The sequence below is a fragment of the Elaeis guineensis genome, chromosome 13 (genome assembly GCF_000442705.2).
Source record: "Elaeis guineensis isolate ETL-2024a chromosome 13, EG11, whole genome shotgun sequence".
In the NCBI taxonomy this organism is placed as follows: Eukaryota; Viridiplantae; Streptophyta; class Magnoliopsida; order Arecales; family Arecaceae; genus Elaeis; species Elaeis guineensis.
This window is the reverse complement of record NC_026005.2, coordinates 71,929,136-72,001,224: the sequence shown is the minus strand read 5'-3', so window position 1 is coordinate 72,001,224 and position 72,089 is coordinate 71,929,136. Positions and strand designations below refer to the sequence as shown.

Sequence of the window (72,089 nt, the reverse complement as noted above, 5' to 3'; positions counted from 1 at the left end):
CCATGCTGCATGGCTTTCATCAAAGGTCTATTCCTAACTCAAAGTAAACGAAGTCATTCAAATTCATGCGTTCACATTATTTGGTCTGTTTCATATTTTATCCAACCACCCATCAAATCTGATATCTCTTCATTGGCTGGCCATAGAAATTGGACTTGCAATCCAGTCCTGAGCAGGGCCATGAATTGTACTGTTTCTTCTCCTTCTTTAGTTGACCATCTATATTTTTTCCTCTTCTTTTCCAACCAAACGAATCATAAGTCTTTGAAGAAAAGAATTCTATTGGAACAACATCACTTGTGGAATTCTTGAATGGAACGGTGAAAAGCGAAAGGCTGTTTTTAGATTAAATTAGATAGATTACAATATAAAAAATCAGATTAGTTTGGACTTTAGATTAAATTTCCTTTGTTTGTACATGACCGTAGATTAGATTCAGACCAGACCACATAGATTTTTTGCGCATTATAAAATTCGAAGAAGGTCAAGGTCAACGCGAGCCGCTAGCCTGGACCTTTCCATGTCTAACTGTCCAATGACCAAAATGCCCTCCAACTGCATCCACTCAAGCCGTGACCATCCGATGATGATCCAAAGGTCAGAAGGCGCTACATTTCTCCCACTTGGACCAAATTCAATGCACCCAAGTCTCCAATTCATTAATTACTCTCGTGAATCCTTTCGAGTTACGTCAATTGAATGGTCCTGATTTACCCGACATAACCCAAGTGCGAATAATTAGTTCGTTGGCAATTTCGTAATTTCGAATAAATTGGGTACCGATTTGTTAACAAGAGTGTCAGGAGAGTGATTGATGTGTGAAACGACTGAATAACGCAGAAGAAGAAGAAGAGAAGTTAGAGGGAAATCGCCGTGGAAGCCAACGGGGAAGAAGTTAGGTTACAGTTTCTTCTATTCTCTGAACCCATCAAAGTATTCCGTAACCCTAGATTTTCTTTACCCAATTACTTCATACTTTTTTTTTTTTTGGGCCGGCTTTGGACCGTGGGGCTCGCAATTCTCGAGAATTATTCAAAAAAAGTTTCATTTTTAGCGGTGTCGGTAGAAGTTTTGAAACCCTAGAATCCGAGATGGAAAACTGCTGTTTCCTGGTTAGATTCTTGTTTCTGTTGCTTAGATTTTTGCTGGTGACTAGATTTCCCTTCACGCGTAATTTGTGCTTCGTTTGTTTGTTTTTTGCCTTAATTGAATGGAGTGGAATTTTGTGAGTTTGTTTTAGTTATCTAATCTTAATTATATCCAGGGATTTTGCTTTCTGCCTTGCCGCAATTTTTTTATGACTTCGGAATGAACAAAACGTAATTGGGTTTCGATTAAATTTTTTTTTTTGTTTTCCTTTTTTTTAAATTGAGAAAGATTCATCCCTTGGTTTTGTAATTGTAAGCTATTTACGCCGTTTGGCCTGGTTAGAGAATGTTGAAACTCGACTATTCATTCCTGTGCTGGCTCATTGAAGAGATTTCTTGTTCATTTACTAGTAATAATTGTCATTATTTTTATCATCCCTTGAAGATTGTGGTATTTGTTATTACTATGTTTGGTATTCATGTTCCGGCTCTTATTTTACATAGTTGATTGCTCATACTCAAGTTTTTATATGTCAATCTTGCTTTCTCCACTTTTAGGGATACGCTTCTCATCTTAAATCAGATTATGAGCTTTTTCATTGAATTGTGTTCAATTGTTTGCAGGAGTTTGAGGGTTTCTTCTTCCAACATCTCCACAGATCATAACATAGGATGAGCAGTAGTCAGCACTTCTTTTACCCCTCTCTATTTGCTTGAATCATTTGTGAGAGAACTCTGATCTCGCCCTGTAATACCATTTTATATACCCTCCCATTTAGTCCTGGAACATGATGTCACCTGTGCCCGTTTCACAGTTTCAAATTTGATGCTGCTGGTGCATTTTCTTTGCTTGTAACCATACACAGTTTGTCTTGAAGAATCCTCCTTTCTTTTATTGGGAGGGGGCACCGAAACAAAAAGGATAGGGTGCATCTGAGGGAGGCTGTGGCTCATTAGATCAGGAATCAGGATATAAGGACCCTTTATAGTCTCCTTTTGGGTCCTCTCATACGAGTCTCCAGGGAGACACTTGTGTTGGGCCATGGCAGGGTATGTTCCTAAGATAAGTGTTGCTGGAGATGAGCCAGTGGTCACCACAGGTCATAGTAAGTTCTTACAAGGAACTCATATCATATACTGATAAAATGATTAAATTTATTACTTATGTTGATATCGGTTACTGAAACATGGATTTTGCAGAAGAAAGAGGAAAAAATGACATTGAAGAGCGGCTTGGTTTCTTGGAGGACAAGATCCTGAGTTGGGATTCTGATCAGTCCATGATTTGGGATCGTGATCCAGAGGAGGCTTCTAAGTATCTAAAGGCAGTGGCTGAAGTCCGAGTGCTCACTGAAAACTTGGACAGTTTGCATTTAGACATCGAAGACAGGGAGCATGATGTACTCTTGAGCCGTGCATATAATATTCTACAGATGGCAATGGCAAGGCTGGAAGAGGAGTTTATTCACCTTCTCATTCAGTACCAGCAACCTGTGGAGCCTGACCGCATGTCTTTTCGTTCAACTGAAGAGGATTCTGTAGATGCTTATTCATTTAGCTCCTTCGATGAGGAGCAAGTTGAGGGTAGAATTCGAGGTGATAGTAGTAGGGGCTCCGAAGAGTTTGTAATTGATCTGGTTCACTCTTGTGCAATCTTTGACCTTAAACGCATAGCTGAAATGATGTTCTTGGCCAACTATGACAAAGAATGCTGTCAGGCTTATATCAGTCTTAGAAAGGATGCACTAGATGGGTGCTTATCTGTTCTCTGCATGGAAAGGTTCAGTATTGAAGATGTTCTGAAGATGGATTGGACTACATTAAATTGCAAGATCAAGAGGTGGAACTGCATGATAAAAGTTTTCATTCGGGTCTATCTTGTCAGTGAAAGACGCCTTTGTGACCTTATCTTCGGGGACTTATCCCAGTCTGTAAGAGACTCTTGTTTTGTTGAGACCTCCAAGAGCTCAATCCTGCAACTTCTCAACTTTGCTGAAGCTGTAGCGATTGGACCTATGATGCCAGATAAACTGTTCCGGATACTTGATATGTATGAAGGTTTGGCAGATCTCTTCATGGACATACAAGCTTTGTTTCCTGAAGAGTGTGGTGCTTGCATCTTATTAGAATGTCACGAGGTGTTGCTGAGATTGGGTGAACATTTGAAGGGTACCTTAAATGGGTTGAAGAATCGCATTCGAACTAGCACATCGAACATTCCACTTGCCGGAGGTGGAATACATCCTCTTACAAAGTATGTCATGAACTACTTAAATGTCCTGGTTGATTCAAATGAGATCCTCAATATGCTTCTTGACGATCAAGATAGGAACCAGTCCGCACCATTGGAAGATGGCGGGGGGAGCTCCTATCTCAATTCCTCTCCAATGGGCGGCTACCTCAAGGATGTAACCTCAATTCTTGAATCCAACCTCGAGACTAAATCGATGTTGTACAAAGAGGATTCCTTGCAGTATTTCTTTAAGATGAATAATGTGTGCTACATGGTGCGCAAGGTCAAGGACTCTGAGCTAAGAATGTTTCTTGGAGATGACTGGATCCGCGAGCACCGCAGGAAGTTCCGTCATCATGCTATGTGCTATGAGAGGGCTTCATGGAATCATGTCCTCTCATTCTTGAAGGATGAGGGAATTGGGAGCTCGGGCTCCAGCACTCCTTCAAAGACAATTCTAAAGGAGAGATTTCAAAATTTCAACCTTGCGTTGGAAGAGGTGTACAGGGTCCAGACGGCATGGATAATTCCAGATGTCCAGCTTCGAGAAGATCTGAGAATCTCGATATCGCTCAAGGTGCTGCAAGCATATCGGACTTTCATGGGTAGGTACGGTAATTACCTAGATGGTGCGAGACACCGCGAGAAGTACATCAAATACCACCCAGATGATCTGGAAAGCTGCCTGCTGGATCTCTTTGAGGGGTCAGCAAAGGCTCTGCATTACCCTCGTAGGAGGTGAAACCAAAACTGACAATGTTTTCCAGGTTGTTTTTTTTCCCTCTTCTGTTGAAAAAGTTTCACTAGCTATTCATGTTTGGCAACTAGCATCAGAAAGTGTTTAGTCTTAAAATTAGCAGTTTAGGATGATTTCTGGCTCCTATAGGCTGCTTTTTCTGTCATTTCCAATGATACTGTGATACTCGGTATACATTGTTATGTGTAAACTATTTCTTTTAAGTTTCTGGATCTTGGCTCCAACACAGAACAACATATGCATTTTGAGAAGTTAGCACCCCCTCTCAATCCTTTCTCCTTCAGCTATGTCATGCACCAATGTGAATTAGAACTAAATTAAAAGTTCCCAGTTCACTAAAGATCCTTCTTTAATCGTAGTGTTTTTGCAACTTTGTAAAACCAAACTTGGTAGCAGGAATCATCAACTTACTTTGCTGTTTCCACTTTGATTCCTTTTCTTTTCTTCTTCTTCCTCCTCCTTTTCGTGTGTGCATGCGTGCGTGTAAAGCAAACTGGTAATCTGGATCGGGGCATGTGAATGCGTGAAAAGTTTGCAAGAAGAGTCAAAACTTGATTTAGCGAATGTTGCTGCTCGGGAGCCCTCAGAGCTTGTCAGCATTGTTTAATTAGTTTTGGTCCATAAGAAGAAAAGATGGTTTATCTTGTGCTCACGGGGCTTCTCGCCGGAGTGTGTGGTGGAGACTATACTAATGCCCGTGAATAAGCTGATTTTTGATGTTTATGAACAAATCCAATGCAAGAATTGGAAGCATTATGTCCTGCAAGACAATCATATTAGTAATATGATATGATATTTTTTTGTATTTTATTTTTTAACTCATGTATTTGATATTAATTAATAAAATTAAATATTTTATTTCATTATATATTGTATGTTAATATTTTTTAAGATTATAATTAATCATATATATTAGGACAATGATTTTAGGACCATGATGAGATCATGCTAGTAAGATTTAAATCCTTGATTGTCTGATCTAAAATATTCCTACTCATAGGTTCATTGGATCGGAGATCAATGATACTGATAAGAATGGCACATCCTATATATGTTCGATGGAGAGGATGGTTGATCTCATAATCACTTATGTGGTGACACTAATACAAGGATGTGAGTGTTCATTAGAGAATGAGTTCACTGAATTGACCAAACAGAAAATATCTGATGGAGTCTTATTTGCATGTCAGCTGGTTGTTCTCTAGTGAGAGTAGTACAAGTAATCCTTAGATCTGAAATCACCATGATGACTTGTATATATGAATCTATGTTTTGATTTATTCCCTAACTTGACTCTTTGAGGCTTGTGTGGGGTGTTTTGGATATGGTGAAGTATGCATGAAGGCTGTGAGTGGTTAATAATGAATCGGTCACTCCTTATAAGGGGAGAGAACATCTTATGTGATCTCATAAGTTGATGATTCGAGAAGTTTTTGATCAAAGCAGGATGATAATTAGAAAGAGTTTCTAATGTATCATCAACTGAATTATCACCTTCTGATCGAGATATATATAGATAAATATTTGGGCTTGACATGATTCTATGCTTATAACTCATCTAGGATGTTGTATGATAACTTACCACTAAAGTATATTTTTGATATTTTCATTAATTTTCATATCTTCTGGATAGTCATGATATGTTGCTAGACATCAATCTTGACTTGTGGACTTATATGAATTAAAGAAGTTTAATTCAAAAATTAATTAAAAGATATTCTGATTAATTATACATTTGGGCTGATCTAATCTAATCGATTTGGTTTAGGTTATGAATCTGAGTCCACTGCTGGCTAGATATGAAATTCAATAGGTCACGCACATTGGGATTTGATCTTGATCTAATTTAATTATATTTATTATAAATTTTATGAGTTAAATTTATATGCTAGCATATTGTAGTAATCCAAATTTTTAATTAAATTAGTTCAAAAATATTTAAATTAAATTTAATTAATATTTTAATTAAATTAAATTAAATTAAATTAAATTAATTTTTTATCTTATCACGAAAGAATTTTATATGAACAAGAAGTCTTCCACGCCACCCCACTTCTCCACGCTAAAATAAATATGGGACGTCCTAATTTAATTGGCATTTAAGAAAAAGAGTCCTTTATTGCAACTCTTAACAACCTTTCTTGTTCCCATTTATTCCATGCTTTTTCTTTATTGGACGTGCCATCAGATGGCACTTGGAAACGTGCATGTAGGGAGTCCTGCATCTCAAATTCCTAACAAACTCTCACAACGTGAATTAATTTATCATAAAAAATAGGAGGTGCCAAATATCATATTCTAAATTTGAGACATAATACGATCCTACTATCAAAAGATTCAGATCGAGATAACACGAAACCAACATTCATCTTTTTTAAATATAATAACAGATATATCATAAATAAAAATAATAATAATATTTAATTAAACTAAAATTGATCCAGAGTATCTAAATCCAAAAGTAAATATCAATCCAAATCTCAAAATTCATAATAGCTACAAATCCATAAAAATAAACTAAATTTTCACTACAAAATTTTAAAACTTGCTTCGCAGATTCCCAAACCTGAATTTCCTTCACCAGTCCTAGCCTTATTTCTCTGTACAAGAAAAGAAAAATAAAAAGAATATGAACTACACTAGCTCAATAAGTAGAACTTACACTTTCTCATTGGATCAAAGATAAGTTTTCTATGATAATGCAGTATTTAGCAAGTAATAGATATTATAAAAATAAATATTTCATAGAGCATATAATAAAACAAGTTTTAAGCTCATCATGCATGCATAAATCATATATATTTCACAATCATAAATTATAAATCATTTTTGTCATGTATTCGTCTCATGTTTCAAAACATTGCTCTCAAATATTCGTGCTAAGATCACTATTATATCCGTGACATGATTATATTTCTTAATCGACAAGTTCTTGATTCATGTGCCAACTTTATACCCACTGGCAGGGCTATGTTTCGTGTGGATGCTAGCTCCGGATGTCGACCTTTCCGAAGGAATTCATTCATAGCTATTTGAGAGCCTTTAAAATCTTTATATATTTTTCTTAAAACATACATATACATAATGAAAAAAAATAATGAAATTCATCCTTCATAATCATACTATTTTCATAAGACATATTCATAAAATCAATGCTCATAATAAAACATGCTTTTTCATACCACATATGCTGGTTCTTATTTTATAAAAAATATGATTTCATTAATAAAAGATCATATGCATGAAAATCATGAAAATTTAAAAATAAATAAGGAGCGTAAGATCTACTTACCTCAATCATCCTAGATATTTAGTCTTCCTTAAATGAATCAGATAATCTTATTTAAAATATTAAATCAGGATCAATTTTTATTCTATAAATTCAATAAAATTAAATAATAGCAGAAGATGATTGATTGGGTGACCAGTCCGATAAACCACCCGTGCACTAAAGTCTTTCTTAGAGAGAGAAAAGAGGAGAGAGAAAATTTTTAGAGAGAGAAAGTGGAGAGAGCAGAGTGGGAAAGAGGGAGAGAGAGGGGAGAGAGAGGAAAAGAGGGGGGAGAGAGGAGAGAGAAAAATCCTCTCTCTTCCCCTTCCCCTTCTTCTTTTTTTTTTCCTTTTTCTTTTCTTTTTCTTTTTCTTTTCTTCCTTCTTCCCGTGGCTCACTTGGGCAAAAACAAGGGACCGTATGGTCCCCCCTTTGGTCAGTCGATCAGGGGCCGCAGCCGGCATGACGATGGCCGACGGTAAGAGGGCAACCCACCCGAGGCTCGGAGGGACTAAGGCCGATGGTCGGTGGTGACCGCTGATGTCAGAAAATCGAAGAAAAGAGAGGGGCGGAACAAGAAACTTTTTCTCCGATAAAATTCGACGACACCAATCGTCGGCAATCGTGCTCATAGGTATGGAAAGAAAGGGAGAGAAGAGAGGAAGAGGAATCGCGCTTACCTCGAGCTCCGGTGATCTCTCCGACGAGAAATCGAGACGAACATGATAAAAGGAGGCCGCAGCTTCAATCGAAAAAATCGAGGAGAAGAAGAGCGAGGGAGGCCAGTGGAGGATCTTAGGGAGGGGGAAGGCCAATTTATAGAGTACCTTAGGACCTCCGGTGGTCTTAGGACTCCTAATTCGAGTGGCCTCGTCGGAGAAGAAAACTCCTATCGGGAGTCTTCTTCCTAATTTTTTTTTTCGTTGGGCTTCTGGGCCGGACTTAAGGCCCATGGACCGGATATTACATTCTATCCTTCTTAAAAAAAAAATTCATCTTTGAAACTTAACGTACCTTCATTTTCAAATAAGTGAAGATATCTTGACTTTACATCATCTTCAAGCTCCCAAGTAGCCTCTCTCTCTTCATGATTACTCCAATGAATCTTCACATATGGAATGATATGCCATTTTAAAACTTACTCTTTTCGATCAATAATTCAGAGGGGAAACTCTTCATAGGTTAAGTCTATGTGAACTTGCAATGGCTCATACTTTACCACATTATTCGAATCAGGTACAAACTTTCTCAGTAGTGAAACATGAAAGATATTATGCACTTTGGATAAATCTGATGGTAAAGCTAGTTCGTAGGCAGCATCCCCTACTTGGCTCAAAATTTTAAAAGATCCAATATATCGCTGACTCAGCTTGCCATGTCTCTCAAACCTCATGACACTCTTTGTAAGTGAAACTTTTAGGAAAACATGTTCGCCGATCTAAAATTTTAATTTTCTTCTTTTTCTATCTGTCCAACTCTTCTGTCTATCCTGTGCTGTCTTGAGTCTTCCCTTGATCAGATAAATTTTCTCTCTAGCATCTTAAACTAACTCGAGACCCAATAATTTCTTTTCACCCACGTCGTCCCAATACAAAAGAGATCTATACTTTCTTCCATATAAGACTTTATAAGGTGCCATCTTGATACTAGAATGAAAACTGTTGTTATATGCAAATTCTATCAGTATTACATGATTATCCCAATGTCCTTCAAAATCGAAAGCACAAGCTCTTAACATATCCTCAAGAGTTTGAATTGTTCTTTCAGATTGGCCATCGATCTGGGGATGGAAAGCAGTACTGAGCCTCAATTCAGTCCCCATAGCATCTTGAAAATTTTTTCAAAATCTAGATATGAATCGTAAATCTCGATCAGACACAATACTTATTGGAACACCATGCAGATATACTATTCCATCAATATACATTCGGACTAACTTATCAAGTGGAGTACCAACTCGGAAAGGTAGAAAGTGAGCTGATTTAGTAAGCCGATCAACAATCACCCACACTGCGTCATTTTTTCTTGCTGTCCTTGGAAGTCCTATAACGAAATCCATCGTGATATGCTCCTATTTTCATTCTGGTATCTCTAACGGTTTTAGTAAACCAGCAGGTCTTTGATGTTCGACTTTCACTTGCTGACATACCAAGCATTGAGATACAAACTGAGCAATCTCCTGCTTCATTCCGTTCCATCAGAAATATTATTTTAAATCTCTATACATCTTTGTACCGCCAGGATGAACAGAAAAATGAGATTTATGGGCTTCCTTCAAAATTTTTTTCTTTAGTTCAGGATCTTCAGATATACATAATCTATTCCCAAAATATAGAGTACCATCTGTATACAGCCTAAGCTCAGGTCGTAACTCTTTCTCCATATCCTTTTTAAACTGATATAAACTAATATCATTCTGTTGGGCCACTTTTATCTATTCGATCAATGCTGGTTGTATTATTAAATTGGCTAACACATTCTTAACATCGGTACAAATCATCTCAATTTGTAAATCTTCAAGATCCCTCAGAATTTGTTGCTGAGCAGAAAGCAGAGCCATCACATTTGCTGTAGACTTCCTACTAAATACATCTGCCATCACATTGATTTTTTCAGGATAATATTTAATATTTAGATCATAATCTTTTAATAGTTCAAGCCACCTTCTTTGCCTCATATTCAGCTCTTTTTAAGTAAATAAGTATTTTAAACTCTTATGATCAGTAAAGATTTCATATGATTCTCCATATAATAATGTCGCCAAATCTTTAAGGCAAAAAATGATAGCTGCTAACTCCAAATCGTGTGTCGGATAATTTTTCTCATAGGATTTTAGTTGTCGAGAAGCATAAGCTATCACCTTATCGTTTTGCATCAATACACAGCCTAACCTCTTTTTGGAAGTATCACTATAAATGACAAATCCTCCATTACTAGAAGATTAAGTAAGAACTAGGGCAGATATCAATCGTTGCTTCAAATCTTGAAAACTCTGTTCACATTCACTGTTTCACTCAAATTTTATTTGTTTCTGGGTCAAGCAGGTTAGAGAAATTACAATTTGAGAAAATTCTTTGACGAATCTTCTATAATAATCAGCCAAGCCTAAGAAGCTTCTAACTTCCATCACATTAGCCGGACGAGATCAATTCACCACGACTTCTATCTTCTTTGGATCGACTAAGATTTTTTTTTAGATATTACATGGCCGAGGAAGACAACACTGTCCAACCAGAACTCATACTTACTAAGCTTGGCAAAGAGCTTCTCTTCTCTCAAGGTTTGTAACACAATCCTCAAATGTCTCTTATGTTCCTCTATACTTTTAGAATAAACTAGAATATCATCAATAAAAACAACAACGAATTGATCTAGATACGACTCGAAAATTCTGTTTATCATATCCATAAAAGCAACCGGTGTATTAGTTAGTCCAAAAGGCATTACTAAAAATTCATAATGGCCATACCTGGTTCTGAATGCAGTTTTAGACACATCTTCATCTCTAATTCTTAGTTGATAGTAACCTGATCGTAGATCAAATTTGGAGAAAACTTGTGCACCTTGTAATTGATCAAATAAGTCATCTATTCGAGGAAGAAGATATTTATTCTTCATGATTATCTTGTTCAACTCCCGATAGTCAATACATAAACGCATGCTCCTATCTTTCTTTTTCACAAATAACACAGGAGCTCTGCAGGGTGATGTACTTGGCCGGACAAACTTTTTATCCAAGAGTTCTTGTAGTTGATCCTTTAATTCTCGCAATTCTACAGGAGTCATCCGATAAAGAGGTTTTGATATAGGTCTAGTCCCTGGTGTGATATCTATTTTAAATTCAACCTCACGATCTGGAGGCAGCCTAGGTAGTTCATCTGAAAAAATATCAGAAAATTCTTTGACAATTAGAATATCATCCAACTTTATTTTTTTCTTCTCGACATCCATTATATGGGCTAAAAATATTTTGCATCCTTTCCTCAAAGCTTTTCTTGCATTCATGATTGAGATAATACTCAAAGATTGTTTGGATTTCGTATTATAAACTTCACCTCGAAAGAAGAACTGTGTTTCACCCGGAATTTGAATACCACTTTTTTTTTCAAAATGATCAATATGAGCATGGTACGAAGATAACCAGTTTATCCCAAGAATAATGTCAAAATCATGCATATTTAACTGAATCAGATCTGTTGCTAATTTTTTTTCTTCTATTTGGATTATGCAATTCTTAAAAATAATGTTAGCAACAATAATGTTCTTAAGAGGTGTGCTAACATATAATGGCTCAATCAATTCTTCAGATACACAATTCAAGAAAGTAGCAAACTTGAAAGATATAAAAGAGTGAGAAGAATCAGAATCGAATAGCACATGAGCATGTATGGAATTGACTGGGATAGTACCTGTCACCACTTGATCATTTGTGTTGGCCTCCTGTGGGGTTAAAGCAAACACTTGTGCATTCCCTTTCTGTTTTTGGTCAGCTAGTCTGGCAGGTCTGGAGTCATCCTTTTTCTTATTTGGGCAATCATGAGCCATATGTCATTTCTCGCCACATAAGAAGCATGCTCCTATCTTCTTGAGACAAGATCCACTATGATTTTTTTCACAGTATGAGCAGGATGTAAATTTTTTCTTCTTATCAGAATTATTATTTTTGAAATTTTTTTACTGATCCTTTGAATTTCTTGCTGATCTTGGTCTTTTTCTATCTCCTCTTTCCAGATCTGATCTTTTTAATTCTGACTCCAACTTCAAAGCTCGCTCCAGCACATCCTTGTAGTCATTGAAAATATAAGAAGACAGACGAGACCGAATTCCATATCTTAGACCTTGTTCAAATCTATTAACTTTGCTCCTTTCAAACTCCATAAGCTGGGGACAGAAGCAGCCTAGCTCATTAAATTTGTTGGCATATTCCAACACTGTCATATCATCCTTTTGCTTTAAGGCCAGAAACTCATTCTCTTTTATCAATCTCCTTGCTCCAGAGAAGTACTGATCATAAAATATCTCTTTGAACTCTTCTCAAGTGAGTTGGTTGTTATTATTCCCATTGATAGCTTTTATTGCGGTCCACCAAAACTCAGCATTCTCTTTTAACATAGGCACGGCTAATCTGACCTTCTTGTTCTTAGGGTACTGCAGGGCATTAAACATCTTCTCTATCTCTTGAATCCACATCTTTACAACTATAGGATCAGGTCCACCTTCAAATAGTGGTGGATTGAGCCTTCTGAATATCTCATAGTATGACTCCACAGATAATGTAGGTCTAGGAGCAACTTGTGCCTGCTGTTGCTGCTGAATAAGCTGGGCCACCACCTGACATACACCAGCAATGTCTGCCTGAGTGATCGATGCATCAGGAGCCTTTTCAACCGGTTGATTGGCAGCTCCCTGTGATGTCAATCTTGCTCCTCTTGTCCTAGCAGCCATATTCGCTAAAGTTTTGTCCTCCCTGTCGCTCATCGTTTCCTAGTCAAATTTAACATTATTGCATTTTTATAACAGAGCAGTAGTATAATTAATAAAATTTTATCCTTCTTTATTCAATTAAGACAGAATCTAACTATACATGACCTAACTACCCACTGTTAGGTTTTAAGTTCTACTCATGATTGAACTTATAGCTCTGATCTCATAAAATGTCACGCTCCAAATCCAGGATTCAACACAAGATAACATGAAGCCAACATTCTCTTTAAATATAATAATAGATGCATCATAAATAAAAATAAAAATAATATTTAATTTAAATATTTAATTAAATCAAAACTGGTCCAGAGCATCTAAATCCAAAAGTAATATCAATCCAAACCTCAAAATTCATAATAGCTACAAATCCATAAAAATAAACTAAATTTTTACTATAAAATTTTCAAACTTGCTTCGTAGATTCTCAAGCCTGAATTTTCTTCACCAATCCTAGCCTTATTTCTCTGTACAAAAAAAAAGAGAATATCAGCTACAATAGCCCAGTAAGTAGAACTTGTGCTTTCTTATCGGATCAAGCATAAGTTTTCTATGATAATGCAGTATTTAGTAAGTAATAGATATTATAAAAATAAATATTTTATAGAACATATAATAAAACAAGTTATAAGCTCATCATACATGCATAAATCATGTATATTTCACAATCATGAATCATAAATTATTTTTGTCATGTATTCATGTCATATTTCAAAATATTGTTCTTAGATATTCATGCTAAGATCACTATTATACCCATGACAGGGTCATATTTCTTAATCGACAGAGTTCTTGATTCATGTGCCAACTTTATACCCGCTGACAGGGACATGTTTCATGTGGATGCTAGCTCCGGATGTTGATCTTTCCGAAAGGATTCATTCATAGCTATTTGAGAGCCTTTAAAATCTTTATATATTTTTCTTAAAACATACATATACATAATGAAAAAAATAATGAAATTCATGCTTCATAATCATGCTATTTTCATAAGACATATTCATGAAATCAATGCTCATACTAAAACATACTTTTTTGTACCACATATGCTAATCCTTATTTTATAAAAAAAATATGATTTCATTAATAAAAGAGCATATGCATGAAAATCATGAAAATTTAAAAATAAATAAGGAGCATAAGATCCACTTATCTCAATCGTCCTAGATCTTTGGTCTTCCTTAAATGGATCAGATAATCCTATTTAAAATATTAAATCAGGATCAATTTTTATTCTATAAATTTAATAAAATTAAATAATAGTAGAAAATGATTGATTGGGTGACCAGTCCGATAGACCACCCGTGTATTAAATTCTTTCTTAGAGAGAGAAAGGAGGAGAGAAAAAAATTTTAGAGAGAAAAAGTAGAGAGAGAAAGTGGAGAGAGAAGAAAGGGAAAGAGGGAGAAAGAGGGGAGAGAGAGGAAAAGAGGGGGGGAGAGAGGAGAGAGAAAAATCCTTTCTCTTCTTCTTCTTCTCTTTTTCTTTTCTTTTTTATTTCTTTTTCTTTTCTTTTTCTTTTTCTTTTCTTCCTTCTTCCCGTGGCTCACTTGGGCAAAAACAGGGGACCGTGTGGTCCCCTCTTTGGTCGGCCGATCAGGGGCCGCAGTCGGCACGATGGTGGCCGACGGCAAGAGGGCGACCCACCCGAGGCTCGGAGGGATCAAGGCCGATAGTCGGTGGTGATCGCCGACGACGAAAAATCAAAGAAAAGAGAAGGATGGAACAGGAGACTTCTTCTCCGACAAAATCTGACGACACAAATCGTCGGCAATCGTGCTCATAGGTACGAAAAGAAAGGAAGAGAAGAGAGAAAGAGGAATCGTGCTTACCTCGAGCTTCGGTGACCTCTCCGACGAGAAATCGAGATGAGCATGATAAAAGGAGGCTGCGTCTTCAATCGAAAAAGACAAGAAGAAGAAGAGTGAGGAAGGCCAGTGGAGGATCTTAGGGAGGAGAAAGGCCAATTTATAGAGTGCCCTAGGACCTCTGGTGGTCCTAGGACTCCTAATCCGAGCGGCCTCGTCGGAGAAGAAGACTCCTATCGGGAGTCTTCTTCTCAATTTTTTTTTTCGTTGGGCTTCTGGGCTAGGTTTAAGGCCCATGGACCGGATATTACACCAAGTGTTGGCGTCCCTTGGTGACGTCCCTTCCTTTCTTATTTAAAGGGGGCACTCCATTAGATTTGGTGTCCCATTTTGTTGGTGTTTTGGCATGGGATTGTGAGGAAAAGGATAGAAAAAAATTTGAGAAAAAAGATAAAAAAAAAGAGAGAAAAGTAGAAAGAAAAGACAAAAGATAAAAAAGAAAGGCAAGAGGTTGCTTGTGCTAGGGTTCAGATAATCCAAGTGTTGAGCATTTGAATCTGATTTGTGTGGTGAGATCTTTTGAGAAAAGATCTCTGGTGTGGTTCTAGTGAAGAATTAAAGGCTTTCAGATGATGGTGTGATCCATTCCTTAAGAAAGAAATTGATAGTGAACTTGAGAAGAAGACTGCAGCACTACAACAAGTTGGGAAGGACCCTGATCAATCCTGTGTGGATCATCATTAGAGGATATCTACTTTGATATCTTGTGGAGATTATTCTTTCACCGGATTTTTATCTTCAGGATGGTATAATTTTTTACCTTATTACATGCTTGATTGGTTTGATTGAAGTTTACAAGACAGTCCTAGGATTTGTCTTCTGGTTGGTTGGTTTTAAATGTTAAAACTTGTTCTATGCATGTTAAAATTTTTTTGAAAATTATATTCTATTGCACAACTGAAACCCAACAAGAATATGGTAAAATATACTATGGTCTCATCTTCCTCCATGTTTGGTTTTGATCATTTTTATGGTGCATCTGCACTCAGCTAATTTATCACTTGCCATTTTTTACCTGGAGGGGGTTGATCTGTTTGTATAGCGTTGAATTGTCCTGAACTTATGAAATAAGTGACTTCTTTTTTTTTTTTGATACAAACGAACAGTCACACTAATGTGTGCAAGAGCAGTTCAATAAATCAAGATACAGAAAATCCCGCAGAGCTTGTGAACAAATCTCGCCCTGCCTCCACAGTCGGACACCAGATTGTTCAGCAACAAAAGTCGTCATCCAATCTGTTATCGTGTTTGCCTATCTATAAATATATCGAACTCTCACAGTAGCAGCTCGATGGAGGGAAGCCCTGATATCTCGGAGAAGCGACACTGGTACATTTGCATCTCTTGTAGGAAGACAAAGAATCATATGTTTGTATCTTTGTTTTTTAGAATATAGATGGAGGCGAGAATATGCTTTCCTCAGTGCTCATGCTTTTCTGTTCATTCTTTCCTGGGATTTTAGATGTTGATAACTAAGTAATACTCTTTCGCAGGACTTTAATTCTAGATTTACTGACAACTTTACTCTTAGTTGCCCTGCAGCTCTAGTGAGGCAATAACCTCATGCCATTAAGCTTATACAATCTCAGCCCGAGGCTCTGAACGGTAAAAAACACGCATAGATTAATAATTGCAATTCTGATTTTCTGATGTCGATGGAATATTTGTAGCAGAGTTGATCCTTATATTCTCCAACCAACCTATCCATCTATTTTTGGCCCAGCATCCTCCATTTATTCTCACAAAGCGAAATTCTTTGTGCACAGCATGCGATGTAGAAAATCTGATATAGAGCACATCACTTCATCCTATTAGATTACGTGATCATCATTTTTTAATATATATTTAATATCCATTTAATATCTATAGTTCTATTTTTTCGTTTGAAATTTTAAATGACGAAAATGTTCATTTTCTTTCGAAAAAATTATGACATTCTGCGTTGAAATTATGACTTTCTGTATAGGATATCATAATTTTTTACAGGATATCATAAAGAAAAAAAAGATATTTTTGTTATTAAAAAATTATCATCAATTTTTTAATGACGAAAATATCCTTATCTCTTTATGACATTCTGTGAAAAAATTATGGCATCCTGTATAGAAAGTCATAATTTCAACGTAGGATACTATAATATATAGGAAGTCATGATTTTTTCGAAAGAGAAGGGTATTATCATTATTCAAAATTTCAAATGAAAAAGTAAAATTACGGATATTAAATACGCGTTGGAAAGCGATGGCTACGTGGTCCAATAGGACAAAATGATACACTTCACATCAGATTTTTTATATCGTGGGTGGTGCACAAAGAATTTCTCTTCTCACAAATTAGGCTGCCTTAAAATATCTAGATCTGCCTCAAAATATCTAGGGGATCAGTTTGGTCCATATAACATCAGTCGTGATTATGAGAGCATTATTCTTTTATATGCGTAAGCGATGACTAGTATGGGAGAATTTATCTTCTCTCCTTCGTGCGGTCATCCTTAACTTTCTCCTTTGATAATTCACATCTTCTAGTCAGCTGAAATAATTAATGCTGATATATATATATATATTATATATATATATATATTACTGGCTATGTGATTGTAGAATGCATGCCTCACTTTGTTCAAAAGCTGCCTATGGATATTCATAAAAAATGATGGCATTCTCTTCAAAAGCTTCCATGTTTTCAGTCCCCATCAGCATACAAAAAAAAAAAAAAGGGAGAAGATCCTAATGTTTGCAAAATAAGAGGTCGGTCTTTGAAATAATAATAGAGTTTCTCGATTGTGACCTAATATGATGAGTACAAAATATGAAAATAGTCTCTTCATACACGAGGACAAAACTTTATATATTTGACCCTTCTTAGGCGTCGTAATAAGTGGAGTCTCCTATGTTGAGATGTCGTCGTGATAAGTGGAGTCTCCTACGTTAAGATGTCTTTTTCTTTCTTTTTTAATGTATTTAACGAAACATAAAGTGATAGGTGTAAAAAAGTGATGCTTTGCAATGAGTCAAATGAAAGAAATAACAAAATTGTAAATAAAAAAAATTCAGGATGGGACTCCATACAACTTTGTAAATTTTGTACCAAGTAGCAAGTCATGACCACTTGACCAAACATCTTTTTCTGGTGAAACTGACCATCCATTTACCAATCTATGTGAATGTAAATCAGTTCCATAGACTCCTATGGCATCAAAGGGCTCGTTCTAGGACAGAGAAAGAATGAGCTGATCAAATTCAAGAAGTATCTGTTTTTTGAAATAAACAAATTCAAGAGGTATTAAGCAACACATGAGTGTATGCTTTGAACATGATGTTGTTTGACTATATAATGAGAGGCACTTCATGATGAGAAATTATTGATTGGATTAGATCCACCAGTCCAGCGGTTGATCAGTTCAACAATGAACCAACATGTACCAAGACAGACAAAAAGAAGAAAAAAACGTGCAATATACATACATTTATATGTGTTAGTTTGCGGTTGGACTGGTCTACCATCTCTCGATCTGGTCTAACTAAAAATTTCACTTTTGAGAGGCCTTTCCTTTTTGAATAAAAGAAAGAAAAAGAAACAAAAAAAAGAGGACGAGAAGAAGAAGTGGAGGAGCATTTCTAACTTCTGAAAGTTGAAGCCAACTAGATTCGGACTTAGGATGGACTTGACAACGTGCAAAGTATGTAAACTTGGCTCAGGGCTGGTTGAAGGGTAAGATCATCAAAGTCTTTGTTTTAGGCCCCAGCAAAGGTGGACCTTTTTAAAGACAGGAGGGGCCATGGCCTCCCCAAAATTTTTTCAAAAGTTATATATATATATATATATATATATATATATATATATAATATATATATATATATATATATTATACCATGAGTAGGATGCCCCTTCCCCAAAACTTCTCCAGAATCTCCACTAATCTCCACTAAGTTAGAAAAGTGGATAATTAAACAAGGACCATTAGAGAAAAAAAAGAGACTACCAAGTATTGATCTGATGACTTATAATAAAATATAATATATTATAAATTGAGAAGGCTAAGAGGCAGAGCCTGAGAGGACCAAAGGCAGAGGGACCTACAGCCCTATGGGGGCTTTAAAAAGAGGATGAACCCCATAAAAGAGAAAAAATCCTATCCAAAGTAAAAAGAGCAGATTTGTTGAGAAAGCACTTTCATGGTTTTTGATCAAAACAAGAGAAGAGGACAAGAGATAGCAGCAGCCAGGGATTTTCTTTATCGTCTACAGCATCAATTTTCAGCAACAAGCCAACAAAGATTTTTTTTAGTTTATTGTTCTCTACTTTTCGATATTGATTTACTTTGATAGAAATCTATTTACTTTGTGCAATTGTGTGGACTCAATATGAGCTTTTATTTATGAGTTTGTTCTGTATTATAAATTTTTTAGGAAGAATCTAATTTTTTTGGATGAATTAAGATTTTATTATTTATGGGTGAATTTAATTGTTACAATTTAAATATTGTTTGAATTGTTCAATTTAGGTGAATAAGAATGTTCTAAATTTAATTAATCTTTTTTTCTTGAATAATTATTATATTATTTTCTTTTACTTTACATAGATGTCTAATTTGTTGTAACTAATTAATGTAGAAATTTCTCAAGTATCAATTCATCATGGTTAAGAAAAAAATTATTGATTTTTTTTTTAAGAGAAAGGTTGACAATGAAAATGTACTTTTGGCATCAATTCAAACGACTAAAAGTATTCTTGAGTTTGAGGAGAATCCTTTTAAGAATCGAAGAATTGATATTGAAGAAAATAATGATAATGATATAGAACATGACCTAGGGTTACGCCGACAAATTTATAAATTTTCAATAAACCAAAGAGATGAAATAAGAAGAAAATATTTGAAAATGGGAGCATATCAAATTCGTCTTCAAAGTTATCCTCATTCTGGTCATGAAAAATATCCTCATAGATTTTTTGATGTATGATTTAATTTGTTCCCATGGTTGGAATACTCTGTTGCAAAGGATGCTACATATTATTTTCCATGTTATCTCTTTGGCAAGCCATCAAGTGGCCGTCCTGGAGCAAATGTGTTTACTGTAAAAGAATTTCGTAATTGAAAAAAAATCAGAATTGTGCATTTCTTAATCATGTTGGAGACAATCCTTGTTCATCATATAATAATGTAGTAAATTATTGTGATACTTTATTGAATCGATCATAACATATTCATAATCTTATAAATGTACAATCTTCAGAGGAGAAACAAAAAAATAGATTGAGACTTAAAGCCTCCATTGATACAATTCGTTGATTATCTTATCAAGGTTGTGCATTTAGAGGACATGATGAGTCCTCAAGTTCCAAAAATTATGAAAATTTTCTTGAGATGATAAAGTTATTAGCATCATATAATGATGATGTAGCAAAAGTTATCTTGCAAAATGCTCCATATAATTCTCAATGGATTTCTCCAAAAATTTAAAAGGAGCTCCTACATATCCTTGCAAGTAAAGTTCGAAATTATATTTGTAAGGAGATTGGTGAGTCCAAATTTTGCATTATTATTGATGAAGCACGTGATGAGTCGAAAAGAGAGCAATTGGCTATTATTTTGAGGTTTGTTGATAAAGATGGTTTGATAAGAGAACGATACTTTGATTTAGTGCATGTTAAAGATACTTCAAGAGCAATTCTTAAAAAAAAAATTGTGCAATAACCTTTCTCGATACTGTCTTAACATTCAAAATATGCGTGGTCAAGGATACGATGATACTAGTAACATGCATGGAGAATTTAATAAATTGCAAGCATTAATTCGAAAGGAATGTCCTTATGCATATTAGGTGCATTGCTTTGCTCACAAGTAAAAAATTTTGCTAAATTTTATTTTTAGATTTTAATTTGTTAATATATTTTATTAATATATTATTATAATATTTTACAGGTTAGAACTTGCACTAGTTGTTGCTTCTATAGAGATTATCCCAATTCATCAATTCTTTTCAAATTTAACATTCTTAATAAATCTCATTTGTAACTCAAGTAAACAACTTGATGAATTAGAAGTTGCTAAACTTGAAGAAATTACATATTTATTAGAATTTGATGAATTAGAGACTGATAGAGGAATAAACCAAAGAACCACATTGAAATGAGCTGGTGATACTCATTGGAGTTCTTATATTAATTTTATGTGCAGTTTAATTGCAATGTTTGGTACAATTTCTTCTGTTCTTCAAAGCATTATTAAAAATGAAGCCACTTACCCTCAATGTGGAGATGCTGATACTGCTTACAATATAATGAATTCATTTGAATTTATCTTCATTTTACTTTTTGTAAAAGAGATGATAGGAATTACTAATCTTCTTTGTGATGCTCTACAACAACAATCTCAGGAGATTGTAAATGCTATGCAATATGTTGTAATAATAAAAAGTCTAATTCAACAATTAAGAGAAGATCGATGGGATATTTTACTTGAGAATATCAAGTTGTTCTGTCAGTAGCATCTTATTGATATTTCTGATTTTCGTGCTCCTTACATAGTATATCGGGGTCAAGCTTATCACCAACAAGATAAAGTTACCATCGAGCATCATTATCGAGTGGACATTTTTTTTATTGCAATAAACAAACAATTGTAGGAGTTGTATTATCGATTTAATGAGAAGACAATAGAGCTCTTATCTCTTGGCTCATCTTTGATTCCTAAGAATGGATATAAAGCATTCAATATTGATAATATTTGCAAGCTTGCAGAGAAATACTATCTTATGAACTTCACTGAGCAAGAGAAGATCAATTTCAAATTTCAACTTCAACATTTTATTCGTGATGCACCTCATGATCTAAATTTGAAGTCTCTTTCTAAAATATCTTATCTTTGTAAAGCATTGGTAGCAATAGAAAAATCAAAGATATACTATTTGCTTGATCGATTGATGCATCTTGTATTAACTCTTCCAGTGTCTACTGCTACTATGGAATGAGCATTTTCAGCAACGAAGTTGGTGAAAACAAGACTCTGTAATAAGATAGAAGATGAGTTTCTTACCGATAATTTAGTTGTCCATATTGAAAGAAAAATTGCTGAACTTTTTGATTCGGATTCTATCATTGATGAATTCAAAGATTTAAAAGAACATTGAGGAACACCATAATAGAGGTATGTCATTATACTAGTATGACTTGTTTTTATTTTATAAAATTATTTTATATTTGGCTTCCTCAAGTATTTCATTGAAGATCCACCCCTAGCCCCCAGGCCCCCCACTAGTAGCCATCCGTCTCCATCGTGTCCACCTACGAGAAGACGAACGGTGCTACCCAGAGGAATGCTTGGAGAAGATGAACGTAGTGCTGCCGAAGATCTGTCAGAAAAATGTTTGGCAGTTGCCACCGTCCGATTGTCGGAAGATCTTACAAAGAAGATCCTTTTCATTAGAGATGGCAAGACGGGAGTTGTTCTTGGTGAGGAGGCAGAGCCGCGGAGAGCGTTATCGATGGGGAAGAACAGGTGCCCATCGGGGCTATAGGTGAAAAGCATGGTGGTGAGGACATTGGCGGCACTGGATTTGACAGTGAGGTCGAAGAAGTCGGCAATCTGGATGGTGGGGTCATCGGAGAGTTTGCAGAGGGAGGTCTCGAGGTGGGCGAGGGGGACACTAGCAAGGAGGCCGACGGCGCTGCCGTCGATGGAGAGAATGCAGACTCATCTGGTAGCAGCGGAGGCCTTGAGGGGCATCTCCAATAGGGTTCCAAGCTTCTAGCAACAAGGAAAGGCTTTGAGTCTCTGCACGGCCCCCGGGGGAGGCAATGGCTTCAATGGTCCACCATCATTTTTTTTGAGCCTTTCCTGAATCGTGATACACATGATGGATGGTGCATTGGAAGAAATAAAGATACATCTACGGTGGTTAATACTTCCATTTTAACAATGCCGATATATTCTCTCATTTCCCTAGTTAAGTATCAATTCCCAATCAATCAACAGATATTTACTTTTAACTTTTTATCAAGCACAACGGTTATATTTTTTTCTATAAAATTAATTTTTTTAATTTATAATATTTATTTCTTAATTTTTTTTATTCTTTTTACTATGCTCCTTAGTAGCACTTTTCAAGGTTCTAACTCATATTTTCTGCACTTCTATATAAGATAATTAGTTGATTAGTCATCTCATTTGCAATCAGCATTCAACAATCAGATACTATTATTTAAATCTTTATATTTTTTATTTAATTTAAAATTTAAGATATATAAAAATATTTTTGATTTTCTATTTAGCGGTAAAAAATTAAAGTCATTAGATAATGATAGTTTGAAAGAATATTGTCTTAATCTTGAATGTTCTTTAAAATATAATAACTATTTTGATATTGATGGTTTAGATTTATTTTAAAAGTTAAAAGTTCTAAAAAAAATTATAGAAGTGAAAAATAACAATCTAATGGACATACTCAATTATATAAGAAGACTCGACTCTTTTTCAAATACATATATTGCTTTTAGAATAATGTTAACAATTTCAGTAAGTGTTGTTTCGATAGAAAGAAATTTTTTAAAATTAAAATTAATAAAATCTTACTTAAGATCAATAATATCTTAAGAAAGATTAAATGAATTAGCTATATTATTAATTAAAAAAAATATTAAAAGAACTTGATTATAAAAATTTAATTAGAAATTTTACATCTTAAAAAATTTAAAAAAAAATTTAATAAAAAATTTATATAAATTTTAATAAAAAAATATTTTATTTTAATATTTAATTTTAGGCCTCCATATGTGTTGAGCTGTCCTTGATATGGCTTGTCTCAAAATCAGCCTGGTCCAAAAGATTATCTTGAATAGGTTCAGCTCTCAATTATCCTGGGCTTAATCCATAATTTGGGCTGTTGTTCAGATTTCTTCCCCTGCTCATTCAGCCCCACTTGAAGTACAAGATGGAACCTACTCCAACCCTGAAATGTTTCTGGATTGGGTGTTTGCATATGTATGTATTTACATATACATATACATACATATGCATATACATATATACATGCATAGATTCCCACGTACATGTACGCACATTTTGAAGCCTTAACAAATTCTCCAATTGACACTTCTCTTCCCAACTTAAAATAGTCATAAAAGAGGGAATCCAACCAAACAAATCGAACTTAGAAAAATCAATTATATGCTATCTTTGCAAACTCCGAGAGCAACTACAAATCTAGTAGCTGCCGGACGGAAGGTCAACCATCAAAACAACCATCCAACCTCAAACATCTAACCAACCCATCCAAAATGAAGTAATTGAAGACCAAGACCGAGGCCAACCTTCAGCAAAGACGAAGCATCAAGCAGTAGAAAGTAGGACTAAATTATTATTATTATCATTGGTACTATTATTACTATCATTGTTATCACCATCATCATTATATTATTTTATGGTTCATCAAAAGTTGCATTAGAATTTAAAATTAAGTAAGCATGGCTTATCTGGAGCTGTCATTTGGATTGGATCCATCGAATTGACCCATCCTGCTATATAAATGAGACAGATTAGGTTCATATTTTAGCAATCCATTTAGAAGCGGATCAAATGGCCCGCTTTGTTTGGATTAACGGATCGAAATGGATCAGAATGAACTGACCCACCTCTTTATATATATATATCAAAATTAATCACCCCCAATCCCAAAGGGCCCAAACCCAAATCCCTTTCCCTTGTCCCCTTACCCTTATCCCTTCTCCAAACCCAAATCCCCTTTACGTTTTTTTTCTTTTTTATTTTCTGTTCTGTTCGATTGTTATTCCCTTTGGTCCAATACCTTCTGCAACCAAAAATAGTATTAGTATATTGTCCCTTTGTAGTTGGATAGGAGTGATAAAAAAATATTTATTTATTTATCATTAAAATATTTTTTCTCCCGTTCGTTGCAGCAAGTTTCGTCCTCATCTAATCCTTTATGGCTGAACCACTCTTAGATAGAATAATTGCATAAGATTTTCAAGCTGTATGGATTGCCATCAGATGAGTATCGGAAGAAATCTAAGTTTCCTCGTACAACTATTTTCAAACCTCAAAATCAATGCCGACGCTGTTTTGCTAAGACATTTAAGAATTTTTCTCTTTCAGCATTAATACTTTTGGATTCCTTACTTGCAATAAAATCAGAGAAAAGGGGAACAGCAGCTTCTGCTCTCGACAGTGAAATAAGTTTTGACTTTTTGTAACTTGCAATTTAAATCACGGTTATTTTTCTGAACTGGAGTTTGGAAAGTATCTGAATTTAATTTTTGACTTCTTTCTATATATTTTTGCACAATAAAATATAATATCAATAATTTTTATTATTATTGTTTATAATTTTTTTTTTAATTTTAATGGATTGATCTGTTTAATCTGCGGTTCATAGTGGATTGGATCGAATTGAGATTTTTTTCATTCTGTCAGTTAAATGGCCAGCCTATCCCGACTCATTTACAGACAGGTCAAGATGGGTTGGGCCGGACCGGCCCGTAGCTCTGGGCTAATCCATCGGCCTTAATATTCTGTTCCAGGAATAGGCCAACGATTTTGTTCCCCAGGATCACGAAACAAAAGCCAACAAAAATATCTTCGAAGTTCCCCCATCGACGGCTCCAATTTCCTCCATCAAACGGCCACGAACCATTTATACAAGACGGGCGGCCAGGATTCCATCAAAACCCTAATAAAACCCCCGGGACCGTGACTTCTAAAACCCTCGGACCAAACCCCGGAGAAGGGTTTTAAGCCGAGTCGTCAGAGGGGAAGCAGTCGGAAGGGGCCTCCACCGAGGTATCGCTTGAAGCCCTAACTCTCTTTTTCGTTTCCCCTGGAAAGCGTTCTCTTTTTATAGACTTTCTCATTCGAACGATCTTCATCACCGCTTTTCTTTTTCTACAATTTTTTTTAGCGAATCTTTGGAAGATTATTCTATTGATTTTTTTTTTTTTGGGTTTTTGAAACACTCCTCCAGTGATCGATTTGTTTGTGTTCCTAGCTTTTATTTGTGTGTTTTATTTTCTGTGTAATCTATATATTGGGATCTCTGATTCTGTGCATGTAAATGCGAATGCTTCTTTTTTCCATTATCTCAGTATATTGCTAGCTATGCTGAGAAGGTGAGCTTTGGTTTGACGTGCTATTGCTGTTCTAGAGTTGGTAAAATTTGATGACTGAGGATTCTGGAGTGCTGAGTCCTCTTTACTCCTCTTAAACGATGCTGCTTTTAGTTCCCTAGGGTTTATTTGATTGATAGAAATTCATGAGTAGTCTTCGATTGCAATAAATACACAATTTGACCACGAAGACTTGCATTTTTCTATTCATTATCAAAAGTGTGATATTGATCGGATGCACTTGTGGATTTAAAATTGCATTGTAGAGGATTGTTTTTGAGGGATCTTGAATAGTTTAATAGAAGAATGGACAGTTTTTACGTTGTTGGAATGTAGGGAAGGCAAGGCTTTATGTAGTTTCTGTTTTTTTTTGGTAAGACAGAGCACTTACACATTGCGAGTACGAACACAGCCAAAAAAGTCAAAAAGAAGAACATCCCGAAATGCCTGTGGCACTATTTGTAAACGATCCATTGTGCAGCATCTTTTTTCCTTTTTCTGCCCGAAATTTTTCTACTTATATTTGGCTGGTTTGCTCAATTGTTTCTGAATTTCTAGAATTCTTTCATTTACTTAGTATTAGTTGCTGTGCATGTGAGCCAGCTAACTATCCGCCGTTGTTTCAAGGCTCCATGTATGCATAAAAGTTGTTCAGTAACTTCTGATGATGGTGTTCTAGATTGCAGTAAACATTGGTAATTGCCAATACATACTGTGTCAGGGCAGTTGGTAAAACTATGATGATTAGGCATTTGTTGGCTTGTTCACTCAGTTCAAGGACCTTATTTTTTTGGGTGGTTCTGCAATATTTGTATTTTTTTTGTTTTGTTTGATCTATCATCTTCTTATGGCATGCTTACATGTGCTTATGTCGCTAGTCCTGTTCTTCTATATGGTACTGTAGTCTGTTCAACCTGTCCATTCCATGATTGGACTTTATTAACGTCTAAAGATAAACCTTGTTTGCTTTGGCATGATCAGTTTAGTTGAATGTCAAAGCACTATCATCGTGAACTTGGTTCATTGCAAAAAAATAGAGTGCTCAAGGTTTATATTCAATTATTTATTCTTTGTGCACCCTGACAGTTCTTTTGCTTCAGGTTCTGAACAATGGCTTTGACCAATAAAATTGGAAATCTCTTTAAGAAAGCTATAACTTCCAATCCTTCAGTGTATCAGGCAATACGATGCATGTCATCCTCAAAACTCTTTGTTGGAGGTTTGTCATGAACTCCTGGCAATTCTTTCTTCATGAGTCATCAATTTCATTTATCTAATTGTTAATATCTTTTATGCTCGCCCTCCAGGACTCTCATATGGCACGGATGATCAGAGTCTTAGAGAAGCATTCACCAGCTATGGTGAAGTTGTGGAAGGTAAATGATACCTGTTATGTGCTAACAATTTGCTTGTTGGCTAATGAACTAACTGATAGGTTGCTTTCTTCAGCTAGAGTAATTATGGATCGAGAGACTGGTAGGTCCAGAGGATTTGGTTTTGTAACTTTTACATCTGGTGAGGAAGCCTCTGCCGCCATGACTGGACTGGATGGAAAGGTACTTATATTTTGATAGTTTCTAGCATATTAATCAGAACTTAGAATTATGACTATGTTTCAGTTCTAGCAATGCTTTTTCATAATCACATAAAACAACCTGCAAGGAAACTTTGATGTCACTAAAAATGGATTCATATTCTCAATCAGTTAAGTTGCATTTCTCTCTGAGGTTACTGGAGAGTGAAGTAGAGGGCTGGACATGAAGAATAATTGGATTTATTTATTTATTTATTTTTAAATCAGTGGAATATTAAGTGCCTATGTGTGTCTGAATTTTATAGTTCATGCAAGCTCTTGGTAGATATCTATTATTGTTCTGGCAAAATGTGTTAAGCAGTACAAGATATTATAATATCATTTGATATGTATGTGATTTATTTGTAGGCTTAAATAGGATATGTGAGAGAAGGTTGAATATTATAATATATGATATAAACAAACAATAAGTTCTTCTTGTTCTGCTTCTTATGTATGGTTTATTACTAAATTCTATTAAGAGGCGAGTCTTTTGATAGAGGTAATTATTTTGAGTGCCTACTTTCTACTATAATCTAAGAGTTTTTTGATTCACTTTTCTAAATTCCAACTCTTTATGTTGTACATGGAATATTGGGCTAATAGCGCATATGCTACATGTGCACCTCCAAATAATTTTCACTTGCTATTGATGTTGTGTAATCATCCATTAGTGTACTCATTTTGGATTAACTTCATGTGCCATTTTATTCCCATTTTCCTTCTTCACAGCTAAGCTCTCTGCTTGGTGCATCTCCACCTCCCTAGTTTTACTCTTCCATGGGGACCTGCATCGTTTGTATGTTGCATCATCAATTCTATCTAAATCTGCTAGTTATTTTATTTGCAATAACGAAAAAGATTGATTTGCTTATGTTTTACAACAGAAAAAATAAGAAAAATAAAAAAATAAATGGAACTTGAAGATACGTTGATGATGTTTACAAATGGGAGTTCAGACAATTCAGTTGATTTAGTTTTTGGTATGCCCATAGTTCCCTTTAATTTAGGTGATGCCAACTTCTTAAAATGTTGCATTCAAGTTTACTTTGATTAAACACCGCTGTCTGTCATTTATCTTTAATAATTTGTGTTAGATGTCAACCATCTAACTGACCCGTGTAACAAGTTTGTAATTTCTGTTTGGGGCATGTTCTCCTCATACTTAAACTAAAATATTTATGGCATTTTTTCTTAAAATTTGAAGGTTTGGGTTTAATTTGGATGAGATCTATGAAGTGCTATTTCAGGGTTGGTAAATGGTAAGAGGTAAAACATTGTGAATGTGGAAAAATTAAAAGCAAATGATTTAGAAAATTCTATGTCATTTTTCAGGATCGGTTGTATTCTTAGATCATTAGAAGATTTGGTTGATTGTCTGTGGACCTTTGAAAACATTTTGCTGGATTATATCGATCCATCCCATAAAATTTATTTGATGGGAAATATGGTGATTTATGTTGTTTGCATGACGTCTCTATTGCTGTAGATTAGCTGCTTCATCTTAAACATGACAATATTTTAGCATGCGGTGTACATTAGGATCTCCATTTCATTTGTCACTTTGTTGATTCTTCATAAATAACATCTGGCAGCCTTATGTTGGGATTTCAATCGCTGTGTATTTCTCACTTAGTTGCTTCACCTCAAACGTGATAATATTACAGAGTGGAGCACAGTCTTAGCTCTTAAGATAGGATCTCCATTGCTGTATTTAAGCTTTTTAATGTCCTTCAAGTTTGTGATCCTGCAGAACTGCTACTGCTATTTATTTTAAACACATAAAATGATATATATATATATATATATATATATATATATATATGTAGAGAGAGAGAGAGAGAGAGATAATGAAGCCTTATTTGAGCCGATTCAAAGAAATAATGCTGGATATTTTGGAAGAAAGATTTCAACAAATGGAACAAACACAGGCCTATTCATGATGTTATTACAGGTGTAGTCATTGGATACTGGAGCCTATTTTGTCCACAATACCAAAAGGGAATACTGGAGGGTAACTAATAAAATAGGTGTTTATGGGTTGTCGATGGTATGGTTATTGGAAGGCTCTGCTCTTCTGTTTGGAATTGGTGTTTGTAGTTCATACCGAGAAGGGCATGCCTCATGACTGGATTGCTCTCAGTTGGTTTTACATTGGGGAAAGAAAGATGATCAAAGCTGGATTTTAAAGCCAAACAGTATTCTGCATGCTGGATATTGGTGAACTTTTGCTTTACCAAGGCAGCTGGTTTTTCATGTTCTGAGACACTGTGAAAGTGCTGAAAAATTCTAGTCTTCAACTTGACACATGCATTATGCCTGGGGATAATTATATGTGCATAGCATGTGAATTTGTTTTGTTTTGCATAGGCCGTGGTTAGTTTGTCAAGACTGTATTCAGTGGCCATTTTGCTTCACGGGCTTGAAACTCACATGCTATGCATGGATGACTTCCATGCGAGGTAAAGTCAACAGGATAAAAAAATGTCATCTGTGCACATATATGGTGGTTACCTGTAGGATATTTATAAATATTGACAATTTATTGAGTTCATTATTTTTCTCTGTATGATGCACTGTTTGCAATTTTCCAGATTGGAATGGAAGATGCAAAACAATTAGCAAGCATGTATTTTTTATATGAAATTATGTGGTAAGTGGTAGCTTTGCCTGGTATGCATGTTGTATCAAAAATATAGTGGCTCTTCTTTTAGCATGAACAGGGTCATCATTTTACCATATAAGGGTATTTCTGAATACTGGCTATATGAAAAATTCACTATCATTGATTATCTTGATTGGATCAGAGATGTCAGACAATTGTTAGACATGCATTATTACATGAGCAAATGTCATGATTTTTTGGTCAGTATGGATTTTGTATCTGAAATCTAGTGTTTCATCTTCTAACATGACTGTGATTATCTTTTTTGCTGTATCAGGATCTTCATGGCCGGATTGTAAGAGTCAACTATGCTACAGACAGGACAGGATTTCGTGGTGGTTATGGTGGCGGTGGTGGTGGTTATGGTGGCAGTGGCTATGGTGGTGGTGGCTATGGTGGTGCAGGTGGCTACGGTGGAGGTGGTGGCTATGGTGCTGGAGGGGGATATGGTGGGGTGCTAGTGGCTATGGTGGGGCCGGTGGTTATGGCGGTGGTGGCAATAATTACAGTGGAGATAACTACAGCAGTGGGGGTGGTGGTTACGGTGGTGGCTATGATGGAAATACTGGTGGTTATGGTGGTAGCAGTGGTGGTGGGAGCTACGGTGTTGCTGGTGGTGGCGGTGGCGGTGGCAGTGACAACCATGTCAGTGGTGCCTCTGGTGATAACTATGTCAGCGGTGGTGGCGCAGGTGGTTATGGCGGCATTGGCAGCTATGGTGGGAGCAGTACGATGGGCTATGGCAGCAGTGGCGACCAACATAGCAGCAACAAGAGCAGTGCTGATGCTGCTGACGAGAATGGAAGTCAGGATGACTTGTTGGATGACAACTTTGAGGATGATAATAACCAGCCTGATGACTATGCCAACAAGCGTGGATGATTGACATTTTCCGTCATTAAATCTTGAGGGTGCAGTTTATAAGAGGGCGTTATCTGTGTAATCAGTGTTGAATAAGCTAGGTCATACATACATCTGTTATTTTTTTGCTTTTATTTGCTTTGATTAATGTTATGGAAATCTGAACAGGGAATTAATCATGGGTTACCTTGATCTTAATATGCAGAGGCATGTGTGCGCTCTGAATATTTGTTCTAGATATCATTTTTAAGGTTTTTCTTGTGGTGGCCAGCCAACTTGCTCTATGTTGCAGTGATATATCTCTGAGTTTCTTCCCCTCTGGTAGAATTTGTTTCTAGTTTCAACCAGGATAGGGACACAATGCTGGCGCCAGCTCATGCTTCTGTTTTATGTTGGATGCTTTGGACGGTCCTGTGAACATTTGGAACATTTCAGATTTATGTGAATCAGTGTTTCCAGATATCGTAGGAGCATTTTACCCAGACTTACGACGGGGATTGCTGTGCATGCACAGCAGTAAGTGTTAAAACCGGGTGAGAAAGTGTGACAACAACAAACTCTCATTGACGATAGCAATGCCAAGTTTGGGCTGTCCACAGCTGCTTATTCTTCGCCTGGGGTTTAGAGGAGTTACCGTTTGGTAGATTAGTGATAAATCATGCTAATTAGCATCCGATTGGTTGGCATATTTCCATCACTAGTGTCACTGCACCATGTTTCTCAAGAGATATTGATAAATCAGGAGTATTTTCTAATATAACCTTCTTTTTATTAATTTTTACTAAGTTCTTGCACATTCATGGAGTAGTGGCTTGGGGAATTTAGGAAGATATGAGAGGTACTGTGTGATTGGAAAAAAGATTGAAAGGCACTGAATTTGACTGGAGATGGAGAGATATTTCCTGAAGAAAGGCACTGAATTTTGCTGGAGGTGGAGAGAGATTCCCTGAAGTTCAAATTTCATTTGATGAGAGATTTTGAGAGCACCAGTTGTGACCATATAAGAGCCTTATGGCTCACCCAAAGTCAAAAAAAGTTATATTAGCTTTTGTAGTAAAAAGAAACAAACGATGGGTGAATACAAGATTAATGATAATATTTTTTTTCTTAACTGAGCTATCCACAAAGAATAGTTAGTCATTTAGGTAAAAGAACATTCTTTGAGCATTTAGTAAAACAGAAGAACCTTGTCTCTTTTTCTCCACAATTTGTTGGATCAACATCTCTTCTTCCTCGTCAAAAAAATCATCACTATCTTCTCCATCACTTCCAACAGTGTGACTAGATCCGATCCTCTTCAATATCTGCTCCTGTGCTGGCTCCTTCTTGAAATAGTTATTAAATTCCAATAACTTTTTAGCCTCTCCACTTTCGTGATCACAAATCAGACTCTGATCAGGACGGCACAACCTATCCTGATCAATTTGTTCCACTCTAGAAGTGGATGATGGCAGGTTGTCATCCTCATCCTCCTCAGCTATGCACATGAACTCTTCATAAGCTTCATCATATGCACCTAATGCATCTCCAGACAGATTCAGGCACAGTGGATGCACCAAAGCACCATCCAGTTCTATTAGAGTTGGACTGCCAAGAGCAGAAGAAGATCCTATATCACTGTTTGAGAAGGTTCTTCGAGAGCACACCCCCGTTTCCAATATCTGGAGCTGTCTCTGGCTTTGTTCAAGTGCTGTTTCTAGTTCTTTGATCTGTTCCTCTAGCCTGAATTGGATCACCTCATGGAGGCGTAAACGGAGTTCCTTAGGTGAAACTGGATGATTTGCACGAGCTTGAGGTGTTAAGGTGCTGCTGCTGGTTGCATCAGTCTGACCTTTTTGAGATGTGGATCAGGAATATCTGCTCCTAATTCCCCATGAATGACATCTCCTATTAGGTCTGGATCAAGCTGCAATAAGAAATTTCGAACTCTATATTAGCAAAAATGCACTTAGAAAAAGATGAGTTAAATGCGTTAGAATCAAAAAATACAGTCATTTACCTGATTGAAAATCACATAACATTAATTCATAAAATTCTTTTTTCTTCCAAGTTAATAATGAAATCATGCAAAGTTTACCCTCAAAAATAAGTGTCGGTTTGTCAGATTTGCACTCCAGCAATGTTTACATGCCTGTCACATATTTCTCAGCTAAGGATTTTTGATACTTGGGGCATCATTATGTTCATTTCTTTACATGTTTCTAATGATCAGTGATAGATGGTTTCAGTCAGGTAGATGATATTGTCATGTCCTTGCATGCATGAGTGAAGTGTGTATTGCATACATAACTAATAATGCTGGCATAATTCAGTCAGTGTCTAATTTTATACAGTTTCTGATGAATGGTCATAACTAGAAAAAACCATCCTAGTATGAAAAAAATAAACTTTCAATACTTGAGCTCCAATGTTGGTAACCTGTTTTCAAGAAACTAAGTAAAGAAGCTCGAGTCTGCAATTGTCTATGCTTAACCTAGTAGTCTAATAAAAAACCACCATGTAATTTTTTTGAAATATCACAACCTTGCGCATCTACCGCTCCTTAGAAAATAGGAATAGCATTATCTAAATCTTCAGAAATACATACAGGAGAACTCCAACTTTATTGGACAGGAGGTAGCTATTACCTATGTCAACTGTCTAGTAATACAGGAAAAAACAACTTCTTTGAGGATCAAAGTTGAAGTTACTATCTCTCTATGTTCCAAATAAAGCAAGGAAGTTAGCTGCTTCTTCCTCGGACAAAACATCATCCAGATCAAACTGAACTTTTTGTTCAATACCATATATGTAGTTGCATAAATCTGCTCTGAAGATTCAACTATGCTTAAGAGATATGGGAAGGCATTTGTACCTAATTGTAAGTTTCTCCAGCATGATCACAGTTTTATTTTTAATTTGTTATAAATCAGATAGAGTTTTAACTTAAAACTATTGCCATTTCAGATAATCATCAGTTAATCAAAATCCATTGGTAAGCATAGCAACTGGATAATGTTACAACAAGATCACAGAAAAACAAATCCAACACAAAACCATAACAAATAGATAAAGCAACTTATAGATTTTGCAAATTATCAAAAATAACAACACAAACTTACCTCGCTAAGATCAGACTTCCTCCTCTGCAGATTACAAGCTTTCATGTTCCGTTCCAATATCTCGAGTTCAGCTTCAAGTTCTGCTTCAATTTTACTCAGTGATTCTGAATTCCCCGCAGACACAGGAAAATGAGGGCAGCCATCATCTCTTTCCTGTGGAGCAAGATGAAATGCTGGATATTGATTCTGGAATGAGTGTACAGATTCTTCTATTTCAGAATAACAGTTAACTTCTTGGCTTTGACAACGTTCTTTAGAAAGTTCCTTCACAGTCAGCGAATCTTTCATGTCCAGCTCCTCCTGTAAATCTTGAACCAAGTCTTTAGTGTGTTCCAATAAACTGTTTAATCCCTCTATTTCTGTTTTATTTGAGAGCATAGCAAATGCTATACCAATACTGATTCCAAGACAAAAAAGAACTCCATCAAAAGAACCTGTTAGAAAAATGATACTCATAAGTCAACTAAAACTTAAAAAAAGAAAACTGGACTAATGATTTTAAGAAATTGAGACAATATGAGGAAAAATTTGTCTAAGTTCAGACTTATATGGCAGCCCGCAGTCAACATAAGGAATAATACTAACAGCAGTTATATACTACGGTGATGATATGCGCATTTGACACCTAAAATATAGATATACTACAGTTGTAAACTTAAGGCACCTGAGAATAAATATAACGTGCATTTATTCTACACATGCATTCATTTAAACAAAAGGAGATATGCTGACTGTAGGAAAAGTCAGGTGTAAAAATGTCCAGCAAGAAGGCAAGAACCATTAGCTTAATGGCTAAATAGATTGTAATGTGTAACAATTTTATTAGCAGGTATACATAATTATACAAAACTAGAAAAATCTAGTGAAATAAGAAACAACAAAATTAATAAAGAAAAGATTAATTAACCTTTTCAAACTCTTAACTTGAAATAAATTCTTGATAATTCCGATCATCTGTTTCAAGAAGAGTTGATTGTATTGTTATGTTTTTTTAAAAAAATATTATGGTAACTTGTTTTGGCAAATTACCTAAATAATGTAATCCTTTAAACAACTTAGGAGAAAACATGAAAAATCTAGTAAAACTTATAATGACCATTAGCAGGATTAGAATGCACTTTGAAACAGTCTTTCTTACCATTTACGAACAATATGGCCAATAATTCATGCCTTTTTAAATATGTTGCATCATATTACTTAATTAGAGAATATTTATCTCAAATTACAATCTCTTACAATTGCAGTTATTCTTGAGTTGTATGGAAATTAATGGTTCATAACCGATCGAAGTAACCCAGGTTCCGAATAAATGAACCACACTGGGAATAACTAATGGCTAATTAGTTAGTTTATAGGTTTTTCCCTGTAAATCATGTACCTTACAAATGTTTCACTTTTTGTATGAAATCATGCATACAAACTATAGAATTCTCATCCCAAAAGAAACTGCATAAGGAAATCATTATCCTTGGTTAATGACAAAGTCTTAGCATTATCTAAGGGATAGATTTTGGGTGGTGCCAACCCCCCTCCTCCTCGTTCATCCAAAAGTTCCTCTAGATGTACGGGATCCGGATTTTGAGGTCCCTCCTTATCTAATACCTTGGCCCCCATCCAATCTGAAGATGCCCCATTGCCCTGGCCCCTTCTTCCAATTCAAGTATCTAAAAGATCCTTTCCTCCTAAGCAGTCTCATTGGGGATCCCATGCCTCCCACAGCATGCTTTGGTTCTTCTAACTGCTTTCCATAATCGGCTCTGAGCAAGTGCCACTTTAATTCTCCTTTCAAAAGATTTTTTTTGATTGTACTCTTACCATAGATAAACATCTATCCTAAAATCTGAATTGATCATGGAGAAGTCCACAACCGTAAAATTTCTATCACACAAATGGGACGTGCTATCTTTAGCCTCCCCTGCCATAAGTCAAATTATGCACTAACTTGATGGAATGCATTGGAAGACATGTGTAGCTGAACCTAACTAGTTCGGGATTAAGGCTTAGTTGAGTTGTAACCACCATAATGCAACAAAATGCCCCAAGCTAGGCTCTTTTAACACACTAGGTAAAATGCTCTAATGCCAATTATGACATGATGTAATAACCAGGTAGAGCTGGTAATTAGGGAGTAATTCTCATTACTTTACTGGAGAGAAGCCATCATGTTAGAAACTCTCTTATGACTGGATGAGTGCAGTCATTAATTTTGCCTTTTGTGGAAAGTGATGGTGCACAACCACCCATGGACACCTAAGTCATTTGAATTATCTGTTTCCCGTTCACATTTTACTTTTTTGGTTGGCTAAAAACTTCTGGAATAAATGAAAATGATGTTTTTTGTGCAGGATTAAGTCTTGATATATTTTAAGAAATGACTTAAAGAGTTATCAGTGGTACTGTAGCTTCTCCATATAATGCATCTTATCCATTTGTTTTATTTTTTAATCTTTCAGATATTAAAAAAATTTAGTCTCGTCCATAAAAGATCACTTAATGAAATAAATCCATAGCTCAGATAAATATAGGCCTCTGCACTATGTAACCACTCCTAGTCATAAACTCGTGCATCACCATTAACATAATATGAAGCAAAAGTTTATCCATGATCTTTCTCATGGTTGAATTAATGAGCATAGCCTGGTTCAACGGGGCATAACTTGACTCTTTCAACGACAGCCACCAGCTATGAAACAAGTAATTCCAGACCTCCTTTTGTCTCATTCAACTTCTATTTTTCAATCTTCAATTATGGGATCCTTCTTCAATATACCACCTGACACCTCTTGCAAACTTGATCATATCTTAGAACTTTACCTAGGATTTACACAATGACAGCTGGTTTATGCACAAAGAATTTTTTTTTTGGTAATTCGAAGAGTTTATGTACAGGGAGTAAAGGATGTCCCAGAATGACACCGGCAAATAAGACACATCAGTCCAACTATCCCCTCCAGAATGATCGGCTACGTAACTCGCAACCCAGTTGGCAGCAGTGTTTCCCTCAAGATAGACATGTCTAATGTCCACGTCGGTGCACTCCGCCAACAAGCTCCAAATATTATTGACCAGCGGATTGGAGGCAGCAACTCCCCCTCGTCCTCGGATCTAGCTCACCACCGTCACCGAACCTCCCCTCCACCACCAGCCGATCAGCTCTAAGCACTAGGAGCATAAAGGAGATGCCCTCCAAGGCGGCTCAAAGCTCCGCACAGAGAACGGAGGTCACAAATAGATGGACCTCGCCAGCAACTATGAATCCAGAATCAGAGCCCCTGATCACAAAGCCTGCACTAGCACTGCCACTAGTCACACTGCCGTCAAAAGTTGACCTTAAGGAAGGTCGGGATGGGGGCTCCTAGGTGATATAAATCCTACGGGACCCTACAAGAGTAAAGTGGGAGTTCCAGGTGTCCCGAATTCTTAGGGTCGATCCAAACTGCAATGCATCCACTACCTCGACTGCTTGGAATAATGTCCTCTCAAGCATAATCCTAATCGGCTGCCATCTTACCTCAAATCGACCAATGTTCTGAGCTAGCCAGATGTGGTGAGCAACATAGGATGCTCTGATACCGACTGATCTCGTGCCCTCAGATCCCTACTCTGCCGCAAAGACTCAAAAAGACCTGACTAGATTGGTCCCCAGGGATTGCTGTAGGAGGGAGGCTCGCCAACTACCACACCCAAGCCATCCATGGGCAAAGGAATAGGACATGATCCATTGTCTCCTCCGACCAGCAAGGCAGACAGGCAAAGGAGATATCCCGTGGGCCTTAATAGAGCTCTGGTAGGAAGCCGACTCCAGGTGACCTTCCAGATAAACAAATTGACTCTCAAGTGAACTCTAAGCCTCCAAATCCAAGCACTATCTAATCTCCTAACTGGCTCTCCTCTATAGAGATTGTATGGGTCCCTGGATACCACCTTGAATGACACGATGATCGCCAAACCCTAACATCTAAATCCTAAAAAAAAAAATTGCCTGGGATAGAATCCTCAAAAGTCAAGTCACCACCTGTTCATTCCATCTCCCCTCCAGTTGAGGCAAATCACAGACCCACAATGTCACCCAGATCCATACTGATAAAAGTAGACTAATGAGAAAGCGGAATGTCGGCCATCTACTAGTCCTGCACAATGTCGATCGTCCACCCATCATGAACTATCCAACTGGTCTGAGCTAACATGGCAGGGAGGCAAGAGCAAATCTCCTTCCATAGGAAGGAATACCTCCGACCGATGTAGGCTACCCCCTCTGGAGGCCTATGACCATATCTGACCCACATCATCGAACTCCAAAATCGTCAGGTTAAATCAAGTATCTTGCAGCGTGCCTGGCTATCAAGGCTTCCCATTGAATCAATAAAAATGGACACCCAGCTCCCCCACTGATAGGCCGACACACAACATCCCATGCCAAAAGATGTACATCTCCTTCGTTATGCGATCCCCATAGAAAATTCCTGAAGAGCTGCTCGAGCTTCAGGAGAGAAGACCTCGACAAAATAGTGTGAGACAGTAGGTAAATCGGGATGGCACTGAGAATCGATCTCACCAGAGTAATTTTAGCCATCAGCAAAAGGGCCCTGGACTGTCAACCCCCAACATGCTCCTTGATTGCAGCCTTCATCTCCATGTAGTCAGTCCTCCGAAGCTTCCACCTTGTGATAGGAACCCTTAGATAGCATAGGGCCCCAACGTGCTCTATGATGTCCAGAAGCCGACAAATCATCTGCCTATGCTGAGCTCTGGTCTTTGGACTGAAGTGAACCGAAGACTTGAGGAGATTCACTATCTGGTAGGAAGAAACACAATAATCCTCCAGAACTGCGAAGGATCGTAGCATCTAGATAGTGACTCGATAGAGCAGAAGACGATTATCTGCAAAAAACAGATACGAGATTGGCTAGGACCCTGGTGCCAGCATATAGGGCTCAATGGAACGATCAAGAATCACTGCTCGCAAGGTTCTGGAGATTGCATTAGCACAAATAATGAACAGATAAAAGAATAAGGGGCAACATTGGTGAAAATCGACAGCCAAGTGAAAGAAATCCGTCGAAGTGCCATTGATCAAGATGGCGAAGAATGGAGCATGCACGCATCTTCTGATCCAACTGACATAATGACTATGAACCCGAAGCTCTTTAGGGCATGATAGAGAAAGTCCCAACACATCCGATCATAAGCATGCTCCATATCAAGCTTGATGGCCATAAGACACCGACAACCTAGGGCTCTAAGGAGATCATGCATAAACTCCTGCCCGCTCAGCACGTTGTCGGAGATACTACGCCCTCTGACAAAGGCATCCTGCTCGAGACTGATCAATCGGGGAAGAATGGGCTTCATCCTGCCAACCAGAATCTTGATGCAAATCTTGCATAGAGTAGCGCACAGACTGGTAGGCTTAAAGTGATCCAGCTCCAAAGCATCCTGTCTTCTTAAAAATAGAGCAAGGAAGGTCCACTTTCCAACTACTGGCACGAGTCTAATGGTAAAGAACAGCTGCATAGCCTCCACCTCCTTGTTACGAACAATGGGCCACTACTGCCTGAAGAATAGAGAAAATCCATCAAATCTAAAGGTCTTATCCTCCACCAAAGCCTAGACTGCCCCCAGATCTCCTCCTTGGACACAGGCTTGATCATAGCCGAATTCTCCTCATCCGACACCAAGCTGATAGAAGGGCACGAAAAAGATCCCTGAACCCTAGGTCTGTGGACCACCTCGTTCTGAAAAAGCTGAGAACCTCCTGCCTGATCCTATCTTCACTATCAATCCACTGACCCTCGGCACTCCTCAACATCCGATCTGATTGTTTTGCCATTAGATGACAGTCGTCTGATAAAAGAATCTGATATTTCGGTCCTACTACAATCATTGAATTCTGAACTTCTGCCATCAAAACATCTCCTGCTACCTCAATAAGGAGTGATATAGGAAGAGACTAGCCCGAAGATTAGTCAGGTCATTTGTAGAGAGACCCCCATATCCCCATTCTCCTTCATCTGTAGCTTCGAGATCGAGGCCTCAACCTTTTTTACCCTCCTGAAGATATCCCCCACCTTAATCTGGTTCCACCTCAACAACTTGCACCTCGTCAGCTCTAGTCTGTGGATGACCCGATACATGGCAACCCTGCACATCGGAAGCCTCCAAACATTCTCGCACAATATCCCACAAGCGATGGTAGGACAACTAGAATTTCTTAAAACAGAATGGACTCTGACACAAGAGATGTGGGTCGATGGAGAGCAGAACTGGACTGTGATCAGAGGCGATTTTCAGAAGGTGGCAAACCTAATAACTGGAGAAGAATTGGAGCTAGGAGCCTGTGGCAAACGTCCTATCAATGTGCTCCCAAACTCTAGCTTTGTCCTGGCGATTATTGCACCAGATGAATCTAGGGCCTTAAAAATCCAGATCAATCAGTCCGTTCCTCAAGATGAACTCCCAAAACTCTTTGGATTAATGCTGTTTAAAAAGCTTCTATCATATCTCTTCTCCTGGGGGTCATCAATGCAATTAAAATCTTCAGCCACCAAAGAGGGCAAACCTTGATCGATCAGCTTGAAGACCTCATTTTGCAACACCCTCCTCTGCTTGTAGTCTGTACTAGCGTAGAAACTAGACAAAATTCAAGAAGTTTCATTAATGCCAGAAATGATCACTACAGGCTGTTGGTTATAATTGTGCAAAACATCAATATTGACGACTCCATGCCTCCATACAACAATAATCCTATCAGTAAGGCTGCAAGACTCGATGGTGTAGAATCTCCATGACAATGGAAAGTGTCGTTGCACCCTCTTAAAGCTCTTTCCTGCCAAACGGGTATCAACCAACACACACAAGTTCGATTGTTGTTGGTGAATCAACCTCCTGAAAATAGAGGCGAAAGAGGGCTTCCCAGCCCCCTGTATATTTCAAAACAAAATCTTCATGAGTGGGGATCAGCAGTGGTGGGTGCCACCCCCAACCCTCCAACATGGCCTCGAGTGTCCGCCTTGCTCCCTGTAAGCCCAACCACAAAAGGTCCTTCACCATCAGCCCCCAACACAACCCTTACTACCATTCTATACTTCACATTCTCCAAATGGGCCCGACCCAACAACCCCTTATCCATGATCATTGGCTAGCTCCTTAGAGATCGCCCCCCTTTCCATCTAAAACTGAGGGCTCAATAGCCAGCCCTGGGTCCAGAGAAAAGGGGGACCACCCAACTACAATGGAAGATCTCCGCCTCCCCTCGCCGTCGGCCACGGCAAAGCATCCACCGGCTCCATCCTCGCTGACACCAAGATGTGAACTGGATATTTCACCATCAATCCCCTATTAATGGAGCATTCACCGCCCTCTGCCCGTCAGTTCAGGGCCGCCAACTTGACCAGAGTCGTCACTAGAGCACCATCTACTTCGACGGACCCAATCGTCGGCGTCGCCAACCCTTTAGCCTCTTTTGCCTCCATAGAACCGCCCCAATCAAACCGAGACGACGACCCAGCACCCATCACCCTAGGAGAGATGGATGGGCCAGGTCCATCTTCAGATGGCGAGCGGGCCGCTAGCCTGCAAGTCACGTCCAGGCCGGACTCCAAGTCACATCCAGGCATGGTATTTCGTATCGGCCCGAACTAGTCAAGAAACCTCGTATCTTACCGTACCAACAGGGAATCAATTTGATTCAGGCCGATTTTTCGGAAAATGGTCTGAACCGGACCGAACCGATGGGTTCCGTACGGTATCGATCCGAACCACTCAATACCACACGATTTGATTCGGTATGGTACGGCATCAATTCAGTCCGATACGGCTTTTTTTTAATGGTTAGGATTTTTTAAAAATTTTTTATAGTCGGTACGGATCGATACGGTACGGTATGATACCATATTATATCGATCGGCAACCGACATGGGATCCGATACCGATATTTAAAACCTTACATCCAAGCCTTTTCCCTTCGTCCGGACTCTGAGCCCGCTTGAGATGGGCCGAGCTCGAGCCCACCTCCACCATAGGTAGGTCCGAAGTCATTGGGCCCTCCACCTAGCCCAGGTCGATGTCCAACCAAGCCAACTCCACAGAGAAGGGTGACCCAGTCTGAGTTGGTGAGTCGCCACTCACTGACACCCCTGAGTCACACCGATTGGACCGCTGATCCAATGACCGCCGTCGAGCGACTTTAGATGGCTTTTGCCATCCTTTCGAATTCGGAAGGGAATCGGGTGGACTCAGTTGCCTTGGGGATGAGTCACCAGACTCAGTTTGTGAGTCAAGATGGTGGGTTATGACTCACCTTCTCCCCCTTTGATCCACCAGTAGCAATCCTAGGTGGCTGAAGTTTGGATGTCACCACCTAGGGGCCCATTCGGGGGCGGGCCACAGCTGCCGGTCCTTCGCCACCACTCCGCAATGATGGCTCGATGTGATCCAGCTCACCAGAAACCTCCATGGACAATGGATTCACCTCCAAGATATTCTCTGACTGAAGAGAGCTGCCGGTCGATGGAAGACAACAAGCTTCGTTGAGGTGGCCGATCCATCCATAAGAGAAACACACCATCGGGAGGTTCTCGTATATGAACGACTGCCAAAAGATCCGATTCTTCCCCTTGATGAAACCTCCAAGCTTCAACGGCACCGATGAGTCGATCTCCACCTTGACCCGAGCGAATCCGTCCTTTAGAGCTAATCGATAAAGTTGTCGATGACCACCGGCTTACCGGCTTTCGCCATAATGCCCAAAATCCGTAAGTGCTCCAAAACTCAATTGGGAAAGAGGGGAAACACAGCCACACTGTTGTCATTATAACCACATTAGTCCCCGCACAAAATCTGGCACCCACATCTCGACAGCGAGAAGCTGACTGGCAATGATCCAGGGACCACCATTGAGTATAGCATCACATTCCTCTTTCGATTTAATCAGGAATAGTAGGTGATCTTCGGCCAACGAAAAAGCCTCGACATCTCCCTACAGCCCGCCTTTTTCCTTGAATCCTTTGAGATCCAGTCGACAGGAACCCATCGGTGAGGCTTTGGGCTAGCACTGCCACCTTCTCCCATTTCCCCCGCGCTTCCTTCATCTCTTCTTCAGGAAATTTCAAGATCTTTGCGAAATAATGCTAAAGTTGCTCCACCTCGGCCTATCCTATGCAATGTCCACCCAGCATGCCATAATTGGTCCTGGGCAACTGATGTGCCCAAGCCTGAATAACTATCTTATGTAGGTAAGAACAAAGATTGGAGCACAAGAAAAGAAAAAGAAAAAAATCTTTGAAATCTGATTGATAAGAAAATCGCCACAATCAGATCACAAAGGGATAGAACGCCACACTCAAGAAAAGAAGAAAGTGAGTGATAAGTTCTAAGATTTATAACTCGCCACTAACACACAGGGGTTAGATAAGAGAATTCAGCAACACTCATTTTCATTCATTGAAATCTGAATTGAATACATAAGTCGCCTCCCTTTATATAGATAAGAGAGAGAACATAAGACAAATTCAGTAAATGGAAGAAAATAACAGAATTTGACTATCATAGAAATGATGGTGGCTATATCTTGCTACAAAAGAAATGATAGTGGCCGTATCTTGCTACTATGAAAATGATGGTGGCTGGAGATCATGGTGAATTAGGAAGAACAAAACAACTTTGGCTGCATCTTGCTGCTATGAAATGATGATGGCTGGAGATCATGGTGAATTAGGAAGAATAAAACAACTTTGGTTACATCTTGCTACTATGAAAATGATGGTGGCTGGAGATCATGGTGAATTAGGAAGAACAAAACAAACTTCTAAACTCGGCCTTTTCCAAGCAATAATTTCTTTCAAATTCCTGCAAATCTGATTCGCATCACATCATGCTTTTACGCACGTGAGTAAAGTCATCAATTTGGCTCTTGGATTTATATATGGCATGTGATCATCTCTTTCTTTATGATGGTGTACATCATTTCCCCCTTGTTGAGTAGGATTTATCCTCAAATCCAAGTCCTCCCCATCATCCAAACTATCCTCCAAGTAAGGAGAAAGATCTCGAACATTGAATGTAGCGGACACATTGTAGTCACCAGGCAATTCAATCTTGTAAGCATTGTCATTCACTTTCTCAACAACTCGGAATGGACCATCAGCACGCGGCATGAGCTTAGATTTTCTTTAGTTTGAAAATCGTTCTTTGCGAAGATGTATCCAAACAAGATCACCTGGAGCAAAGCAAACTTATTTTCTTCCTCTGTTAGCTGCCTTCTCATAAGCCGCATTCTTCCTCTCAATCTGCTCCTTGATGCTCTTATGCATGGACTTAACCAACTCAGCTTTCTTCTTCCATCCATACAAACCCTTTCGCTGATTGGAAGTGATGCCAAATCAAGTGGGGTGATAGGATTAAACCCATAAACCACTTCAAAAGGAGAATGCTTAGTAGTGCTATGAATACTGCAATTGTAAGCAAACTCAACATAAGCCAAACACTCATCCCAATTCTTCATATTCTTGTTAACAGCAGTGCGAAGCAAAGAAGAGAGGGTACGATTTACCACTTCGGTCGGACCATCAGTTTGCGGATGGCAAGTCGTGCTGAAGAGCAATCTAGTACCAAGCTTCTTCCACAAGGTCTTCCAAAAGTAACTCAAGAACTTGACATCTCGATCAGACACAATGCTCTTTGGTACACCATGCAGACGTACTATCTCTTTGAAAAATAATTCTGTAACATGTGAAGCATCATCGGTTCTGTGGCATGGCACGAAATGAGATATTTTTGAGAATCGATCCACAACCACCAGAACCGAATCCTTCCCCCTTTGTGTTCTTGGCAATCCAAGCACAAAATCCATACTCAAATCTATCCATGGTTGATCTGTTACAGGTAGCGGCATATACAACCCTTGTGAAGTCTTTTGCTCTTCGCCTTCTTACAGGTAACGCACCTCTCAATGACGTGATGCACATCATGAATCATAGCTGGCCAATAAAAGTGCTCTTTCACCATCTCCAATATTTTTTTCTCTCCAAAATGACCGCCAATCCGCCACCATGAGCTTCTCTCACCAAAAGCTCTCGAATGAAACTGCTAGGAATGCACAGCCGACCTGACTTAAACAAGTATCCGTCATGCCTGTAATAGCCATTTATAGCTCCTTTTTCGTACTTTCATAAATATTTACAAAATTTGGATCGTCCTTGTATCGATCTATAATCAACTCAAATCCCATTAGTTTAGCATTAAGCAATAAAATCAAAGCATACCTCCTGGAAAGTGCATCAGCCACGATATTGACATTCCCTTTTTTGTATTTGATCACATAAGAAAAGATTTTCAAGAATTTCATCCACTTGACATGTCTACGATTCAGCTTGCTTTGTCTTTTCAAGTGCTTCAAAACTCATGATCAGTATGGATGACGAATTTCTTTGGCAATAAATAATGTTGCCAAATCTCAAAGCCCGAATCAGAGCGTAGAACTTCTTGTCATAGACAGAGTAGCTCAAGTTTGCACCATTCAACTTCTCACTGAAATATGCTATGGGACACCCTTCTTGCATCAGAACAGCTCCAATGCCCACACCGGAGGCATCACATTCTACCTCAAAAGTCTTAAAAAGTCGGATAGAGCTAGAATGGGTGCTGAACTCAACTTCTCCTTGATCAACTAGAAGCTCCTTTGGGCTGCTTCAGTCCATTTGAATTCTCCTCCTTTTTTGATGCATTCGGTAATAGGAGCAAGAATAGTGCTGAAGTTCTCACAAACTTCTGATAAAAGGATGCTAGGCCATGAAAACTCCTCACTTCAGATACATTAGTAGGAACAGGCCATTCCTTGATCGCTTTCACCTTTTCCTCATCAACTTCACTCCATGTTGTGACACAACATAGCCAAGAAAGACTATACGATCCTGACAAAAATGATACTTTTTGAGGTTGCCATATAGCTTCTCTTGTTGCAGAACCTCAAAAAACCCCTGAGGTGCTCCATATGCTCTTCCTGATTCCTGCTAAAAATTAGAATATCATCAAAATATACAACCACAAAATCACCAATAAACTTACGCAGCACATGATTCATCAATCTCATGAATGTGCTAGGCGCATTGGACAAGCCAAATGGCATGACCGTCCACTCGTACAATCCGAATTGATCTTGAATGCGGTCTTCCATTCATCACCTTCCTTCATGCGAATCTGATGATATCCGCTCCTAAGGTCTATTTTTGAGATGACCTTAACTCCATGCAACTCATCAAGCATATCGTCCAGTCGCGGGATTGGATAGCGATATTTTATTGTGATCTTGTTTATCGTCCTACTATCCACGGACATCCGCATAGATCCATCCTTCTTTGATACTAACAGAGCTGGTACTGAACATGGACTCATAGACTCCCTCACATAACCCTTCTCCAAAAGATCCGTAACTTGCCGCTGCAACTCCTTGGCCTCCTCGGGATTGCATCTATAGGCTGGTCTATTTGGTAGGGCAAATCCTGGAATGAGATCAATCTGATGCTCGATCCCTCTGATTGGTGGCAATCCTTTTGATAAATCTTTCGGGAACACATCTGTAAATTCCTCCAAAATCTTCTTCATTTGCGGTGGAAGGGAGACTTCTTCACCTGGAACCTGCTTGGCTACAAGAACAAAAATAATTTCATGGTTAGTCAAAACTCGCTTCACTTCCCCTTGTTGGCAAACAAGTTCTCTTTCTTGCCCTTTTTGATCACAAGCTGATCCTTCTGGACCTGTTGCGGGCTAAGTGGTGCCAACACTATGTTCTTCCCGTTCTTGGCAAATAAATAGGTGTTTTTGAAGCCGTCATGAATAGCCCTCCGATCGTACTGCCAAGGCCTTCCCAAAAGAAGATGGCTGGCTTTCATAGGAACCACATCCAAATAATCTCATCTTTGTAGGACTTGCCAATAGAGAAAGGTACTACAACCTGCTTTGTAACCTTCACATCACCATCGTCAGTAAGCCATTGCAATCTATAGGGACGGGGATGCTTAATAGTCACCAGATTAATTTTTCCACTAAAATAGTGGAAGCCACATTGGTACAACTACCCCCATCAATGATAACACCACATATCTTATCATGGATGGTGCACCTGGTATGGAAGATGTTTTCGCGCTGCTCATCATCCACTTTGGCTTGTAGGTTCAGGTTGCGACGAATAACCAACAATTCTCCTTCATCTGCAAACTCCACATAATCTTCTTCTACCTCTTCCAAAATAGTCTTATCTTCACTTTTAATTTCTTCTTGTGACTCCCGAATGAACATCACCCTCTTGTTTGGACATTCAGAGGCTATATGACCGTAACCAAGACACTTGAAACACTTGATATCTCAGCTTCACCTGGGAGGTTGTGAATTTCCCACCTTCTCTTTTTCTTTGGCCGCATCTGTGACTTGCTTGTTAGAATCACCTTTTTCTACTTGTTTTGGAACTGCCTTAGGGACGGACCATGGTAATAAGGAAGACGAGTTGGTAGTCTTACTCGACTTACTTGCACCACGCTTGCGCTGTCTCTCCACCTTAACAGCAAGTTTGATCACATCGTCAAGAAACACATAAGATTGCAACTCCACCGTATCAGCAATTTCTTGTTCAAGCCTCTTAAGAACCTTGCAATTGTCTGTTTTTGAGGTTCTCGCAAATCGCATCTCATCATCAGCATCTCAAATTTTTTGACATAATCCTCAACACACATCCCCCCTTGTCTCAAGCTTTATAACTTGATGTACAGTTCCTGCTTATAATATTGAGGGACAAATCGCTTCTCCATGATCCGCTTCATAAGCCTCCAGTTTCGGATCTCCTTTTCTCCATCCTTTCTACGCTGAGCTTTCACATTCTCTCACCAAAGATTAGCGTAATTAGTGAATTCAAGGGCAGCAAGTTTACATTTTTCTACCTCAGAATAGTCTTGACATTCAAAGACCTTCTCCACACGTTGCACCCATTCCAGATATTCTTTGGGTAAGCTGGTTCCTTTAAAAGATGGGATCCTCATCTTAATATTATCTCCCGAACTCCTTTGTTGCCGTCTTTACCATGGGTGTTCCTCCAGACCATCATCATCTCCGGATTCGTCATACTCCTCTTCATCATCGCGATCAACTCATCGTGGTGCTGGATGGCCATGCCGCTGTGGTGGTGGGAGAAGTGTTGCCAACCACTCAAATGCTTGTGTTAGACGATTGAGTTACTCCATCATCTCTTCTTGACGCCGCTGGAGCCCCATAATCTGAGCTTGTTCTAGACTCATGCCTCTAGGAATAACAGGGGCCTCGTCTCCTCCAGACATGATTGGATGTCAAACACTCCCTCAAGCTCTGATACCAAACTGATGTGTCCAGGCCTGAATAACTATCTTATGTAGGTAAGAACAAAGATTTGAACACAAGAAAAGAAAAAGAAAGAAATCTTTGAAATCTGATTGATAAGAAAATCGCCACAATCAGATCACAAAGGGGTAGAATGCCACATTCAAGAAAAGAAGAAAGTGAGTGATAAGTTCTAAGGTTTATAACTCGCCACTAACACACGGGGGTTAGATAAGAGAATTCAGCAACACTCATTTTCATTCATTGAAATCTGAATTGAATACATAGGTCACCTTCCTTTATATAGATAAGAGAGGGAACATAAGACAAATTCAGTAAATGAAAGGAAATAACAGAATTTGACTATCATAGAAATGATGATGGCTATATCTTGCTACAAAAAAAATGATAGTGGCCGTATCTTGCTACTATGAAAATGATGGTGGCTGGAGATCATGGTGAATTAGGAAGAACAAAACAACTTTGGTTGCATCTTGCTACTAGAAAATGATGGTGACTGGAGATCATGGTGAATTAGGAAGAATAAAATAACTTTGGTTACATCTTGCTACTATGGAAATGATAGTGGCTGGAGATCATGGTGAATTAGGAAGAACAAAACAAGCTTCTAAACTTGGCCCTTTCCCAAGCAATAATTTCTTTTAAATTCCTGCCAAATCTTATTCGCACCACATCATGCTTCTACGCACGTGAGTAAAGTCATCAATTTGGCTCTTGGATCTGTATATGGTATGTGATCATCTCTTTCTTCATGATGGTGTACATCAGCAATCTTTGCCCACCTTCGAGCTCCTTCGTCGGCAGCCATTGACGCCCGACTTTCTTCACTCCCAGACCCCTTTTGACCATCCATCTTCCACCAAAAGCCATCCCTAACACCTGTTGATAAAAGGCCACAAAGAGACCAGAGACAAGACTGCACAAAGCAATTTTAAAGGTGGCACTTGAGCTTGCCTCTTGGAGGCCATTCTATATGGCAGCTCCAAACAGTCTCTACAAATCCAGTGAAAAAAACCCTTCAATATGGATTAATGTCGAAAAAAAACCCCCTGTTAATGACAAAGAAGCAACTTCAAACATCCAATTGAGGACCAGGTGCAATGGGACTCTATATAGTTGAATTTGGAGGTTATCATGACTAGTGCCAGATCCAAGCAGCATCATTCAAGTAAACTCTTCCAATTATTTTTCAATAACAAACACGATTCGTGGAGGACCAACCTATCATTAAAACTGAATGATGCAAAACATTAATAAGCATGGCAAGATAGAAGACAACAGAGGAGCTGGTTGATAGTACATTAGATAAGAAATATGGGAAAGGCAAAAGGTGTTGAAAGACTGTACTTGAAGATCACTTATTAGAAAGAGGAAGCACTTATCTATGACAAATCACTCAACAGTCACTAAAAGATTCACTCAAATTCTAGAGGGTGCTACACAAGTTCTTTCCTCTAATAAATGATGGCCAAAAATGATATTACTTCTATACTAACACAAATATCCTTGAAGATGTAGAGCCTTGGGTGGGTCATTGAGAACGAACAATTCCACATGTCCATTCATTTTTCTCTCACAGAAAGCTTTAGTACTTATTATTGAGAACCATTGTGCACTACCTAGCAAACAATGCATAGTTCAAAAAAAGTTTCTGGCATGCATGTTAGTGGTGAACTCTCATGGACAGATTCACCTTTCTTGTTTGATCAAGACAGGTCACTTGATAGGATTTCTGTTGTTCATGGACTGCAGATAGGGTCATTGTTCAAGCTGATATTGAAGAGACAATGCCGAAATATTGTATATTTAAAAAAGATCTAAGTTAAATGCATGACAGAAAGTCATCTAGATATAAAAACAAGTAGCCTTAGTATATGCAAATATGATCAAAGAGATGATGGAAATTTGTTTCTGAGATAATTCAGATGTTTCTTGTAATAATGTCATTCAGTCTAACCATATTGGGAGCATAATGCAATGAGTTTAAAATTCATGGGGAAATCTTGCTTGCCATTAACTGGCTGAAGGCTGTTTTCACAGGGAATAATTAACAAAATGTTAGTCTCAGTTATCAAAATGGAGGACTAAGCTATGTCAGAGAAATATTGAATAACTCTGGACTATATTATCGAAACAGAAGCTTGACCTCAAATGTCCATGTTGGAAAATGTAATAATTTAAGCTTGCAGGTTCCTCTTTCTTATTATATTTTTTGCCCACGCCAGTCAACAACAAATCAAAATGACATTAATTAATGTGCCATAGCAACAGAATACGAGCAGAAGGAGGCATTGCTACCTTGTGAATGTGAAAGTCTGTGAGATTTTTGTGATCCAGCAATCCCCAATTTTTCCAACTGCATCTCCCTGCTTTTTCTTTTCTGTCTTCTTGATTCCAGAAGAGGAGGAACCCCAACCACAGTTCTCCCCATACCCAAGCTGATGCCCCCATGGTTGTCCTTGTGCAGCCCATCCTCTGATAGTACGCCATAGCTCACCTCATCAGCATTCTTAAGCAATCCATTCCCAGGTTGTAGGCTTGAAGAATCATATCCTGACTTGCTGATCACTCTATCCCCATCAGTTACAATGAATGGCCTACTGGATGATGCAGGAGAAGATGACATCGATGTAAATAGATATTCTTCAACTTCTAGATGTTCTTGATAAAGTTGAGGTATAAGGCAATCCTCTATTGAAGTAAGGGGCTTAAGACCATATCTTTGAGACTGCCTACTTCTAAGAGAGCTTGTATTTCTGCATTGCTTGTATCCGAGACCAATACTCCTTGGAGAAGGCTCAGGTGGCAAGGCATTTGCAGTACAGCCACTTTTGTCACCCATTTCACCATTTTTTTCAATCCTCTCCTTCTTGAAGATCCATGGCTGCAAGCTTAACAAAGCACTGGTATCTCTAACATACTCCTCTGGATTCACCGAAATGTCTTCATCGATAGCTTTGTTACAAACCATGTCCTCCTGTGATGTTTCAAAAATCCCTCCTTTCGAGCTCAACGAAGCCTTATCTGCATTCAAAGAAGCATCTTCTGCCACTTGCCTCCGAATCAATCTACGAAAGAGGAAGCCATCAGATACCACTCTCTTCTGATCAACTCCTTTATCCATCCTAGCCACTAAATGGATTCGAATTACCTTCCTCACTGCCTCCTGCCAATGCTTGGCCGGACACTCTGCTCCTGTTTATAAAGAGAATAAAACCTAAACCAACTAGCTAGATCCTTGGAGTCTCCGATCAACAGAATCCCCGATGCAAAAGAATCCATCGAAGGAAACAATCACGGAATCCACAAAGAAGAATTCTTCTTCCCAGTCTCCAAAACCCTAACGAAGAACTCCGCTAGAAACCAAGCAAAATTCCACACCCTGAAGCCCAAAAGCTTACGAGAGAGATAATAAATGGCCAAAGATTCGATCTTTGGAATAAAAAATGATCAAAGATTCGACCTTTCCAATCAAAACAATCAATTCAAAGTCAACTTGTCGGCCATGGCGGATGGCCGCCTACTAATTGAAGCATGCAAGCATCGGAGAGAAGGAGAGAGCCCCAAAAAACCCCGACCTGGTCTGGAGTCCTAAAGACCAAGTAGGGGAAGGTTGGAAGCTGTCAACAAATGGCAGCCGTTTCTCTGTTATCTTCTCCTTAGAATGTAGTATATCTCACGTGAAAACAAGGAGAGCGGACGGGCTCTCTCTGTCTTGGAATATTTCCTTTATTATCGTTGTCCATTTCCCATATCCAACGTCCATGGCTTGGATGTTATGTTGGAACTTCGGAGGGGGGAAAAAAAATTAGTTTGATTTATTTGGATTATGTTTTCATGGATAAAATAGAAATTTGTAGAAATTGATAGTATCAATTTTTTTTCCATACAACCTGACACAGAATAAAATTAGCCTGCCTGAGTTAAATTCAAATTAATTGTATTTGTTTACTAAGTATTTGCAAAATTTAGTTTTTGACATTTTTAGATGTTTTTGTCTTTCATCCCAGAACGACTCTTGGGCTCTATTAATACACATCGCATGTTTCACTAACATGTTTAAATATCAAGATTACAGGCAAAACATTCGAAAAAATTGTTATTAGACTATATCTTTGGAAAACAAAGAATTTGCAAAAGAAAAGTTAAAAAGGAAAAGAAAAAGAAGTGGGCTGTTCTAACAAAATCTCTCGGTGATAATTTTAAACTACTTACTCTAGATCAGATTATTCTGGAACTAAACTGGAGCTTAGGAGTCCATCCAGAAAGTTGCATGCAAGAGACTCTCGTTAGAATGCAGCGCAAGAAAAATAAAAGAAAGAATAGAAGATACTAGAAAGCAAACCAAGAGTGAAGTTTGATGTTGCTTTCTTGGTGGGGAGAAAATAAACCAAAAAGAAAAAGAAAAAGATTTGAGGTTGTTACTGGCTTGCCTCAACGGTATTAGCTTTTCAGCTGCCAAACAGACGCTTTAGGCCCCACATAAGTACTAGTAATGTGGCTACCTCTTTATGAGTTGGCAAAGGGACGAGGGCATGGCATTGAGCGGGTGATACCCTTTTTTTTTTTTTTGTTGGGGGGTAAAGAGTGGGTGATACTTGAAAGTTGAAATTTCCATAGTAGCCAGATATCTGGATCTCTTCCCCTCATCATTATCGCTTAGGAATAATGGAGTCTTCGACAGACTAATCCCTCTGCTTGGGAACACCATCATCAGATAGCCTAAATGAATTTTACCTTGTTTTATTTTTTTGTTTCAAAGAAATACCACCTAGTTAGTCTGATAGATTTTATAATAGAGAAACATCAAATCTAATAACACACGTACATACATATATTAATTAAAAAGGAGGCCTCTGCATTGGTAGGGCTTCCGTCTGTTATGTAGCAATAACATAGAGGCCTCCGTCTGCTACATCACAATGCACTCGCAATGCTTGTGAAGGTGGCAGGGAGGGGGACTAGTAGAGGGCGTGGATACACAGCTGGCATGGAAGAGATCAAAGAGGTAGAGGTCGGGTAAGTCGGTGGCACCAGTGGTTGTGAAGGAAGGGGAGAGGGTGAGGAGAGAATTGACGGCAGAGAAGTGGGTAAGGACAATAGCGCAACGACAAAAATGGAGTCAAAGGTGGTGATCTTATTGTTGTGGACAACAAGAAGAGAACCTGAGAGGGCGGTGGACATGACGGATGGGGGATTGCAGCTGAGGAGAGGGAGGGCAAGGGAGCGACGAAGGGTGAAGGAGTCGAAGAGGGAAGGATTAGAGGAAAAAAAATTATTTTTGAAGATATTTGTCTCCACAGTATTTTACCACGTATCATAATAACCTTAATCTACATTGAAACAAAAAAAAATTGAAGCATTTGCGCATGAAAAATCAAAATTGTTGGCTTATTACATTAAAATCATGCTTAACTGTGGATGATGGACAACATGAGAATTTTCTCGTGGGGTTATCCCAAGCTATTACTTCTCTCCATGCAGTCCGATAATCCATATCCCACCAACTACATCCAACCACATTTTAAATAATATTATTTTATATTCTTAAATATCGAGAATAAAAATAAAGGCAGCTACTCTTGATGATTAGAGATATTTTTTAAATTATACTTAAATATTTTAATTAATTGATATAGTACTAAAACCGAATCAAATATAAATGAGATGTCAATATATTAATATCTATATTTTAATATATTTTATTATATATATTAATATATATAGATACCGATATAAATGTCAATAGGTTACAAAAATATATATCTATATTTATTTTTAATAAATAAAAATATAAATTAAATATTGAAAATATAAATATGAGTAAGGTATGAATCAAGTAATTAAATATTCTAATTACATAATAAAAAATATTATTAAATAAATGATAAATTAAATTAATAAAATAGTAATATGATTATATATATTTAAAAAATTTATGAATATTATATAAAATTAAAAAAAATTATAAATAAACTCATATATTCAAACAAATAATTGTGACAAATATGGATACAGATACTATATACAAATAAATACTAATGAATACTCTGCTTAAATTTTTATCTATATTCAAATAGATCCAAATACGATAATAGATTAGATATTCATCTAATTTATTTTCATCTTAAATTAAAAAAGAGCTAAAAACAAACATTTAAAGTACTTCTTTTAAAAGAAAAGATCGAAGAAGAAGGGAAAGAAGAGATGAAAGTGTTTCAAAATAGTTAAAAATAAAAATAGTAAAAATGATGGATTCAAGAACTTCGTAAAATGCGAATCAAAATTTCACAAGGTTATCTAATAGCTTATAATGTATGCTATGCACAACATATAATTTTTAATTATTTTAACTATTTTAAAAATACATATAAAATAAATATAATACATAAATAGATAAAAATAAATATTATTTTAAAAAAATTACATCCATGTACCATATGGAATTATAAGCTGGTTATTATAGTAGGTAAACACTACCAAACTATGGTTGTGTTTGGTGATGGATTCCCTGTTCTCTGATGCTATGAGTCTATTTCACAGGGAAGAACAAGCATTCCAATGGGTTAGGCACTGCTTATAATCACTCCGAGGGTGATTAACCTCCTCTGTTGTTTAGGGGGGGAGAAAACAAACAGAAACATTGTTTGAAGCAGACAAGTCAACCAAAATGAACAAGTCAAACCAAATTGCTTCAAATATCTTTCTTGCTAGGTTCAACAAAGTCAATGAAGAACAAGAATTTCTATTTTAACAGATAAGCACCAAAGCTAGCATTTGCTGTTTGATCATGCGAACATGTCAAAAAAAGGAGCATGCGAGATTTTGTTCATGTACAAAGCAATCAAGGACTTCTGTATAGAACAACAAGCCATCTCAATCACTATCCCAATTTCAAACAGAGAGTAGACCTTCATGGTAGGCGATCCAAGAACAATTCCTACTAGTCCCATTCAAGAAGCTAAGGTGGTCCCTTGACAACTATCAATAGTACAAGCCAAGATATCTCGGTAGTCACGTGAGATTGTAAAGTGATCATAGACCCTCCCATTGCTGCTCTTTTTGTACTCGAACAATAGCATGGAATGGTTGAAAGCTGTGAGCTTCACAAATCCATAGTCGTGGTCTCGAACATAACTCCATTTGGCTCGGACGGGTGAAGTCAGCAAGGCTAGCACCTCCACCTCCAACGACTACATGGGTGGTTGCTCCAAAAGGACCGCTGTAGTGGTGCGACCCATTGCGCACACATGTATTCTGCAATACACAAAAGTAAATTAAGCAATCGAATCAACCAGACTGTGCTTCTAGATGAAAGTGTATCCTTTAATGACAAGTTAGCTAGGATATAACCTGGTAGACTGGGCATGTTCTTTCATAGTTGTGGACATGACCGTAGAAGGCAATATCGACCTTATACTTCTGCCAGAGTTCTTGAAGGCTCTCTCTTCCCATTGGTTCCTCCGTCGATCCTTCAGCACCATAAAAATCAGCAGATGAATAACCAAGAACTCTATGTGCAAGGAATATGAGCCATGGCTGTTTTTCCCTGTCAACTGATGATAGACAGTGCTCAATGAATTTATATTGCTCAGTTCCTGGTCTCCAATCATGCTCGGTGTCAGCTATACAGAAGCGGAACATACCATAGTCCGTTGAGTACCTGGAGAAATAACAGTGAGTTTAAGTTCAAAATCTTCGCAAGCAAACCATAGGTGTCTATGAGGAAGGGATGACAGTGATATTTAGAACATCAAAAATCTTAATAACGAATGGGAAAGGGAATCCTCAGGGTACACTAGCAACTTTTGTTGAGCTTTTCGGCTGAAAAGGCACTTTGAAGTCAAAATACAGAAGAACCTTGCAGCTATTATGCTATACGCTATACACTAATGTGAAACACAGGCACATGCCTTCCTCGGACATTTTTTTGGCCCAAAAAAAGTCAACGTACATTACCACAAGAAAATATCTAATTAAGGTACAAGTTCCGCAGAAGACTAACCACTAATGCTTCCTTAACAGAGTACTAGTGCATTGGTAAAAACAATTACCTCTCAGTGTAACAAAAAGATAGAAAGTTTTCTTGCTTCAAAGAAAAGTAAGCTTGATCATATTTATATTTGTTACTACAGATATCAATAAAAGGAAAAGAAAGTTGAAGATGATACAAAATCATCCTCAAAGGAACTTGTGGAACACTATATATGCCCTAGGATTGCAGTCCAAGACATGTCTGTATATTTAAATATTGATATCATAACAGCCACATGCATAGAACAACTCTAACAATAGAATAGCAAGGGGTAACTTCAGAACTTTCATGTCTCTAGCATTTTTATTTTGATCGTACCAGAACTTTGCCCTGTTCTCTGCAGGAACATAAAACATAGTTTCAGCTAACACACCACATTCTCCACCAGAATCCATATTCCCATAGAAGGATCCTGTTCCAGGCCAGTCTCGTTCATGGTTGCCGCTGCAGGTTAAATATGATAATCATTTGATATGAAAAAGATAGCGAACTCAATCTGATGATGAGAAACCAGACCAGACTAACCTTCCAACCATGTAAGGCACAGTTGAAGCAATAGGTTCAATTTGTGCAGTGAATTGGTCCCACTGTGATAGGTACCCATTTGCATAGCATAGGTCTCCAATATGGAGAACAATATCGATATTCTTCAAGTCCTTGACAAGCTGGTAAGTGGTGTTAAGAGATCCAGGCTGGAAGTCATGATACTCATTTGAACCATCAAATTCTGCCTGAAGAAGAAAAAGAGATGTCAGTGGGGCCAGGGCATCCACATGTATGTCCAGTGATGCTGCTCTAATTAAATCAATATCGGCTCAAGAATTAATAAAAGAAATTCCTTTTCAAGTGGCCTTAATTTATAACATATCGTATACGGTAAGGGGCATATGCTTTAATTATCCAATGTTTATGTGTGTGTGGCAAGTTTCAGACAATAGAAGTCATGAAAACCGACCCCAATTGTATATTTTCCTTTGCATGTCTTTAACGTCATAAATATAGGATGCATATTGTATCTCTACCATAGCACTTAGCATGGATTAAATTGCGGACCAGCAGGCACAATACAACGTTGTATATGCTGTGCCTAGTGGCAAGGTTTGCAAAGTATGAATAAGTGGAGGCATAATTGACGTACAAATGCTCAAGAAACTCCAATGTTTTCAGTGCCAGAAGGTGTCATAAATAGAAGCAACTTCAAAAATTCACCAAAAATAGCATAAATAAAATTTTTGCATGCAACCAATCCAACTTGTCTGTCATCAAGCTTCCCAACACAAGTTGAATCGCGTCAATTGGAGATCAGATGACAAAATTATAGCCAAAAAAATGAGGTTATATCATGAATCAAAGCTGTGAGCCAATGGTGAGAGCCTACTGTCAGAAGGGTGGTGACGGTGACAAGAACATTATCGGTCCAATTCTGACTGCAGAAACCCTGCTTTCAGTTGGTTTTTAAGCTCAAGTCACCCTGTGGATCATCAGACAGTAGTTAACATGTCTTCGAACCTAACTGATAACAACAGTTAGGTCACTGTCAGTTGGATTTTAGCATCCAATCACTCTTGAGGTGTAGCTTTTATTTCTAGAAGTTCTCTTTTGAATATTAGTCGAGTTCTGAGGAATCCCATGAATTTCGATCAATGTAAGGGCCTAGAACACTATAAATACCCTATGTACTCCCTTTTTTCAATCATAGTGAATTGAGTTCAGTTTTGAAGCATTCTTTGAGAGTGTTCTTGGTGGTGTGACTTTGCTTCATGTAGTGCAAATTTATAGCAACCTTCATGCAACTCAAAGGTGCTTCTTCTTATGCATGAAGCCAGTGCGACATTGGGGGATAAATGGGAAGCCCGAGAGGAGACTGGTGCAACTTTGGTCATGTCGAGGGGATCGGTTTAGCTTGGATTACCTTCTAGCTCTTCTTTGTTTCTTGCTTTCTGGTTCTAGTTCAATTAAGAGTCTTCTAGTTAAAATTATTTTTCTAGTTATTTTCTTGCTTTTGAAATTATTGTAAAATCAAATATATATTGTTTTATTTTCTGCAATTCTAGAGAACTCAATTCCTATCTAGGTTAGGACATGCCTTGTTCGGGTCTTGTCGGGTTGATCCTAGTAGTTTTGCACTTTGGATTGTCTCTTACTCATAGACATCCTTGACCTACCACTTCTGCAACCTTGTCTATGGTAGACCTTTCTGCTTTGGAATGTGCATCCTGACCTTATAGAGCCGGATACCTAGTCCCAGCGGTCCTGGCCTGCATCATATCATCTTTTCATCCATGCTTGGTGCCAGAACTGGTGGCGCTTGTGTGTATGACAATTTAACTAAAACAACAGCAGTGACCTAAATCAGCTACAGTCTGGTGCCAGTTGATAGTGAATGGAATTTAAGTGACAACCATTGCCAATTCGGCGATAGTTCCATTGCAGACAGATATTTGCATTTTTTTTTCAATGGGTTTCGATAGTTGCACTCCCTCTATCTTGTTTTCTAAAATCCTGTTCTATAATTTGACTTCTTCGAGATCATGGTGCAATAAATTAAATCATCAAAAACATTTGCATCCTATGCTTTCATGAACACAAATAGAGGACCGACTGGACTGGGCATGATCAGAGATCAGAAGGCTTATATTACCAGTATAAGAGCAAGACTTAATGAGTAAATGGGACATCAGCAGAACAATATTCAGTATTGATATATATCGTATTATAAGGTAGTGGAGAGTTTTAACCTTTCCCATATCACCAAATATGACAACTCGTTGTAAAGAGTCTTGCCCAGGGTATGGAGATGCTTTAAAACTGTATGTCCCACTCCAAACATATGAACCATTCAATAATTTATGCCCAAGCTTGTAAGTATACCTGCACATGAAATGTAACAATACTGACCACTGAGAATTGGATAGATCAACTCTATGACAACTGACAACTCATCATGCATCATATCGTTGGGTGTGCAGAATGAGTTTGACAATAGATTTTCTTGGACTGCAAACAAAGAAACAGAATAATGAATTGTTACATTAAATTAGGCCACAAATCCTTCAAAAAACTTGTATGTATAAAACCAGGATCACGCCAACCCACCGTCCGTGCAGGTGAACCTGTAAATAAGGAAAAAAAAAAAGATGCGGCATGATCCAATTATCTACATGGTATTCTTAATTCAAGCTTGGGAAGCAACAATCAGAAAAAATCATAGAGGACATTGATCACAAGCATTATACTCATATAAGAATAGAGGCATTTTTAGATTGACCAAATGGTAGGTTACTCATTTGCCATGATTCTCAATTTTAATTACAACTAATCATGCTGAAATCATGTGACCAGCAAAAAGGCAAACCTCATCAGAGAAATTGTACTAACCTTCTGGAACACTTTAAACAGAACTAAGTTGGATTATATCTAAATGAAATAACAATCAATGAGAAAGGCATTAAATTACAGGAAAGGCTAAGGGATCATCTTGCATTTCAGAAATTTGAAATGGAAGATAAAATATTTAAGAGTGAGTCCTTAATGCTGTTACTACAAGCCTGTGAAAATGATTATGATACTTCAATAAACACAAGGAGGAAGAGACTAGCTCAGTACGCATATAAGAACTAGGCCATGGCTCATATAACATGCTTATTCAATACATGGGTTCACCATAAGGTATTACCACATATAGACCATTGTTACGGTAGGTCTAATAGCTTTATTCTTTGGACTAATCAACCCGAGCTAGAATAACTTTTAGCCTCAGAATCTCATGTGTGGTCATACATCTTACTCCTGAAATTCAGGCTGCTTCGTCTGTTGGAGTTGTGCCACTAACATATTCTAAAAAGGTACTGAGATGAAAGAGGCCCAAAAAAGTATATTTACCGGGCAAGCATGCTGTAATACCAATTAAATCCATCATATATAGAGCCATATGTAGCAAAGGCTCCACCCAAAAATTGATATTACAAAAGAAAAAACTTGAAGGGAGAAACGATCAAAAAGAAAACAGACCTGTTTTAAGCATACATACTTCAATTCCAAGGAAAGAATTCTGAACAACACAAAATGAAAATTATACCCAGCCCAAACATACCTTGCAAAGGCAAATGACATGCACTTAAGAGACTGGCATGTTTAATGAAGTTTCCCTATCTGAATATAGCTTGGCTAAAATAACAACTTGAAGTCTGAGTCAATTAAGTATAGACTCCTATCTTGCAGGAAGTATCAAGCTTCCAGAGCAACGTGGACTCATACAAGATCTTAAAGTTGAAAATTAAAACAAGAATACAATTGCAAACTATGCAACAATCTTCTTCCATGTTAGTTCAAAATTATTATGCATTGAGGACACAGAGTCATTTGCAGAATTTTTCATTTAAGCCTTTACTTCTCACTAATTAATCATCGAAGCAGGCAACCCATTGATTATTACTAAAGCTTGAATATTTACAATGCTATTTTCAGAAGTAATGTACATTCTCATATGCTATTACCAGCTACATTAGATTTAGCAGGATTATGACATCACATGATTGAATACTTAAAAGTAGCACATTTCAAAAGAAGAACTTTCAATTTTTTGTGATTCAGTTCTGGATCATCAGATGGATCCCAAAAGTTGAAATAGATTCTGGAGTCAAGGAAAAATAACAAACCACACATGCTGTTACGACTGAAAGTCAATGTTCCAGCTGGGGAGCGGATTTGAGCTTCCCCTTGTAGACCCCATTCAACAAAAGGTTCTGCCTCCTTGATACCATATCCACTTGTCCATGTTACAGCCATCTAGCATCACAAAATTCTGAATTCACAACCTTAAAAAGAAATAAAGAGAAAACAGACGCTAGCATGTTGCTTGGAAAAGATTAACAATGCTGCTTAACAAATTTGGAAGAAACTACCCTATTCCATGTGCCAGCCTTGACATTGATGATAAATACAACTGAAAACCTGGAGTCCATTCATTAAAATAGGTGAAAGCACCTAAGTCAACATGGTATAGTACCACAGATCAAAAATAACAAATAGAATAAAAAACCTGGAGTCTATCTCTATAATAGGTGATAGCATTGAATCAATATGATAAATTTCAACAGATGAAAATAGTAGCCTAAGTAATGCTAGATAGAGATAAAGGTTCATGTTTTATTATGTTATATATGACATGTAATTTCAGAGTCAAAGAAATGGACAGAAGATTAGAGATTTGGATGACATTCAGTAAATAAAGAATGAAGATGATTAAATTCACAAAACCATGTCTCTTTTTGGGGTGGAGTGTGTCGGGGTGGGGTGCGTGGAGGCAGCTGGGCTCACACAAAAAGGCATAGTATAACAGGTAGAAAATATAGTATAATAAAAGTAGAGATGGACTTCAAGAGGGTGACCCTTGGAGCTACAGCAAGGTTGCTCCATTGCGACCTCGAGGTCACAGCTTCAGAATATTGTTGACCCAAGGACTGATTTTGATGATGCCAAACACTTAAGTACAAATGGTACTAATATTGGCTTGAGAGTATGGCATAAGATTTTTTTATGTTGCTCAAAGGCCACATGCTAACCCAAAAAGAAATCCTCTTCAAGATAACCAAAGTTCAAGTTCCTCAAAATTTTTAACAAGTTTTGGAAGAAAGGAGTCAATCCCTAGTCATTAGGAGCCAATCCCTAAATGTCTACAGGCTTAAAAAGAAGGCAGTTAACTCCTGAAAGGTTCGGGAGTCGACCCCAGATATCAAGAGTTGAACTCGCATGCTTGAAGTAGACTGGCGCAACCCACAAATTGACCCCAAGGATTTGACCCATAAACATCTCAAGGTGAAGATAGAGAGAAGTGAAACTTGATCTATTCATGAGTTGACCCCAACAAGACTGGAGCTGACCTCAGGTTTAAAGAGTCAACCCTAGAATGGCCTCAGAGTGAAGATAGAGAATAGTGAAAAATGGCTTGTTCACAAGGCAACCCCAGTGCCTCACAAGTCGGCCCTAGGATGAGATGAGTCGATCCCAAGGCCACAGTCAAAAGGCAAACTGCTGCCTAGAGATATTGTGCTTCACGAGTTGGCTCTTGCCAACAATAGTCGAACCCTGGAGAAGAGTCGACCCCTCTACGTCTAACAGTCTAACAACTAGTTTTTCAAAATTTCTCCAACGGATAGAAAATATGGACAACAATAGTTGGCTTTTCCAACGATCCAATTACCTCTTCCAATTATTTTTTGAAGATATTTAAGCAAGGAATTCAAGCAGGAAACTTAACCAATAAAAAGAAAGTGCATTTAAGAGAGTATTCAAGTCCAAACCTTCCACAATTCAATTCACTCAAAAAGAGAGGAAAACAAGTATTGAATAGCCTAAGCTACCAATTGAGTGATCATTCAATCACCTTTTCAGTCCTCTCTCAAGCAACAAAGAGGAAGTCAAAGCATCTAAATGAGCTACATCAGCGACTTCCATTGGGCTACACCGAGCTCATGTTTGAGCATTAAATTTTCACATTCTGTATTTAGTGGTATTTTTTTCAAGTTTCTTGGATAGAAATTTGAGGGATAAGGCTAGTCCAAGCCCAGAATTGCACAGGTATATTGGATTAAGCCTAGAGAGACTTGTTGGGAAAGGTTTGATCGATTACCTTTGATAAAATCAACTGGATTAATTGTAAGCCCGTTTAAAACAATCAGATGTAATCAAGGAGATTATAGTTGAAATTCCTAAGCAAAGATCTTGGGGAGTGGACGTAAGTGCCAAATTTGACACCGAACACTATAAATTTTTTATGTCTGTGATTGCATTTCTTTACTTGCTCTTATTCCTTGCTTTATAGTTTAATTTGCTGCATGCACATCCCACCCACTCTTTTACTTGGTAACTAGAGCACATAGTTTAATTGCTGCATGCACATCCCACTCACGCCCCCCCCCCCCCATTTCTCCCCTTTTGGGTTGCTATCTTTGGGCAGCAAACATAAAAACAGCCTCTCATGAGGATAAGACTGCAAACATCTAACCCTCCCTAAACCCGACAATAGCAAGAGTCTCATGCAGTAGGCTGCCCTTTCTTACAAGTAGAGATGGATTTTAGGAAAAAAGGATGACAAGAAGCAAGGCCAACATGAATACGTATAAAATAATAGTACAAAATTTTTAGAAACTTAGTTACCAGCAGCAGGTTAGGGTACAAGAGTGGATTTAGATGCAGGTACAGGGAACAATCTCCTAAAAACATTTTGAATAAGGAAACATTTGATGTGGAGATATTTTTTTATAGAGGTTCAGAAGGTTTGGACCACTATAAGTGGAAGTTTCCTGCTATTAAGCATAAAAGTACATAGCTTATCACATAACCATCTGATGACTCAAGATGACACGAAATAGATGCCAAGCAAGAGAAAAGATTTATGGTTTAGTTTCGCACAAAGAAGGCAAGCATCAAGGTATTTCCTTTACAATTTTTGAGTTAATAGAACCTAACATGGCTCATATTCATCTGAACAGCTTATGATGTAGTATTTGGAATGACTATCTAGCCCGGACAACAAAAAGGAATGGAAGCGTAAGCTCCATTGTAACTTGAAGGTTCATGGGTTCGAAATACAGAAATAACCACACACATGGGGCAAAGGCTACATACACATCTGACCCCCCGAACCCAATAATAGGAGCCTCATGTTCTGGGCCACCCCTTGTTATAGAAAAAAAAAAAAAAAGAAAGGTAGGTACATGAAGAGATACAAGAGCGCTTGAGGACAAGTGGCTTTTGGAGCCAATTTGGTGCTATATTTCCCTTTTTTACACATTAACTAAAAATATCCAAAAGGGGGTCCTTTGATGCATGTGCTGTTTGTTGAGGAATAAATGAATGGCAATACTATGGAAGGAAATTTTAGGAGATATAAAGGTTAGACAATTAGTTGGCCCTAAACAGAGCACATGGAACTTTAGTCAAAATATTGGAAGAATCAAGGGCTTCGAACAAGAGATCCCCCAAAGATATTTTCATCTTCTTGAATCTTTCTGCAAAACATGACTGCAGATCAACAGAGATTCATGAATAGGATTATTGAGTCTATGAAGTGAGATCCCCTTTCGAGTGTACTATATTTGTCAATTAAATATGAAACTGAAACCAAATTCCAGAATAAGAGTAATCATGCTCTAGTATGTTGCATTTAATGTAAACGAGGGGGACAATTTGCATCAGATAGGAGGGGCAGAATTAAGGATGTTGAACAACTCAAATTACTGTGTTAATAATTGCAAGAGAAAAGGAGTACATTTGGGACCAAGTTGGGCAGCAATAGAGAATTAATGGAAGGAAAACTATTTGTCATAATCTGGAAACTGCCACAGTTCAGTAGAAGGGGTAAAATATATGAGTTGAAGAAAAAGAGCATATCATAAAAAAATCTGGATGATTAGTGGAAATCTAGTGCAAACACATTCCAATTGCATAGTTGTTGGATCAGAACCAATGACCAATTAAGACCCACATGGCTGACCCAGCTTGGTAGGTAAGTCTTGTTTGACAGTCCCCCAAATGTAAATTTGGTTTTTGCTACCATCTTAGGATTCATAAAAGTTTATTGTGAATGCTACTTAAATATTTTGCCCATTCATATCATCCAAACATAGGAATATCACATCAGAATTTGGAAGTGGAAGAAAAATGGAAGCCATGCTTTGCATGTTGTACAACGTATTTAAACAGTCTGTTGTTTATACTGATTTAGAACTCCAGGACATGGTCCACACAGTTCAAAAAAGCAAGCAATAAATGAGATTGCTTCAGTTGATTCAGTATTAGCAACTAGGACATTCAAGTCACAAAGAAAAGGATGAAGAATGCTTACTTCATTCCAAGATTTTCCTTGAGCCAACCGTGGGTACACAGGCGCCTTTGGATTGGCAAAAGTTACCGTTTCCGAAACAGCAATCAGCTTTGGCTGTCATTTCAGTGGATACACATTTCATACATTCCAAGTTAGAATGCATCCATAGTTGGATGTGTAAGAATGTACATTTCTACAAAATTCAAGTCATGCGGACATAACTTAGCAGTCATGAGATAATAGATATAGGGAACAGAGCCTCCAAACTTGATACAAAATTTACTCTACTATGTTGTAGAATATTAGTTAAAGCAGCAAAACAGACTAACATTAAGCACTGGTCGCTATTCAGAAAACTGATTAATATTCCCCCTTTATAAGATCTTAGAAAGAACAACACAGATTCAGGAAATTTGGATTCCTGTTTCAAATTCATGGCAAATGGGGCCTGATATGAATTTCAAATCTCAGAAGAGGTCTTCTTGCTACCTTTTGACAATATGAAAAACATAAATTTCCCAAAGGATTAACATGCTAAACTTTTTACACGAAGAATTAAGTGCAAAGGCATATCACAGCATGGTTATTTTATTATAATCTTTTCATTTAGCCAAACAATTAAAATTCTTGTGGTACATACATTTGAGAGCCCACCAGAAAATAATGCAAAGGAAAAATCCTCTCTCTGATTGATCAGCTGAAGCTTCAATGTCCCTTTTCCTGTTTTATAGTAGTCAGCACTTGTGTAATTGGCATATTGATACTGCAAAGCATATATGAGTCTTCAACATTCACGTTCTAGACATATGTCACATTTTCAAGCATTGTTGTACCATAAATTCGATTTGTACATTAAAATAAGAGACAAAATTGGGAAACCAGTACAACCTTAACAGGGGAAGTGCACAGCAATGGTGGTTCCACCCATACATTGTCTGATGCACACATGGAGGTGCTGAAATTTTAGCAAGCAACCATATTAGATCCCTTATGTGATTAACAATGATCACAATCTTTACTAAAAAACTAATCTCATTTCTTTAGAATCATTTAAATTTTATGAATCCTGGGAATCATTTTGGCTTTATAAATCCTTTACTGCCATTAGATTCGCAATAGATTTTCTTTTTTGAGATTAGTTACAACTTATGCAAAGATTAGACACTTCCTTGCAACAAACAAAAACAACTATTAAATATACAAAAACATCAACTTCTCATGGACCAATTTTTTTAGACTTTGGATTATGACAAACAATCTACACAATTTAATTGGCTGTTTGTTATTTAATTCCTTCTTTTCCATTTCTAGGAGATACACTCAGAGAAGTAGGTCTTATTTTACCACGGGAAGTATTTTTACCTGAAATTTGCAGGAGAAAAAACTCCAATCCAATCATCATTTGATGAATTTGGATGACTGTATTCTAAAGTCACCCATTCACTATTTTGCCCCTGTAACCAATTATGCACATAACTTAGTATTGAAGTAGGACTGTAGGACTATTTGATTTTATTGGTTTGTGCATAACATGCACTATCCATGTTCCAAGCCCAAAAGCAACTATATATTCTTAGCATAGCAAAAAAAAATCTAGCTACCAAATAATGGCAATTTTCACTGCACCAAATGAGTAATGAAGCAATGACTTTGATTGTATACATCTGCATAAGCATATTTACTTTAATCATAACCTACCATTTACATGCAATGGTTATCTCCTCTATCTCAATGTTAAGTAGATGCAATCTGCAATTAAATAATTTATGGAACAGTCACAACAAAATTTAAGTTGTGTAAATGGATGCAATATGATAATGCTTGCATTTCCTCTTAAGCAAAATCCTAGCATCATATTCACAAACCACAGACTTTTACAGATAACACATCAGGAAAAGCCTTGCAGGCTTCCTTTTCTTTTATTTTTTCCACAATTACTTTCTCTTTGCTTGTTTATTAATTCTATAAATAATAAAAATACATTATAAAAAGTGAAGCTCTGATGAGTATATTCTTCACTGAAAAAATTGAACAATGTTGATCAGTGGAGAAGAATAATTGATATTGGAATTTGGAAGAAATAATTATGTCAATTTAAACAACTTAACTTGTAAAAGCCAATAAGCTCCACTGCTGATGAGGAAATGATACAACTCAGATGACAAGATAACAAGATGTCAGCTAAAAGTACATCATGATCCTAAAAAGAGCACGCATTTACATGCACGTGCCTATAATTAATATTCTTTGGATGATTTATGGGCTGATAACAAAAACATTAGAAGCTAGACTTGCAAGAAACCTAGGAATCTGAAGTAGGTAGAGAAGTGGCAAGAAAATAGTCTAAGAACCACACATGACAGAAGGCCCAGAAAACCCAAGCAACAAAGTCATTCAAGGCACTAAAAGGTGAGGTGGGGTTACTGTAAAAAAAGTTGATTCCCAATAGTGTGGTTGGTACAGCCGTACAGGCATATGAAATAATGCCTAAGATATTCATATCCCCAACAGGCAGGAAGTAGAAACATTAACTCCATAGCTCAAAGCACTCTCTCCAATATTTCATTGCAAGCGATGGTAAGTCTTGCATTGGGAAGTCTCCCTATGACAATTCTGCTTGCTCAAAACAACTAGTATTCCCATTTAACTGCTCAGGTGGAAAGTATAGCTGTCAGAATCGATAGTTTCTAATATGATACAAGCAATTCCTACATCTTTGTTCACCACACCTCCTGAGATGGTCGTGCATTAATCTGACTGTGCATTCCAAATTTCCAGTTGTCCCCAGACAAGTATGTAGCATTATGGCAAAACTATGCAAGTGAATGTTCTTATAAAGTAAAATGAAACACAGGAGTATCATGTACAGTAAAACAAATACATGGTTAAGTCATGAGGTAACAAGTATGATAGGGTAAGTGCCAGAAAAGTAGTTCCAGTAAAAGAGAGCCACTAAGACTCCAAAGAGTATAAAATGAAAGCACCAAGAAACAATGCTTATAAATGTAAACTAATTAAAAAGATAAGTGAAAAAATGTCGACTGATGATATCAACTAATCAATATATCAGAGGCTCAAAAAACTTAAAAGTCAATTCTACATAATTAGAGAACCATCAAATGAAGTCCAGTAGAAGGATAGAAAAGATTTAAAAACTAAACAGATTAAGAAAATCACTCCAGTAGTTTTAGTGACATGAATTAAGTAAAGGAAAAGCAAATTAATTGGAACTGAGTGGGTTTGCTTGTTGTGTTGGAGGATTGAGATGTTGGAACTCTCTGATGAAGAAAAGCTTGAGTTGATGGCTCTTGATGAAGGAAAAATGGTCCAAAGAACAATAAGAGACTCCAAAAATGTGCAAAAAGATGTGATAAAAACAGTGTTTGTATCAGGAAATGCTGACAATGGGAAGATAAATCAGCAGTAACCTATTTTTTGCCAATCCAACACCATGAACAAAGTGGTTCCAAAATTCAGATCATGGCGTCATTCGTAGTTCATTTGTCTGACAATTTCTTAGAAACTAGCAGTGGTTAGGTGGTTTGATTTTGATGTAGACCACAAAATCTCATTTTGGAGAGTGCAAGTTTGGCTATTGCTTCACACAATGCAATTGAATCCACTAAAGGAAGGAAATAGTCCATTATGCACTTCAGATAGGCTGATGCCCATTCATATAACTTTCTCTAGGCATATGAGTTTCTGTATTTGTATACATAATCAAGTACAGTCCTAAAAAAAAACTCAATAGTCTATACAATGCTCATTAAGAACTTCTGAAAAAATTATTTGACTTGAGTTGTTACCTTTCCTAGTTTCCAGATGATCCACAACAAAGTAGATATGATAAATCAAATTGGAAATACAATTAATATAAGGAAAAATAATTCTTGTGCTAAATGATATTTTGTTATTGTCTAATCTTTTAAGTTAGCGATATAGCTAGTTTTTGAATGTTCAAAATATTATGTTTACGCGACCATTGATTGATACAACAGGCAGCTGCTATCTATTGGTAATGATAATAGCAAGTTTCTTTCTTTTTTTGGATAAGCAATAATAGCAAGTTTCATAAGACGTCAGTGAAATAATGCAGTCATAGTAATACATAGTGTGCTCCTAATCATGCATAGATTATTCATTTCACATTAGGCTTACTATGCATTTATGGAGATTCAATTCTCACTTAACAAGAGCAAAGAACAGTTAATCCATGAGAAATAAGTCAAAGAAAAATACCTCCAACCCGAGAACAAGTGGAGAAACTCTAATATAGGCCGAATCATGAATGGCAAATGTCGATCTCTCAATAGCAATCCTCGAAAGGGGATGCTCCCCACCATGTCTTCCCATCCCAGAGCTCAAGAGGCTCAAAATAATCACCAATGAAAAGAACCTACTAAACCTCATCTTGCCCAAAACCTGATAATTTAAATTCAAAAAGATTAAATTTCTACAACATCAATCATTTTGTTTGATCAGTCTCAGATTATAGTACTAACGAGAAATAAACAGTTCCACAATGAAACAGACAGAGATGTGTTTATATTAGCTGTTGGAGGAAATCAACTCAAGAAATTGCTCGGCCAAAAATCAACTATACAAACCAAAAAACCAAAGTCCAATAGAACAACATTTTACACCGCAATGAAATGTAACTCTATTGATTTAATCACGGAGATAAGAAACTGATTACAGAAAATCCCCAGAAAACAACCTTTAAAACATAACAAAGCAAGAAGAAGATAGAAATAAGGAGCTTACCTGAACCCAATAAAGCCAGAGTGAGAAGCTAAAGGTGTTCCAGTTCCAGAATAAAGAACATATCAGATTATGTCAGAAGGGTAGAAAATCTTATCAGAAAAATAATCTTAGCTTATATTTGGTGAGATACGAACAAAATAGCTTGGAGAAGGGGTGAATAATTGGGGCCGAATATTCGGAGGGTGGTGGTGGTGGGGCGGCGGCGGCATCGTGCGTATTGGATGCCAGCTAATCTTGGCCTCTTAAGTACCTCCTGGGGTCTCCATCAAAAAGTGCAAAAAGCATGCGTCTGGTGCGTCACGGACTTTTAATGGATGCATGAAGACATTTGATAGTCGTGGAGGACATGTACATCTTTTGATGGATTGGTGGATACTCTTGCTTGCATTCTTTGTTGATCGCGGTGGTAAAGACCAATGGCAATGTATATCTTCTGAATGTATTCTTTCAGTCTGAAGCAGAAACGAAAAGGTTTCGATTTTCTAGCAAATTAATCATGTTTTTCTTAAACTTTCTTACGGACATTGAGGTGGCAATTTTCAAATGCATGATCCAAAGTTAGTGAAGATGCCGTGTCTTAGATGGTAGATGGTGTGGTTGTTGTTCAGGATCCATTGGATATACATAGATCCATCCGAACCAAATAGGATGTTTTATTTGATCTGATTAAAATCCAAAATGAATATGATTCTAAATAAAATATTACAAATCCGATACAAATAATGATATAATCATTAATATAATCTTAATTTAAATCTTCTATTTTAAAGCTATAATTATTTTATAATGTTCGCTGGTGAGCTTCATATCTAACCAATCCAATTCCTCCTATCTATGCTATGTAGCCCAACCCACATCACTACTTGACCTAACCCGAAATGGGTATGGAGTGGGCATGGATATGAAATTTTTAATTATAAAGTAGATACAGATATTGGTCATTCTATCCATTTCCCATTGCCATCTCTATTATTATTTCTTAAGATGGTTGGTTTTATAATAAAATTTAAATTTTAAAAATTAATTTATTAAGCCCTTTCCATTATCATAGAATTCTAGTTCATGTTATGAAATATATTATTATTGCATGGGATGACTGTTATGAAATATGTTAAGGCTGTGTTTGGTAACCGACAATGCATCCAGATTGCTAGCAATTTAAAGTGAGTTCACTGATTTGATCGATGTTATAGATTATCTTGGCAATCCAGATAGCCTTATGAAAGTCAATTTGGATTGTCTTAGAGAGAGGTTGCTATCCAGATTATCATTTTTTGACAATATTGTAATAAAAAATTTTGGATAAAATTATGCTTCAAAAAAATCATACAAAATCCGTGGCTCAACCCTCCCTCTCCACGTGTGCCTCCCACTCGTGACTCCTCCATCTCCCTATGTCTATCCGTAGCTCCTCCACCCTCATCCCCCACCACCGCCCTGCAGCTCCTCCATCTCCCTCTGTTTGCCGTGGCTCCTTTGCCCTCATCCCCTACCACCTCCCTGTAGCTCCTCCATACTCGTCCCACCATTTCTATGGCTCCGTATGCACCCGCTCCTTCCCCACCCCTCTCGGTGCCCATGATTCCTCACAACCCTCAATCCGTCACTTCTCCGTGCCACCACCACACCCACATCACTCCCCGCTTCTCATCAGGAAAAAAGAAGAGCACCAAGATAAAATTATTGGAGTATTTTGAAAATTTAATTTCATATTATTGATAATCTTGATAATCTGGTTGTCATATCAACTATGTTAATCAAGATTTTCAGTAATTTTACTATAACATTATCTATGTATATCAAATACAATAATCAATATTATTAACAATTTAATTATGGCAATCTATATTACTTTCGAGATTGTCTGGCAATATGCAATCTACGTTGTGGAATGACTACTATGGATATATTACGATGACATAGGAAGGCTACTATTATAATATAGAATGGCAAATCTCCATGTATTGTTATTTACCTTAAAATTTTTTTGCTTCCCCAAATCTTTCCATCTTTGTGCGACCAATATAATTGTACTTGCTTCCATTTCTTTCCATTTCTGTATGATAGCCATAGTTGTGCGTTACTT

At 37.6% G+C, this 72,089-nt stretch overlaps 4 protein-coding genes across 5 annotated transcripts; 2 read left to right on the top strand and 2 right to left on the bottom strand.

The window, feature by feature from the left end:
• The first annotated feature begins 850 nt into the window (after nt 1–850).
• On the top strand, nt 851–4,281 carry LOC105056092 (exocyst complex component EXO70E2). 2 transcript variants are annotated; one of them, XM_010938170.4, is made up of 3 exons: nt 851–1,112; nt 1,713–2,194; nt 2,289–4,281. In XM_010938170.4, exons 2-3 carry the CDS (start codon nt 2,131–2,133, stop codon nt 4,061–4,063), a joined length of 1,839 nt encoding a protein of 612 aa, XP_010936472.1. In that variant the 5' UTR covers nt 851–1,112; nt 1,713–2,130; the 3' UTR covers nt 4,064–4,281. The 2 variants fall into 2 exon arrangements, with proteins under 2 accessions (XP_010936472.1, XP_019709864.1); XM_019854305.3 differs by having other exon boundaries at nt 910–933.
• A 21,078-nt stretch (nt 4,282–25,359) lies between these two features.
• Nucleotides 25,360–31,113, top strand: LOC105056093 (uncharacterized). Its single transcript, XM_073247620.1, is given in 6 exon segments — nt 25,360–25,493; nt 26,917–27,035; nt 27,124–27,192; nt 27,266–27,372; nt 30,332–30,505; nt 30,508–31,113. Coding segments are annotated over 5 exon segments (888 nt in total). The 5' UTR covers nt 25,360–25,493; nt 26,917–26,926; the 3' UTR covers nt 30,937–31,113.
• Nucleotides 31,114–31,990: 877 nt separating this feature from the next.
• LOC105056094 (uncharacterized) lies at nt 31,991–52,059 on the bottom strand. The gene is given in 4 exon segments (XM_010938172.4): nt 31,991–32,761; nt 32,764–32,821; nt 34,017–34,450; nt 50,676–52,059. Coding segments are annotated over 4 exon segments (2,031 nt in total). The 5' UTR covers nt 51,502–52,059; the 3' UTR covers nt 31,991–32,048.
• A 2,989-nt stretch (nt 52,060–55,048) lies between these two features.
• Nucleotides 55,049–70,258, bottom strand: LOC105056096 (probable inactive purple acid phosphatase 1). The gene is given in 15 exon segments (XM_073247772.1): nt 55,049–55,532; nt 55,534–55,634; nt 55,731–56,040; nt 56,731–56,856; nt 56,938–57,143; nt 59,151–59,283; nt 59,444–59,525; nt 61,071–61,200; nt 65,261–65,353; nt 65,880–66,002; nt 66,128–66,194; nt 66,602–66,693; nt 69,479–69,661; nt 70,004–70,031; nt 70,138–70,258. Coding segments are annotated over 13 exon segments (1,836 nt in total). The 5' UTR covers nt 69,650–69,661; nt 70,004–70,031; nt 70,138–70,258; the 3' UTR covers nt 55,049–55,330.
• Between the last annotated feature and the right edge of the window lie 1,831 nt (nt 70,259–72,089).

Bases quoted from the DNA above. Each gene is read 5' to 3' on its own strand.
- LOC105056092 (XM_010938170.4), top strand. From the start codon at position 2,131: ATGGCAGGGTATGTTCCTAAGATAAGTGTTGCTGGAGATGAGCCAGTG. The intron at 2,195-2,288 runs GTAAGTTCTTAC...TGGATTTTGCAG, and splicing joins AGTGGTCACCACAGGTCATA to AAGAAAGAGGAAAAAATGAC.